The 58,400-nt window shown below is 46.6% G+C and overlaps 2 protein-coding genes across 3 annotated transcripts; one reads left to right on the forward strand and one right to left on the reverse strand.

Moving 5' to 3' along the window:
- Positions 1–1,437: 1,437 nt before the first annotated feature.
- On the forward strand, positions 1,438–12,072 carry AAMDC (adipogenesis associated Mth938 domain containing). 2 transcript variants are annotated; one of them, XM_039370046.1, is made up of 4 exons: positions 1,438–1,461; positions 3,244–3,389; positions 8,778–8,873; positions 11,661–12,072. In XM_039370046.1, the coding sequence occupies exons 2-4, from the start codon at positions 3,258–3,260 to the stop codon at positions 11,799–11,801; spliced, it is 369 nt and encodes a 122-aa protein (XP_039225980.1). In that variant the 5' UTR covers positions 1,438–1,461; positions 3,244–3,257; the 3' UTR covers positions 11,802–12,072. The 2 variants fall into 2 exon arrangements, with proteins under 2 accessions (XP_039225980.1, XP_039225979.1); XM_039370045.1 differs by lacking the exon at positions 1,438–1,461 and adding an exon at positions 1,478–1,633.
- A 1,815-nt stretch (positions 12,073–13,887) lies between these two features.
- Positions 13,888–52,460, reverse strand: INTS4 (integrator complex subunit 4). The gene is made up of 23 exons (XM_039370035.1): positions 52,289–52,460; positions 51,025–51,222; positions 48,110–48,227; positions 44,136–44,242; positions 42,529–42,714; positions 40,697–40,747; positions 40,075–40,163; positions 38,643–38,763; positions 37,353–37,424; positions 35,749–35,923; positions 33,814–34,019; positions 31,068–31,210; positions 30,178–30,293; positions 27,401–27,534; positions 25,876–26,033; positions 24,313–24,406; positions 23,340–23,420; positions 21,721–21,851; positions 20,031–20,087; positions 18,826–18,985; positions 17,496–17,639; positions 16,040–16,160; positions 13,888–14,294 (listed from the first exon to the last, which is right to left on the reverse strand). Exons 1-23 carry the CDS (start codon positions 52,343–52,345, stop codon positions 14,101–14,103), a joined length of 2,913 nt encoding a protein of 970 aa, XP_039225969.1. The 5' UTR covers positions 52,346–52,460; the 3' UTR covers positions 13,888–14,100.
- Between the last annotated feature and the right edge of the window lie 5,940 nt (positions 52,461–58,400).

Here is a 58,400-nt window from a genome sequence, read left to right on the forward strand (position 1 = left end):
CTATCTATCCATCCATCCATCTACACAACATACACACATATACATGTATATACATATACATACATATTTACAAGTATACAAATATATACATGTACATATACATACATATATACGTATACATGTATATATACATGTAAATACATATGTATATACGTATACACAAACACATGCACACATTTATACCTATAAAAGGCAGGATAAAAATATTAATACAATAACAATAACATTTATAAGAATACAGCAGAGAGATGCCAGAGTACCAGGAAGATAAGGAGCACTGGCAGGTCAGAGTCAGAGGAAAGAGGAATCTTGTACCCATGTTCCACTACGTGCCCATCATCCCCTTCTCTCCGCCCCCCCCCCAGCTGCTCAGTTCCTATTTATCTGAAGGCGGCCGGGGCAGCAGGAGGGACCCCCCCCGGTCTGGCTGCTCCTTGGAGCCCGGGAGTCCCTCAGGGGCCGACCCGGGTCGGCGTCTCGTGCGAACGCAGCGCCCGCGGGAAGCCCGGCCGGAGCGGCCCGATCCAAGCAAGGTTGCGAGGCGAAGCCCCCGACGGAGCAGGACAAAAGGGCCCGACGCCCCCCGAGGCCGAGAGAAAGGAGGCGGCTCACCCCGGCAACGCGAGAGGCAGGCCCGGCCAGGCCACGAGAAGCGGCGGCGGCGGCGGCCCGGAGAAAAGCGAAGCGGGCCCGGCGAGGCTTCGAAGGCCCGCTCGTGCTCCCAGGAGCCGCTCGGGCCCGCGGCTGAGGGAGGCGGCCGGGCTGGGCTGGGCTTACCTTGCTCGCCGGGCTCCTGCGGCGGCTGCAAGACGCGCTCCAGCTCCGGGAAGGGCAGGTCGGGCAGGTCGAGGAGGGCGCCGTACCTCTCCAGGAAGGAGCAGACGACGGCGAAGTTGGGCCACGAGCCCGGGCAGGGCGAGCCCTCCGACGACGGCGGGGCGGCGGGGAAAGGCGGGGAGGGGGGAGCCGCCGCCGCCGCCGCCGCAGCCGCCATCTTGGAACCTGAGAGGATGGATGGAGGAGGAGGAGGAGGAGGAGGGGGAGAGGCGGGTCCGGCGGGCGCGCGGAGGAGGAAGGCAGGGGGCGCTGTGACGGGAAGAGGCCTGCCCCACCTCCTCCCGGCGGCATTCTCCCGTCAGGCCCCGCGAGAGGAGGCGAGGAGAGGCGCCGCGAAAGGGCGGGAGCGCTGGGAAAGAGCGGCCCGCAGAGCTGGCCCCGCTCTCTCGTTGGTTAGCCCTTCGGGCTGATTGACACAGGAACCAAAACGACGCTTGCGTTGGGGAGGCCAGGGGAGGGGCGGGGAGGGGAGGGGAGGGGGGCAGAAGGGGAAAGGGGCGGGGAGAGAACGCCGCCTGAGCCAATCTCGCCGGCGGCGACATAGAAAGGGGCCCAATCATAGTAGAAGGCTCGAGGGAGGCGGCCGCCGAGACTCCGCCCGCCCCACAAAAAGGGGGCCTGGCCGTAAGTGGCGCGCGTGCCCCGGGGAGGGGTGTGAAAAGCGGGGAGGCCCGATGTTATGGAGAGGTTTGTTAGTGGGCGCGGCCCGTGTTTGTCACATCGCCTTTGGCCAATGAGGGGCATGAGGGGGCGTTTCCTCCCGGACAGGGGAGCGACAGGTCCGTGGCCTGGACAGGTGAGCGGACTACAAACCCCCACGCTGTGGATGATGGGAACTGTAGTCTGGCGGATCTGTGGAGGGCCGCCTTCTTGGGTGGGAGGGCTTGTCAGCTGCCTTTGGAATACAAAACAGTCCTCGACTTACGGCCACAATCGAGCCCCAAGATTTCTGTTGGGAAGCGAGACTGTTGTTAAGTAAATTTGCCCCATTTTACGACCACAGTTCTTAAGTGAATGACTGCACATGCTAAATTAGTAAGATGGTTGTTAAGTGAGTTTGGTTCTCCCCCATGGGCTTTGCTGGTCAGAAGGTCACAAAAGGAGATCACGTGACCCCCGGGGACACTGCAACTGTCATAAATACGAGTCAGTTGCCGAGCGTCTTGAATTTTCATCACAGGACCTGGGGGGACGCTGCAATGGTCGTTAAGTGTGAAAATCGGTCACAAGTCACTTTTCTCAGTGCCGTTGTAACTTTAAACAGTCACTAAACAAACTGTTGTAAGTCGAGGACAGCCTGTACAAACCGCCTAGAGTCCCTTCAGCTGGAATGGCCAGTGTAGAAATTTGACAAATAAATAAAATAACACTAAAACAGGCAGGTTGTAAAATATGGTAATAGAATAAAATAGAACAGAGAACAGAGAACAGAACAGAACAGAACAGAACAGAACAGAACAGAATAGAATAGATGGAGTACAGGACTACTCAACTGGTGCAGCACCGTTTGCAGAATGGGACTTTTGGCAGGCTCAGCAGGGCAGAGACAGCTTGGACAATTCCTATTGGCTTTTGAAAGCCAATAGAATTAGACTCTATTCAAGAGAGTCTATTCTATTGGCTTTCAAAAGCCAATAGAATAAAAGGGAGTAGCACAGCTAAGGAAAAGGGGGAAGAAAATGGCGGACTGCGTTGTTTGGCGACCCCTGTGAAATGGTTGTTCAACCCCAAATGGGGTCCTGACCCACAGGTTGAGAACCACTGTAATAAGATGTCAAATTAGTTAAAATTCACAGCTCCTGGAGACAAGCAGTTCCACTGGTTAATTATTCTAACTGTCAGGAAGTTTCTCCTTAGTTCCAGGTTGCTTCTCTCCTTGATTAGTTTCCATCTGTTGATTCTTCTCCTGCCTTCAGGGGCTTTGGAGAATAGCTTGACTCTCTCTTCTTTGGGGCAGCCCCTGAGATACTGGAACACTGCTATCATGTCCCCCCTTGCCCTTCTGTTCATTAAACTAGACATACCCAATTCCAGCAATATGTTATCATTTTTGTTGCTCTTCTCTGCACTCTTTGTAGACTCTCAACATCTTTTTTACATGGTGGGGACTAAAACTGGATGCCGGATTCTAAGCGTGGCCTTACCAAGGCCTTGCAAAGTGGTATTAACACTTCCCGTGATCTTGATTCTGTCCCTCTGTTCGTGCATCCTAGAACTTAAAAAGCCTATCTCCTTCTCTTTGATGGGTTATTTTAGAAGTCAGCAATTAAGGCAACTTTAGGACCTGTGGACTTCAACTCCCAGCTATGCAGGCTCAGGAATTCTGGGAGTTGAAGTCCTCATGCCTTAAAATTGTCAAGTTTGGGAAACACTGTTTTAACTCTTATTCTTCTCTCTCCCTTTCAGACATCCACCCGGCTATGTCTTCCCCCGAAATTGCCTCCCTCTCATGGGGACGGATGACCGTGAGAGGCTGCCCCACTACCTATAAAGACTGTAAAGTGTGGCCTGGAGGCAGCCGGACATGGGATTGGAGAGAAACAGGCACGGAGGTAGGTATCTTGGCCCATCCTGGGAGAATTCCTTTGGGGTCTCCTTTGTCATCGTCAGGCAGTTTGATGCCCCAGAAAGAATCCCAGCTTTGTCCAGCCAAAAGGAGTGAGACTTGGGAATTCCCTCAGAGCCTGCGGTTAAGCAAGCTAGAAAAAATGTGGCCTCCATCTTATCTGATTCCTGCACATGCTTCCTATGTTGGACCAGTCAGTTAGCTTAAGAACTGTATGTTAAAGCAGTTAACATTTAGAGGGTTAAACGCTGTTTCCTTAAGAGATGGCTTATGAGTAATGTAGTTTTAGCTGTTAGTTAATCCTATAGTTCATCTAGACCAGGGGTGTCAAACTCAATTTCACTGAGGGTCGCATCAGCATTGCTGTTGCCCTCGGGGGGGGGGAGATGTGGCCTACTGCGTGGGCATGGCCAGCTCTACATCGTTTGCGTCAAGGGTGCCTGTGGGGGCCTGGGCAGGAGTGGGACAGATCTGACGGTCTCTGGCAGAAGGGGGTGGGACTGGGGCAAGCACCAAGGCATGGTCCATTTCTGCATTTCTCACAAAGGGGGACACCTCCCCAGCATGCACCCAGGAGGCGGGGCCAACGCGGCAGGGGGTGGTTCCTCGCTGTTTCCAGACAGCCTTGTGGAGCTAAGACTGAATGCGTTTCAGCATAGATGGCCACCACAAAATTGTACATTGGCTCCCGGCCGGTTTGGGCCAGGGCAAGGCAGCAGGGGCCGTTCCCTCATTGTTTCCAGGATGCCTTCACAGGCCACATGAAACCACTTCGCAGGCCGCATCCGGCCCCCGGGCCTTGTGTTTGACATGTCTGGCCTAGAGTCTTTTTCTCATGCTTGAGCAGCAGGTTGGACTAGATGACCTCCAAGGTCCCTTCCAACTCTTGTCACGCTGTTCCTGCTACCTGCAGCCGGGTCTGGACGTTGAGGGGAAGGAGGCTGAATTTACAGCCTGTGAAGAAGTTCATTTTGCGATGACTCCTGTGTAAAAGCCACTGGGTGTCCTGAGACCTCAGACGCTGGTCCTATGGGAGTGGCTGGGCTGAGATCTCTAGCAACATGTAAGGTTTACACGCAGAAGGGGGAAATCCATTGTGCTTTTACCTGTGAAATGAGTCCATATTACTACCTACATTCTGGAAGAACTACCTACTACATAACCGTGAGTTAATGTTTTGAGGATACCTGGAATCAAAGCAATCTTTGTTTTGACTTATTCATCGAGTTCTCTGTCTGTGTCAAGTGGAACCTAGTAGCCTTCTCTACGTGAGGCAGAATAGTAAAAGAACAATGGATATTCCCCCTTCTTCCCAAACCTGGATAAATTACCCCAAATTGAATAAAAATGTTTTTTTCTTTCGGGTAAAGACACACAAACTTATTATCCGTGACAACTGGGACATTTAAACTGAGTTTTAGATGGCCATGTATACAGGTGGTGCTTGCCTTACTTAAAACAGTTCATTTAGTGACTGAAGTTACTACCACCACCACCAAAAAAAGCGACTTACCATTGTTTTTCACACTTAATGATTGTATTAGCCTCCCTATGGTCACGTGATCAGACTTCAGATGTGTGGCAACTGACATGTGTTTAGGTATGTATAGTATAATATGCTTAGGTGTATGTCATGTATGTGTTTTTTTACTTTGAGAGCAGGCAACTAAATTTCATTTTTGATGTGTGCTGTTGTGCCCACAGTAAAAAAAATGACAATAAAGGTTATCTTATCTTATCTTATGACGGTGGCAGTGTCCTGGATCATGTGAGGACTACCTACCTATACATTAAAATCCCTTTTTTTTTTTCTTTTCTTTTTCCCCACAGAATTGTAATGGGTCACTGTTAAAAGGAGGCTACAGTTTTTAGAGGTGGGAGAAAAATGTTTTCCTTGCGCCTTGTTCAGACACCGATTCTTTCTTTATCAATTGTCATTTCCCCCCGCCCCACTGAGAAAAAAATAAATCCCTGCACAGTGATTTTTGGATTAAAAAAAAACAACGGAATGGAAGTCTAATCGCATCTTAAAAAAATTTTTCACCTTCCATGCATCCCCTCCTGGCACTTCCTTCCTCAGAAGACTGGACTTGTTCCTTTAGGCCAGGGGTAGGCAACCTTGGCTGTTTTATGACTCATGGACTTCAACTCCCAGAATTCCTGAGCCAGCATGGGGAAACTATGGCCCCTTCATGACTTGTGGACTTCAACTCCCAGAATTCCTGAGCCAGCCATGCTGAGGGGAAAGGGAGAGGTTTCCAAGCTGAGCCACGTTGGCTCAGGAATTCTGGGAGTTGAAGTCCACGAGTTATAAAAGAGCCAAGGTTGCCTACCCCTGGCCTAGCCCACTGTTTCTCAGCCTTGGGTACTTTAAGAGATGTGGACTTCAACTCCCAGAATTCCTGAGCCAGCTTGGGAGAACTATGGCCCCTTTATGACTTGTGGACTTCAACTCCCAGAATTCCTGAGCCATCATGGAGGAACTATGGCCCCTTCATGACTCGTGGACTTCAACTCCCAGAATTCCTCAGCCAGCATGGGGGAACTATGGCCCCCTCATGACCTGTGGACTTCAACTCCCAGAATTTCTGAGCCATCATGGGGGAACTATGGCCCCTTCATGACTCGTGGACTTCAACTCCCAGAATTCCTCAGCCAGCATGGGGGAACTATGGCCCCTTTATGATTCGTGGACTTCAACTCCCAGAATTCCTCAGCCAGCATGGGGGAACTATGGCCCCTCATGACTCGTGGACTTCAACTCCCAGAATTCCTGAGCCAGCATGGCTCAGCTTGGAAACCTCTCCCTTTCCCCTCAGCATGGCTGGCTCAGGAATTCTGGGAGTTGAAGTCCATGAGTCATAAAAGAGCCAAGGTTGCCTACCGCTACTTTAGGCTGTGGGATGATTTTAATGAACTTTTTTTTTAATAATTGGTTTTTAATTCATCCTTCCTTTGGATATAGAGAAAAAAAATTAAAAATAACTATTTTTATGTTATTTTATTGGCACACGTCCCAGAGTCCCTCTGTGAGGGAGAAGGCTGATTTCAAATGTTGATTAAAATGGAAATTAATAAATAAAAGCTTGTTAAAAATAAACATACTCACGCACACCCACAGGCCTACTAGGAGCAGCTGCAGAGCCGGAAGGCTGCAGTAGTTTATTATGCAAATTTGCATACAAATTACAATGAGAAGGCAGAAGGGAAATAAGCAAACAGGCTTAAAAAAAAAAAGTCAGATCTGCCTCAACAAAGCTGTCATTTACCAGAAGAGGTTAATTCGATCAGTGGGAAATCAGGCCAGTAAAACACTTAAATTCTTCTGCTTCGTGGAATCAGATTCTACAAAAGGGTTTGGGAATAGGGATAAGTAGAAAAAGCTGACTGGTGTGGGTGTGGGTGGGTGCGCGCGCATATGTGCCCCCAACAATCTGGGTCCTCATTTTACTGACCTCAGAAGAAGGGAAGGCTGAGTCAACCTTCAGCAGGTCAGGATCAAACTGCTGGCAGTCGGCAGAATTAGCCTGCAGTACTGCATTCTAACCACTATGGCGCTATGCCTTCCTTCCCTCCCTCCCTTCCTTCCCTCCCCTTTCTACCCTCCTTCCTTTCCTTCCCTCCCTCCCTCCCTTCCTTTCTACCTTCCTTCCGTTCCTTCCTTTCCCTTTCTCCCTTCCTTTCTATCCTTCCTTTCCTTCCCACCCTTCCTTCCTCCCTTTCTACCTTCCTTCCTTCCCTCTCCTTTTTTCCTTCCCTTCCTCCCTTCCCAATAACATTTAAACTTATATGCATATATACAAGGTTAAACTTATATACCGCTTCACAGTGCTTTATGGCCCTGCAATGCTGCATTCTAACTATTGCACCATCACAGCTCCTCCCTCCCTCCCTCCCTCCCTTCCCTCCTTCCCAATAGGCCTTAGACTTATATACTACTTTATAATGCTTTACAGCCCTCTCTAAGCAGTTTACAGAATCAGCATATTTCCCCCCCCCCCCAACAATCTGGGTCCTCATTTTACCTACCTCGGAAGGAGGAAAGGCTGAGTCAACCTTGAGCTGGTCAGACTGTCTTTTTTTTTTTCCAGTACTGTGGTAATTTCAAACGGCCACTAAACGAATGGTTGTAAGTCAAGGACTATCTGTATCTGTATCATCAAAAGGGCTGCAGAAGCTTCCCTGCCTCCACTACAGCAGAAGGAGCCATGAAGTTCCAGGTTGATCCTTGAAGGGTGGCAATTCTCAACCTGCGCTCCCCCCAGTTCTAGTGAAATCAACACAGGTAGTTCTCAACTTACAACATTTCATTTAATGACCGTTCGACGTTCCAACGGCACTGAAAAAAGTGTCTCACGATCGTTTTCCACACTTATGACTGCTGCAGCCTCCCCGTGATCACATGATTTACATTCAGATGCTTGACAACTGGGATCATATTTATGACAATTCCAGTGTCCCAGATCATGTGATCCCCACTGTCATGTGATCAAAGTTCAGATGCTTGGTGACTGACTCGTATTTATGATGGTTGGCAGTGTCCCGGGGTCATGTGATCCCCTTTTGCGACCTTCTGACAAGCAAAGTCAATGGGGGAAGCCAGATTCACTCAACCACCCTGTTCCTAATTTAACAACTGCAGTCATTCCCTTAACAAATATGGCAGGAAAAGTCATCAAATGGGGCAAGAGTCACTCCATGGATTTTTCACTTAGCAACATCGATTCTGGGCTCAGTCGTGCTCGTACGTCGAGGACAGTGGTGGAATTCAAATACTTGAACAACCGGTTCTCTTATTCGATGCAGGCCTGGGCCTCTGAGGCCTAGAACGGACTTCCGGAAGTGGCATCCACGCACTTCCGGTGGGCCGTTCTAGGCCTGGGAGGCCTCCTCCAGGTCTTTGAGGCCTAGAACAGACTTCCAAAAGTGGCATCCACGCACTTCCGCTGGACTGTTCTAGGGCTGGGAGGCCTCCAGGTCTTTGAGGCCTAGAACAGACTTCCGGAAGTGGCATCCACGCACTTCCGCTGGACTGTTCTAGGGCTGGGAGGCCTCCAGGTCTTTGAGGCCTAGAACAGACTTCCGGAAGTGGCATCCACGCACTTCCGCTGGACTGTTCTAGGCCTGGGAGGCCTCCAGGTCTTTGAGGCCTAAAACAGACTTCCAGAAGTGACATCCACACACGTCCGGCAGGCCTAGACTGGATTTCTGGAAGCCCGCCGGTTCTCCGAATGCAGCAAAAATTAGCTACCGGTTCTGCCAAACTGATGCGAACCGGCTGAATCCCATCACTGGTCGAGGACCTTCCCGTATTAATTTGGTGCCATGGCAAAACCATCTCCCCTTAACGTCTCTTTTTTTTCCCCCTACCCAGCATGTCCCTGGAGTTCAGCCTGCAGATGTGAAAGAAGTTCTTGAAAAGGATGTGAAAACATTAGTCATCGGTCGGGGCATGAGCGAGGCCTTGCAGGTAGGTTTTCTCAGGTGAGATGAGCCCTGAGCAAGGATCTGCTTCCCCGCTAGGCGAGAATAATCTGTATTCATCAAAGCAGAGAAGAGCAACAAAGATGATTAGGGGACTGGAGGCTAAAACATATGAAGAACGGCTGAAGGAACTGGGCATGGTTAGTCTAGGGAAGTGAAGGACCAGGGGTAGACATGATAGCAGTCTCCCAATATCTCAGGGGCTGCCACACACAGGAGGGGGATCAACCTATTCTCCGAAACACCTGAAGGCAGGTCAAAGAATAATGGATGGAAATTGACCAAGGAGAGAAGCAACCTGAAATTGAGGAGAAACTTCCTGACAGTGAGGACAATCAAGCAGTAGAACAGAAATCGTGGGCGCCCCATCGCTGGAGGTTTTCAAAAAGAGACTGGACAATCACCTGTCTTGAGATGTTATAGGTTCCAGGGGGCTGGACTAGAAGACCTCCAAGGTCCCTTCCAGCTCCAGTCTATTCTAACCTGGACACACCATGCTTCAGTTATTACAGCCCAAGACCCGCATTGGCAAGTTTAGCTGATCACCAAATGTAGTAAGATCACTTGTGGGGCCCTTGCAAACCCATCAGCAGCTTGGAATACCTTCCGGGGTGCGGGGTTACGGCCGATCCCTTGAATGGAGTTCGGAGGGGATGACGGCCGTCAAACTCTTGGGAAAGAGCTCTGTTAAGGACGGTCAGTCTTGAAGGCTCCTTGAGACCTCTGGGTGGTTGCAGAGCTTTCTGGGTTATCGGCTGGAGGGGATCGAGGGTGAGAAAGGATGCGTCTCCCTCACCTTTGTGGGGGCCTAACGGAGTCTGACTGGGAGGGAGAAAAAAAAAAAACGATGGAGGGAGTTGGTCGTTGGGGTATGGAGGAGTATTGAGGTGGCCTTGAGATAGGAATTCAATTCAGTGACCGTTCTGTAAATATCAGGCTGGCATGAACAGAAAGGAGGGGGGGGGAATTCAAGATTGCCCCATCTCTTTTTTCTTTAGTATTGGGGAGAAAGGAAGGGGAAGGGGAAAGGAAGAAGATTGGAGGGGAGGGAAGGAGGAAGGAAGGAAAGGAAAGGAAAAGGGAGGGGAGAGGAATAGGATGGGAAGGGAAGGAGAGGAAAAAGATGGGAAGGGAAGGAGAGGGGAAGGGAAAAGAAAGGGAAGGAAGGGGGAGAGGAAAGGAAAAGGATGGGAAGGAAAAGGAGCAGAAGGAAAGGGAAGGGGAAAGGAAAGGGATGGGAAGGGAAGGAGAGGGGAAGAGAAAAGGATAGGAAGCAAAGGGATGGAAAAGGAAGGAAAGGTGAGGGGAAAGGAAAGGAAAAGGATGGGAAGAAAAGGAAAGGGGAGGGGAGGGGAAGGAAAAGGAGGGGAAGGAAATGGAGGGGAAGGAAAGGGGAGGGGAGGGGAAGGAAAAAGATGGGAAGGGAAGGAGAGGGGAAGGGAAAAGAAAAGGATGGGGAAAAAAAGGAAAGGGGAGGGGAGGGGAGGGGAAGGAAAGGGAAGGGGAAGGAAAAAGATGGGAAGGAGAGGGGAAGGGAAAAGAAAAGGATGGGAAGGAAAGGGATGGAAAAGGAAGGAAAGGTGAGGAGAAAAGAAGGGAAGGAAAGGAAAGGGAAAGGAAAGGGGGTCCATTTGAACGACAGGCAGTCCTGGACCTACAATTTTAGTGACCGTTCAGCGTTAACAGCCCTGAAAAAAGTGACTTATAACAGGTTTGCCACACTTATGACAACATCTCTGTGGCCCCACGATCAAAATTCAGACGCTTGGCAACTGACTCATATTTACGACGGTTGCCATGTCCCCAGGGTCACGTGATCCCTTTTGGCGACCTTCTGACAAGCAAAGTCATTGGGGGAAGCCAGATTCAGTTCACCACCGTGTTACTAACAACTACTGCAGCAATTCGCTTAAGAACCATGGCAAGAAAGGTCATAAAATGGGGCAAAGCTCACCTAACAACCATCTCGCTCAGCAACAGAAATTGTGGGCTCCATTGTGGTCATTACGTCGAGGCCTGCCTGTACTGAAGCTGTAGTGCTGTACGGCTTAATAACAATTTCGAAATTACTGACATTTTACCTCAGGGGTCTTCAAAGTTGGCCCTTTTATGACTTGTGGACTTCAACTCCCAGAATTCCTGAGTCAGCATGAGGGAACTATGGCCCCTTCATGACTTGCGGACTTCAACTCCCAGAATTCCTAAGCCGGCATGAGGGAACTATGGCTCTTTTATGACTTGCAGACTTCAACTCCCACAATTCCTGTGCCAGCATGAGGGAACTATGGCCCCTTCATGACTCGCGGACTTCAACTCCCAGAATTCCTGAGCCAGCATGGGGAAACTATGGCCCCTTCATGACTTGCAGACTTCAACTCCCAGAATTCCTCAGCCAGCATGGGGGAACTATGGCCCCTCCATAACTTGCGGACTTCAATTCCCAGAATTCCTCAGCCAGCATGGGGGAACTATGGCCCCTTGATGACTTGTGGACTTCCAGAATTCCTCAGCCAACATGCCTGGCTGAGGAATTCTGGGAGTTGAAGTCCACAAGTCATAAAAGGGCCACGTTTGAAGCTTTACCTGATCCTGTAGGGTTATTTTTATGTCCTTACACCCTGTTGCACCAGCACGCTTCCTTTTTAATCAATGGTAAACATGTTTGAGGTTCTGCTATAGATGTAAAAGTGGGTTAATTCTATTTTAATAAAGAAAATTGCTCCAACGATGCCACAGATTTTCATTGGTTTTTTTTCTCTCCCACCCCCCCCAGGTCCCGCCAGCCACAGTGGAGTATCTGAGGAAGCATGGGATTGATGTGATGGTCTTGCAAACGGAGCAGGCTGTGAAAGAATATAATATTTTGGCTTCCCAGGGAGTCAGAGTGGGCGGAGTCTTCCATTCTACCTGTTAGAGCAGGGGTCCTCAACCTTGGCAACTTTTAAGATTTGTGGACTTCAACTCCCAGAATTCTGGGAGTTGGTCCACAAGTCTTAAAGTTGCCAAGGTTGGAGACCCCTGTGTTAGAGGGCAGACACAAAACCCCTCTCTCCGTCTTCCACCTGGCTCCTACGAGGAAATTAAAAGGAACATTTTCTCTGTGTGTGCTGTGCCAACTTTTGAACACGTTCCAGCCAGGAATAAAACCATTTGCCCAAAAAAAATAAAGGCCCCAGCCAATTTTATCGGCTTGTGTTTAAGTGCATAAAGGAAAACTAGACGGAAGGTGTCAGCCTTGCTAGGTAGACCAGATGGGGGGGGAAAACACAACCAGACAAGCTAATTCTACATTATTGTAAAATTACATTAAGGAACAACCTGCCTCCAGAAATTGGGAATGCTCCAACACTGGACGTTTTTAAGAAGAGACTGCACAACCATTTGTCCCAAATGATATAGGGCACAGGTTGGCAACCTGCGGCTCCGGAGCCGCATGCGGCTCTTTGAGCCTTCCCCTGCGGCTCCCAGCCTCCTCTGCCTTTGCAGAGTGAGACAGAGACAGAGAGAGGCAATTGCGCTTCCCTGCTTCTCTCTCTCTCTCTCTCTCTCTCTCTCTCTCTCTCTCTCTCTGTGTGTGTGTGTGTGTGTGTGCGTGCGTAAGTAAAAGAGAGTGCACTCACAGTGTTCTCCGAGGAGCTGAAAAGTTTACTGGGCGGAGCTCCTCCCTTTGCTGCGTCTCTGCAGGAAGCAGGAAGGGCAGAGAGAGCTAGCTAGCCCAGCTAGGCTGACTCAGGAATTCTGGGTCAGTCCATGAGTCATAAAAGAGACGAGGTTGCTTACCCCTGAGCTTGTTGGACAACAGCTTGAAGCTTGCCAGGTGAGCAGCAGATAGGAGGGGGGGAGAAAGAAAGAGAGAGAGGAAGGGAGAGGGGGGGGAAGAGGAGTGGCAGACCAAGGGCAGAGAGGGAGGGAGGGAGGGAGAGAGAGAGAGACCCTTTTGACATCTAAAATGAAGATAACACTGCATATATCCTTTTTTTACCTATGTGTGTATGTAATTTTATTCTCTTAAAGCATTCTCTTGGTGATCATTGTTTTAATAGTATGGATATTCCCAAGAGTCATATTTTTACTTTTATTTTTAATGTGTGTGTGTGTGTGTATATGTTTTCTGAGATTTTCACGGATGTATATATACACACAAACACACACACAAACACACACACACACCTATAATAAAGGTAAAAAAGGATATATGCAGTGTTATCTTCATTTTAGATATCAAAAGGGTTTTGTGGCTCCCAGTGTTTTGTTTTTGGTGGGAAACGGGTCCAAGTGGCTCTTTGAGTGTTTTGGGTTGCCTACCTCTGATATAGGGTGTCCTGCCTGAGCAGGGGGTTGGACTAGACCACCTCCAAGGTCCCTTCCAACTTCTAGTCTAGTCTAATCTAGTCTATTATTCTATTCTATTCTATCCTGTTGTGTTCTGTTATTCTATTCTATTCTATTCTATTCTATTCTATTCTTTCCTGTTCTGTTATTCTATTCTATTCTATCCTATCCCATCCCCTATTCTATTCTGTTCTATTCTATTCTTTCCTGTTGTTATTCTATTCTATTCTATTCTATTCTATTCTATTCTTTCCTATTCTGTTATTCTATTCTATCCTATCCCATCCCATCTTCTATTTTATTCTATTCTATTCTATTCTATTCTATTCTATTCTATTCTATTCTATTCTATTCTTTCCTGTTCTGTTATTCTATTCTATTCTAATTCTATTTTAACTCTATTCTATTCTTCTACACATTAACAAAATCTTGCAAATCAGAAAGTACACGTAAAAAGTTGCTAAAAGAAACACTGCCCAGCCTCCTAAAAATCTTAAAGAAAGGCCGAAGCATAGGGACTGAGATCAGATTTTTCCCACCAACCTTTCACCCCTCCAGATGCGTTGGAAACGCTCAACTGCAGAACTCTTGGCTTGGCAAGCTGGACCAAACCATTCCGCATTTTTAGGAGGTTGCCGGGTGACGGAATAAACGAACGTAGCCCATACTCTTGAGTAGCAACTTCTTTTACTACTTCCCAGTCCCAGGGACTTCCGTAAGCAGAGAAGAGGGCAGAGTTTTTAAAAATGGAGGCCAGCAGGTACCGTCTCCCACCATAGGTCCACTTCGATGGTCTTTACGGAAGTCCCGTCAACTTCCAAAACGGATTTAAATTCCCCCCCCCCCAAAAAAAAAGAAAAATGAGTTTGCAACTACAGCTTTCACCGTCTGGCAGGCTTGGGCATAATATAAACTTTGACTGGTTTGCTGAATAGGAGCGTCCCTTCGATGCTGCCCTCAGATGGGGGGAGAAGATCCGGGCTGTCTCCCCAGGTGGAGCGCGAGAGGTCCACGGAGGCCTTGGTTCTGTCCGAACTGTAGGCCAGGAGAAGACGGAGTTCAATTTGACAAGGTTCTGGAGCAAAGGGGGGGGGGAGAGAGAAGGAAAAGGTCTCAAATCTGCCAGGTTTCAAAAGGCATATAACATGCAGGTAGTCCTTAGCGTTATAACCATTTTGTCCATGCTGCTAACGTTGGATGTTCTGCATTGACAACAGATGGAAATGTAGCCATCTTTTTCAGAGTTAGATCAGTGGTGGCGAATCTATGGCACGCGTGCCAGAGGCGGCACTCGGAGCCCTCTCTGTGGGCACACGTGATGTTGTCCCAGCCTTGCCTTCCCCTGTGACCCCCTCCTCTCCAGCAGCCCCCCTGAAGGAGAGTTGCCCCCGAGTGTGGCCCACACGGAGCAGTGCAGCCAAGGACATGGCAGCCAGGCAGCGTAGACAAGACTCTGTCCTCACGCCCCATCATGCAGTTGATGCTGCAGGGCGTGGGCAGGGGTTGTGGCCACCATAGCGCTGCTGGGCTGCCTGGGCGATCTGCGGCGGGCCCTGGAGACGGTGAGTGGCCCTGCGGGCAGACAGGGCGGGGGATGGGGGGCAGAGCGGGGGCGGAGTAGGGTTGGAGTGGGGACAGGACCAGTTTTTGGCCACTTGGTCTCTAAAAGGTTCGCCATCACTGAGTTAGATGATGCTGGGAGAAGGGAGGGATGTGAACGAGACTCCAGCTAGACATAACAACACTAAACTTAGCATGAGAATCAAGGTAATTGAGCCCAAAACTGATAAAAGAATTGGCCGGCTGGAGAACTGGCGAGGAAGCCCGCGCTTCAAGCTAATTAGGGACTGTGATTTAGGACTGTTAATTGGAGGACGGAATTGTGCTTTGACACTATGTGCCCAGGGGAGGGGAATCCAGTTTTTGGCTTCGATTATGCAGTGCCAATCTTATGCTACTCAAATAAAAGATTCTTTAAGGTAAACAATGCCTCAAAGTTCTTTGAGGCCACTTGGAGGTTTGTCCTCAGGGTCACCTGACTGGTGTAAACGGGTCTGGTGCCTTCTTGGAACTGCTGAAACATCCTGCAGAAAGCACAACTCCACAACAGTCTTTTCAGCAGTTCCAAAGAGGCTACACACCCATTTGCACCACTCAGGTGACCCTGAGGACACAGATAAACCTCCAAGTGGCCTCAACGACTCTCAAAAAGAAGACAAATGACCAGCGGTCTGCAAGGAGTATAAAACCTTCCCTTCCCCACCATCCAGTCAGAGCTGAAGAAGCTTCTTGGAAGAGAAGCGAAATATCTTCAGAAGAAAAACAAGAAAGTCCACTTGCTTCTGGAAAAGAATGGGACTTTTGGCGGGCTCAGCAGGGCAGAGACAGCCTGGACAATTCCTATTGGCTTTTGAAAGCCAATACAATGAGACTCTATTCAAGAGAGTCTATTCTATTGGCTTTCAAAAGCCAATAGAATAAAAGGGAGTAGCACAGCTAAGGAAAAGGGGGGAAAAAATGGCGGACTGCGTTGTTTGGCGACCCCTGTGAAATGGTTGTTCGGCCCCAAATGGGGTCGCGACCCACAGGTTGAGAAACGCTGCTCTAAAAGAATGCAAATGACCAGCGGTCTGCAAGGAGTATAAAACCTTCCCTTCCCCACCATCCAGTCAGAGCTGAAGCTTCTTGGAAGAGAAGCAAAATATCTTCAGAAGTAAAACAAGAAAGTCCACTTGCTTCCGGAAAAAGCAGCTTTGGGTCTACATTAACACGGAATTTCCCAGCACTGCAAAAGATGCACTGAAGCCACGTTTCCCCTACCTGTCCACGCAGTGTGCGAAAGGTAAACCTGAGTAATTAATCGGTGCCTTCCTGGACCAGGATTTCTAAAATCTGCCGGTTTCGGATGGATCACCTGAGACTGACCATCAGGATACATGATCTAGAAGAAAAGAGAGAACTGAAGTGATTGGATTGTCCCTTCTCAAACCTGGAAGCATCAATGGAGCGACTCCTGCTTGTCCCACATCGCACTGACATTTTGGGGGGCTCCATCAAGAAGACGGTCTTGCTATTGTGACACCGCATTCATAGAGTACCCTCTCCTTAAAAAAAGGGGAAAAAAACAGCCCATGGAATCTCATGATAGGTAGTCCTTGCAGGCTGGGGAATCCTGGGAATTGAAGTCCACGCACCTTCAAGTGTGTTAGAGTGTTAAAAGACCCCACACACCCATTTTACGGTCTGTTTCTGTTGATCCCCTCTGAGAGGAGGTTTCGAAGTATTTCCAGCAGGATTACCAGATTCCGTAACAGCTTTGTTCCCTAGGCCAGCCGTCTGCTAAACTCACGAGATTCGTTTTTCTCGCCCCGTACGTGTAACATATTCAAACCAGACTGTGTTCTTTCGCTGTGCCATAGAATGTAATGTGGGTATATGCAAAAAAATTTTGGTCATATTTATGTAGTGTATATTGGAGTTGGTGACCCTTTGAGAGCTGTGTGCAACGAAATTTCATTTTAATGGATGCCGATTAGTGTACATTTAAAGTGACAATAAAGTTATTTTGTTCCATTCCATTCTATTCCGATCTCCATCCCCATCCCCATCTATTCTATTCTGTTCTGTTCTATTTATTCTGTTCTGTTCTTTCTATTCTATTCTGTTCTATTCTGTTTTGTTGTATTCTATTTATTCTGTTCTGTTCTAATTCTATTCTGTTCCGTTCTGTTCTACTGTATTCTATTTATTCTGTTCTGTTCTAATTCTGTTGTTGTTCTGTTCTGTTCTGTTCTGTTCTATTCCATTCCATTCCCAATTCTATCCCATCCCATCCCATCCCACCCCATTTCTATTCTATTCTATTCTATTCCATTCCATTCCATTCCCAATTCTATCCCATCCCTATTCTATTCTATTTCTATTCTATTTCTATTCTATTCTATTCTATTCTATTCTATTCTATTCTATTCTATTCTATTCTATTCTATTCTATTCTATTCCATTCCCAATTCTATCCCATCCCATCCCATCCCATCTCTATTCTATTCTATTCTATTCTATTCTATTCTATTCTATTCTATTCTATTCTATTCTATTCTATTCTATTCTATTCTATTCTATTCTATATTTCTATATTTCTATTCCGTTCCATTTTACTCCATTCCATTCCATTCTGCCTGAGATTGAGAAACCCCAAGATAATGAATAACACTTGGCCAACTGAATCCTTGTTCTAACCCAACATGGTGGCCTTCACATGGCTCAATTCAGTTACCTGGACTTTCACTGTGTTTTGAGGATCTTGCACGTGTTCTAGAGTGGCATCCACATCCACTGCGACCACTAATCCTGAGGTGAAGCGAAGGGGATTGTCCGATTCTCCTGTGGGCTCAATAATGGTGGCAGTTCCTCGGTGGATCTGAAGGAAGGGACAGGGTAAATTAGCTGGCATTTCTTGTGACAAAGCAACTCTTCGCAATTCGCTTTTTCCATCCTGATATGACCTTCTACAAGTAGTCCTCAACTTACAGCCATTCATTTAGTGACCGTTCCAAGTTCCAATGGCCACTGAACAAGGTGATTTACGTCCATTTTTCACAATTATGAAGGTTGCACCATCCCCACGGCGTGAGGTCGTGAAGAGTCAGACATGATTTAATGACTGGACAACAACAGAATAACAGAATTGGAAGGGACCTTGGAGGTCTTCTAGTCCAACCCCCTGCTCAAGCAGGAGACCCTATACAGGTAGTCCTCAGCTTACGACCACAATGGAGCCCAAAAGGCTGTTGGGGACTGAACAGGAACCATTTGCCTTTCAGTTTGAGATGCAGACAACACAGACTCATCCCCAACAGCCTGTGTGCCTGTCTTCAACCATGGAGGGACCCAAGGTAGAAACATCCTGCAGCCAAGATGGCTCCACACACATTTGCACCACTCAGGTGACCCTGAGGACACAGGTAAACGTCCAGGTGGCCTCAACGACCCTCTAAAACAGTGGTCCTCAACCTTTTTAATGCCGCGACCCCCAGCCGGTCGTAAGTCGAGGACTACTCAACCGGTCATAAGTCGAGGACTACTCAACTGGTGCAGCACCGTTTGCAGAATGGGACTTTTGGCGGGCTCAGCAGGGCAGAGACAGCCTGGACAATTCCTATTGGCTTTTGAAAGCCAATAGAATTAGACTCTATTCAAGAGAGTCTATTCTATTGGCTTTCAAAAGCCAATAGAATAAAAGGGAGTAGCACAGCTAAGGAAAAGGGGGAAAAAATGGCGGACTGCGTTGTTTGGCGACCCCCCGTGAAATGGTCGTTCAACCCCAAATGGGGTCCCGACCCACAGGTTGAGAACCACTGCTCTAAAAGAAGGCAAATGACCAGCCGTCTGCGAGGAGTATAAATCCCTCCATTCCCTACCATTCAGTCAGAACCTGAAGAAGCTTCTTGGGATGAGGAGCGAAACGTCTTCAAAGAAAGACAAGAAAGTCCCGTTGCCTCCAGAAAAAGCACCTTTGGGACAACCATGATCTGGATAACGAGAAGCTCCGTAGACGAACAAACGAATGAACGAACCAACGAACGTACGAACAAACGAAATCTCACCTTCTCTGGCAATGGAAGTTGAAGGAAGTTACTCTGTCGCAAGGTCACCCGGAGGATCTTGACCAATTCTGAAGGCTTGGAAGTGACCAACCTGGGCATCAGGTCGAGCAGCTTATCCACAAAGCTGCCTTGCATGTGGGGGAGCTCGGAAATGAAACACCTGCGCGAGGATAAGAGAAGAGAGACAGATGAAGGCAAATATACGTGTGGCCCAGGATAATGTTGTTGCAGGATCCAATCAGAGTTGGTCACCAGGACCAAAGGTTTATTCTTCCAAGCTCGGGTGGAGTTCATCCTAAGGCAGTGGTTCTCAACCTGTGGGTCGGGATCCCATTTGGGGTCGAACGACCATTTCACGGGGGTCGCCAAACAACGCAATCCGCCATTTTTTTCCCCTTTTCCTTAGCTGTGCTACTCCCTTTTATTCTATTGGCTTTTGAAAGCCAATAGAATAGACTCTCTTGAATAGAGTCTAATTCTATTGGCTTTCAAAAGCCAATAGGAATTGTCCAGGCTGTCTCTGCCCTGCTGAGCCCGCCAAAAGTCCCATTCTGCAAACGGTGCTGCGCCAGTTGAGTAGTCCTCGACTTACGACCGGTTGAGTAGTCCTTGGCTTACGACCAGCTGGGGGCCGCGGCATTAAAAAGGTTGAGAACCACTGTCCTAAGGGGAATTTCTCTCTCTCTCTCTCTCTCTCTCTCTCTCTCTCTCTCTCTCTCTCTCTGTCTCTCCCTCCCTCTCTCCCTCTCTCTCTCTCCAGAATGTGTACGTTGGGCTGTTCTACGTGTCATGTTTATAGGGTGCCGTTGTGTGTGGCTTTTACTTAATTAGGGTGTTGATGGCCAGCTACTAAGTCGCTGATTGTTGTTTCCTTGTGTCCCCTCTGCTCCTAAGTATGCGGTAGGCCAGTGTTAAATCAGCGCTCCTACTGACTGACCAGGGGCTGTTTCAGGCTTCGATTATTTCCCTGGCTATTTTTGTCTCTACTCGGCCAACAAACGTAATAGCTGAGAAACTGAATGCATGTCCTTTTTCGTTGCAATATGAGACTACCAAAGAGTTTGGGTCTTCTCCTCTAACCAAGAACAAGATTAGTTGAGGCATTACGACACAGGTGCGCTGAAAAACCTGTACCTGGATTGCTGATAAGGTAGGCATGACCACCTCGTTTGCGCCCAAGGAGTATCTCACCAGATTGTACACACCTTTGAAAACAGTCCACTTCTTGCAAAAATTTCTCACATATGCCGAGCGGTTCCACCCTGTAACAAAGATACAAAATTCATTCTAGACATCCTGGGTTTTTTTGCCGGTTACAAGTCACTTGCAGGAGCAGAAAGTCGGACAGATTATTCTATAGAAAAGCTGGCTTGGGAATATAAGTGGTGCAAACTTTTAGAGACTGAGTGCCCAAACTGCAACCCAAAACCCACTTATGTATCGTCGGGTGCCGGGTGGGCGTGGCCCATTGGGTGGGCGTGGCTTTGGGGGTAACGGCAGACTGGGTGGGACTAAAAAGTTCAATCAATCAATTTCAACTTTGCGAGATCTTTTTTTTCCTGTAAGAAGTTGAAATTGGTCGATTGATTGAACCTTTTTTTTTTTTTTGCACACGGCGGTGGAGGCCTAAAGCGAAAAGGTTTTATAAAACCCAGCTGAAGGCCTAGGACTGGGGCGACAGCGTGCGTGTCCACAGAGAGAGCTCTGCATGCCACCTGTGGCACCCGTGCCATAGGTTCGCCACCACGGACCTAATCAGTCAATCCAAAGCTTTCCAAACTATCCTAAATTTTATGTAGTCAGCAACTGAATCTATCTTGAATCAGAATAGAACTGGAAGGGACCTTGGAGGTCTTCTAGTCCAGCCCCCTGCTCAAGCAGGAGATCCTCTACCAGTACAGACAAGTGACTGTCCAGTTACTTCTTAAAAACCTCAAGTGATGAAGCACCCACAACGTCTGTGTCAGAATCCAATTATATTTCATCTCTAGTTATCGACTATGGCAGTGGTTCTCAACCTTTTTAATGCCGCGACCCCCAACCGGTCGTAAGTCGAGGACTACTCAACTGGTCGTAAGTCGAGGACTACTCAACTGGTGCAGCACCATTTGCAGAATGGGACTTTTGGCGGGCTCAGCAGGGCAGAGACAGCCTGGACAATTCCTATTGGCTTTTGAAAGCCAATAGAATTAGACTCTATTCAAGAGAGTCTATTCTATTGGCTTTCAAAAGCCAATAGAATAAAAGGGAGTAGCACAGCTAAGGAAAAGCGGGGGAAAAATGGCGGACTGCGTTGTTTGGCGACCCCCGTGAAATGGTCGTTCGACCCCAAATGGGGTCCCGACCCCCAGGTTGAGAACCACTGGACTATGGAAACCCCCATTTCTGCCCTCTCTGGATTCTGTCATACGATGAAGGGGAAGGGGTGGTGGTGAACAAAGGGGTTTTATGGCCCTCACTTCCTTCGGTACAACTTCAAAGGAAGTGAAGGTGGATACCACCAAAAGGACTAAGTCATAACAATGGGGCCATCAGCTTTCATCTACTCCTCTCTGCAGTCTCCCTTCCACCGGCAGTGAGGAAAAAGGGGGTGGAAATGTAACGCCTGGGATTGTCGCTGGAAAGATGGTGGGGTGGGGTGGGACTGCTGGGGACCCCTTAAAACCTTGAACCGTAGGGCTTGGGCCCCAGGTCCTGTCTAGAATGCCTGCAACCATTTTCTCTTAATAAAGGATGCCTGTTGGAAGCAATATTCCAAGAGTTCTGTCTTCTTAAGATGCAAAGTGGGGTGGGTCCTTACAGTCTGGTGGCAAGCTGTTCCACTGGTTAATTGTCCTCCGCTAATTGACCTCTCCACCGATTAAGCCTCCCCAAGTCCCAAAGAGGCCTGCTTACCCTCTCGTTGTCCGCACCGTCACGATCAGCTGCAGAGCCTTGGCCTGCAGCCTCATATGATGGATGATGACCACCTGCCTATGCTCCACGTTGCTGTACATGAACTCCATCTTGTACGTTTCTTCCATAATCTAGACAAGAAATCACTGGTTTTTTTTTTTTTAATTCTGTCAAGATTCCCAAGGGAGATTGCTTCCCCTGAAAAACGTGGCGAGGCTCCTTCAAACAAACGAAGGGTGAAGCAACCACACCGTGCAGTGTAATCCAACCAATCGTCAAGAACGTCTTTTTAGCATCCTATCTGTTATAATAGCGATAGCACTTGGGAGTTATATCCTGACCCACAGTGCTTTTACAGCACGCTCTGGGCAGTTTACAACGTCAGCATCTTGTACTCAATCACAATAGAGCTGGAAGGGACCTTGGAGGTCTTCTGATTCAATCTTCTGCTCAAGCAGGAGACCCTATATATCGTTCCCAACAATCCGGGTCCTCATTTTACTGACCCCGGAAGGATGGAAGGCTGAGTCAACCTTGAGCTGGTCAGGATCGAACTCCTGGCTGTGGGCACAGTTTGCCTGCAATGCTGCATTCTAACCACTGGGCCACCATGGCTCCTTCCTTCCTTCCTTCCTTCCTTCCTTCCTTCCTTCCTTCCTTCCTTCCTTCCTTCCTTCCTTCCCAACTAAATCAGAAAATAGCAATAGCAACAGCACTCAGACGTACAGTATATACTGCTTCATAAAGCTTTACAGCCCTCTCTCTAAGCGCTTTATAGAATCAGCATATCACCTCCAACAATCTGGGACCTCATTTTACCAACCTCGGAAGGATGGAAGGCTGTGTCAACCTTGAGCCAGTCAGGATCGAACTCCTGGCTGTGGGCACAGTTTGCCTGCAATGCTGCATTCTAACCACTGTGCGGAAGGAAGGAAGGAAGGAAGGAAGGAAGGAGAAAGGAAGGAAGGAAGGAAGGAAGGAAGGAAGGAAGGAAGGAGAAAGGGAGGGAGGGAGAGGAGAAGGAAGGAGCGAGAGAGGGGAGGAAGCAAGGAAGGAAGGAGGAAGGGAGGAGGGAAGGAGTGGAGGAAAAAAGGAAGGAGGGAGGAAGGAAGGAGCAAGAGAGGGGAGGAAGCAAGGAAGGAAGGAGGAAGGGAGGAGGGAAGGAGTGGAGGAAAAAAGGAAGGAGGGAGGAAGGAAGGAGCAAGAGAGGGGAGGAAGCAAGGAAGGGAGGAGGAAGGGAGGAGGGAAGGAGTGGAGGAAAAAAGGAAGGAGGGAGGAAGGAAGGAGCAAGAGAGGGGAGGAAGCAAGGAAGGGAGGAGGGAGGAGGAAGGGGTGGAGGAAGAAAGGAAGGAGGGAAGAAGGAAGGAGCGAGAGAGGGGAGGAAGCAAGCAAGGGAAGAGGGAGGGAGGGGGTGGAAGGGAGGTAGGAAGGAAGGAGGGAGGGGTGGAGGAAGGAAGGAAGGAAGGAAGGAGGGAGGGAAGGAAGGAGGGAGGGAAGCAAGGAAGGAGAGAGAGGAGGAAGCAAGGAAGGAAGAAGGGAGAAGGAAAGAGGAAGGAAGGAAGAAGGGAGGGGTGGATGAAGGAAGGAAGGAAAGAAGAAATACCCCCCCCCCAGCATACCTGTCGAGCTGCAGCCAAGGCGAGCGCATTCTGTTTGACATACAGGGGAGCCGCCACATTCCAGAGTTTTTCCTGCAGAGCCTAAAAATGAACAGACACTCAGAGATTGTCCCAAAGGTGTTTTTTCAAAAGGCAACTGTGCTTTATTTTTCTCCGAAGGCATTTCGCTCCTCATCCAAGAAGCTTCTTCAGTTCTGATCGAATGGTAGAGGATGAAAGGATTTACATTCCTTGCAGCCCATCTAGCCCTGTAGCCTGCCATTTTTTTTTCCCCCGGAAATCTGTTCATCCTCCCCCACCATTCGAGGGGTGTTTCCACCCCAAAAGTGCATCGCTAAATGTCTATGGAGCTGCTCAGCCATCCAGGTCATGCTTCTCCTCAACTTAGCAAGGGAAATTTGGGGGTCCATTGTCATCGTAAGGTGAGGACTACCTGTACTCTTACCTGTTTTCCCCCATAACAACCATCCTGTGAGGTGGGATGAGCTGAAAGGCAGTGACTGGCCCCACGTCATTTCCTAACTCAGGGGTCTTCAAACTTGGCCCCTTCATGACTCAGGGACTTCAACTCCCAGAATTCCTGAGCCAGTACAGGGGAACTATGGCCCCTTCATGACTTGCAGACTTCAATTCCCAGAATTCCTCAGCCAGCATGGGGGAACTATGGCCCCTTCATGATTTGTGGACTTCAACTCCCAGAATTCCTCAGCCAGCATGGGGGAATTATGGCCCCTTCATGACTTGTGGACTTCAACTCCCAGAATTCCTGAGCCAGCAATGGGGGAACTATGGCCCCCTCATGACTCGTGGACTTCAACTCCCAGAATTCCTCAGCCAGGCACACCTGGCTGAAGAATTCTGGGAGTTGAAGTCCACAAGTCATAAAAGGGCCAAGTTTGAAGACCCCTGTCCTAACTCATACCAAGAGCAGGGTCAGCACCCAGCTTCGTCTCCAGCAGTTGTAAAGGCATACCTTGATGAGAAGGAGCTGGCAGCGTAGGTAAGCTGCAGAAAAGTCAGCCATGCCGGCTAAGTCAGACTGTAGTTCTCCAAACCTCTGAAGGTCCCTGGGTAAAGAAGGCAAAAAGATACCGTAAATGCCGGCGTATAAGGCGACTTCCGCGAGCGCTGAAATCGGCGCCAAAGACGGGGGTCGTCTTATATGCCGAGTCGTCTTATACGCCGGAAATACTGGTAGTTTCCGGCGTATAAGACGACGTTCTAGGAATGCGGCCCGGCTATAAAGACGGGGGTCGTCTTATACGCCGGGTCGCCTAATACGGCGGCATATACAGTAAATAGCAACAGCACTTAGACTTACATACCGCTTCACAGGGCTTCACAGCCCTCTCTAAGCGGTTTATTGAGTCAGCCTATTTGTCTCCCAACAATCTGGGTCGTCATTTGAACGACTTCAGAAGGATGGAAGGCTGAGTCAACCTTGAGCCGGTCAGGATCGAACTGCTGGCAGTCGGCAGAGTTAACCTGCAGTACTGCATTCTAACCTCTGCGACACCATTTCTCCCTCCCTTCCTTCCTTCCTTCCTTCCTTCCTTCCTTCCTTCCTTCCTTCCTTCCTTCCTTTCTCCTTCCCTCCCCCCTCCCTTCTTCCTTCTTTCCATCCTCCTCCTTCCTTCCTTCCTCCCTCTCCTTCCTTTCTTCCTTCCTCCTTCCCTCCCTCCCCCCTCCCTTCTTCCTTCTTTCCTTTCCATCCTCTCTTCCTTCCCTCTCCTTCCTTCCTCCCTCGTTCCCTCTCCTTCCTTCCTCGTTCCCTCTCCTTCCTTCCTCGTTCCCTCTCCTTCCTTCCTTCCTCCTTCCCTCCCTCCTTCCTTCCCTTCTTCCTTCTTTCCTCTTTCCATCCTCCCTCTCCTTCCTTCCTCCCTCCCTCCCTCTTCCTTCCTCCTTCCCTCACTCCCCTCCCTTCCCTTCTTCCTTTCCTCTTTCCATCCTTCCTCTTCCTTCCTTCGTTCCTTCCGCCTTATTTCCCTCCCTCTCCTTCCTTCCTTCCTTTCTTCCTCCTTCCCTCCCTCCTCCCTCCCCTTCTTCTTTCTTTCCTCTTTCCATCCTCTTCCTTCCTTCCTCCCTCTCCTTCCTTCTTCCCTCTCCTTCTTTCCTCCCTCTCCTTCCTCCCTCCCTCTCCTTCCTTCCTCCCATTATGCAGTGATGGGACTCGAAGCGCCGAAGCGTAGGCCTTCTCTGGCATCTTTTAAGCCACTGAGCCGCTGCACCTCCAGCGGCACAGAAAACAGAGGGAAAATTCTGCTTTGTCAGCAACAGACAACTGGCATTTTGGCTTGTTCACCTTCTCAAAGACAGACTCAGCCGATCTGTTTCCAAGGATAAAAGGCGAGGGAAGATGGGTTTTGTGCGGCTACTTTGGATGCCAACCTACACTGCTGAATTAGGGGCAGCCCGTATAAGGGTTTGGGGGGGGGTGCTAAGAAGCAGAAAACTACGCAGAGAATTGAGTGGACGCCACCAAATTGGGTGAAGCTAACCGGCCCACCCCTCCTCTCTCGTCTCCCAAAGCCAGTACCGAATGGTGAATTCAAGCAGCTCCTGAGAGCCCTGGGGATCCAGGTGCTGAAGGCTGAAAACTCGTTCCAGGCTCTGCTGTAGAAATTCCTGAGAAGGGTCTTCCGGAAGGGTGAGGCTGGCAAGCCCGGAAGAAGAGGCCAGCTTTTTCCCAGGCAGCTATGTGAAAAGAAAAAAGAAAAAGAAAAGAGAGAGAGAGAAAAAAAAACAGAAATAAAAGAGATGTTGGGAAGAAGTGAAATGAAATGAAATGAAGTAAAGAAAAGTGGATGAAGGGAAGGAGGAAGGGAAGTGAATGAAGGGAAGGAGGAAAGGAAAGGGATTGAAGAGAAGGAAAGGAGAGAGGGAAGGGGATGAAGGGAAGGAGGAAAGGAAATGACAGGGAAGGGAAGGGAAGGGGAGAGGAGGGGAGGAAAAGAAAGGAAAGGAAAGGAAGAATGACTGAAAGAAGGGAGAAAAGGAAAGGAAAGGAAGAATGACTGAAAGAAGGGAGAGAAGGAAAGGAAAGGAAGAATGATTGAAAGAAGGGAGAAAAGGAAAGGAAAGGAAGAATGACTGAAAGAAGGGAGAAAAGGAAAGGAAAGGAAGAATGACTGAAAGAAGGGAGAGAAGGAAAGGAAAGGAAAGGAAGAATGACTGAAAGAAGGGAGAGAAGGAAAGTAAAGGAAGAATGACTGAAAGAAGGGAGAAAAGGAAAGGAAAGGAAGAATGACTGAAAGAAGGGAGAAAAGGAAAGGAAAGGAAGAATGACTGAAAGAAGGGAGAAAAGGAAAGGAAGAATGACTGAAAGAAGGGAGAGAAGGAAAGGAAAGGAAAGGAAGAATGACTGAAAGAAGGGAGAAAAGGAAAGGAAAGGAAGAATGACTGAAAGAAGGGAGAGAAGGAAAGGAAAGGAAGAATGACTGAAAGAAGGGAGAAAAGGAAAGGAAAGGAAGAATGACTGAAAGAAGGGAGAAAAGGAAAGGAAAGGAAGAATGACTGAAAGAAGGGAGAAAAGGAAAGGAAAGTGGTTGAAGGGAAGGAAAGGAGAAAGAGAAGGGAAGGAGGAAGGGAAGTGGATGAAAGAAGGGAAGGGAAGGTACAGGTGACCCTGAGGACACACAGATAAACCTCCAGGTGGCCTCAACGACCCTCTAAAAGGAGACAAATGACCAGCTGTCTGCAAGGAGTATAAATCCTTCCATTTCCCCACCATCCAGTCAGAACCTGAAGAAGCTTCTGGGATGAGAAGCGAAACGTCTTCAAAGATAAAACAAGAGAGCCCAGGTGCCTCCTGAAAAAAAATGCACCTTTGAATCAACCCTGACCTGGAGGACGGAGAACATCCATGGACATCCAAAGGCAAATCATGTGACCGCGGGGATGCTGTAACCGTCGTTAAGTGTGAAAAATGGTCACAAGTGACTTATTTCAGCGCCGTTGTAACTTCGAACAGCCCATGATCTGTGATAAGCGGAGGACGACTTGTAAAAAAAAGAAAATCCCTGCCGTGGATGTCAGGAGTTCCTCCCAACGGCTCGACTTACCCTCAACGGCGGGACCAGGTGCGAGAGGCTATCCCGGAGGTAAGCGTAGTGCCGGAAGGTGTGGTCAGAGAAGAGCGCCGGCATCGTGGGGCAGGATTTGGCCGCGTTGAAAATCAGAACCAGGACGGCAATATCTGAGCCACAGGTTAAGGGAGGAAAAAGACGTCAGATCCTTTTTTTTTTTTTAACAAATTTTATAATACAGTTAAAAACAAACAAACATTGGATTTAACGTGACATTCCAGTATATACATTCTTATCAGATTATTCCACTTTTTTACAATCCATTTTTCATCTCTACATATACATCTAAGTTTTATATACAATACTTATTCTAAAATAACATATCTTTCTGTCTTAACATTCATCTTTAATCCCGACCGTCCTCTTCGAATTCCTCCAGCGGTAAAATTTATCCCAGGTTTCAGAATAAACTGATCCACATTTGTCTTTTAATATCATTGTGAGCCTGTCCATTTCCGCGCATGCTAATATTTTATGTATTAACCCTTCCTCTGTGGGAATTTCCTTGCTCTTCCATTTTTGCGCTAAAGCAAGCCTAGCTGCAGTCAGGATGTGTAGCAGCAGGTAGATTGTTCCCTTAAGACAGTGGTTCTCAACCTTTTTAATGCCGTGACCCCCAACCGGTCGTAAGTCGAGGACTACTCAACTGGTGCAGCACCGTTTGCAGAATGGGACTTTTGGCGGGCTCAGCAGGGCAGAGACAGCCTGGACAATTCCTATTGGCTTTTGAAAGCCAATAGAATTAGACTCTATTCAAGAGAGTCTATTCTATTGGCTTTCCAAAGCCAATAGCATACAAGGGAGTAGCACAGCTAAGGAAAAGGGGAAAAAAATGGCGGACTGCGTTGTTTGGCGACCACCCGTGAAATGGTCGTTCGACCCCAAATGGGGTCCCAACCCACAGGTTGAGAACCACTGCCTTAAGACGTCAGATCCTTGACGGGAAAGCAGTTCAACAAAACTCTGGAATGCAAGAGTCAGGGTGGCACAATGGTTAATATTGCAGGCTAACTCTGCCCACAGCCAGGAGTTCGATCCTGAACAGCTCGAGGTTGACTCAGCCTCCCATCTTTCCGAGGAAGGTAAAAATGAGGGTCCAGATTGTTGGGGGCAAATATACTGACTCTGCAAACCGCTTAGAGAGGGTTGTAAAGCACTGTGAAGCAGTATATAAGTCTAAGTGCCGGAAGGAAGGAAGGAAGGAAGGAAGGAAGGAAGGAAGGAAGGAAGGAAGGAAGGAAGGAAGGAAGGAAGGAAGGAAGGAAGGAAGGAAATAGGAGGAAAGAAGGAAGGAAGGAAGGAAGGAAGGAAGGAAGGAAGGAAGGAAGGAAGGAAGGAAGGAAGGAAGGAAGGAAGGAGCGAGCCATGGTGCCACAGTGGTTAGAATGCAGCATTGCAGACTAATTCTGCCCACTGCCAGCAGTTCAATCCTGACCGGCTCGAGGTGGAATCAGCCTTCCATCCTTCCGAGGTCAATAAAATGAGGACCCAGATTGTTGGTGGGGCAAGATGCTGACTCATCGTTTCTGGGGCCAGGCCCAAAGTCACCCAGGCAGCTTTCATGCCTAAGATGGAACTAGAACTCCCTGTCTCCTAGCGATTGGCCCAAAGTCACCCAGCCAGCTTTCATGCCTAAGGTGGAACTAGAACTCCCTGTCTCCTAGCGATTGGCCCAAAGTCACCCAGCCAGCTTTCATGCCTAAGGTGGAACTAGAACTCCCTGTCTCCTAGCGATTGGCCCAAAGTCACCCAGCCAGCTTTCATGCCTAAGATGGAACTAGAACTCCCTGTCTCCTAGCGATTGGCCCAAAGTCACCCAGCCAGCTTTCATGCCTAAGGAGGAACTAGAACTCCCTGTCTCCTAGCGATTGGCCCAAAGTCACCCAGCCAGCATTCATGCCTATGGTGGAACTAGAACTCCCTGTCTCCTAGCGATTGGCCCAAAGTCACCCAGGCGGCTTTCATGCCTAAGATGGAACTAGAACTCCCTGTCTCCTAGCGATTGGCCCAAAGTCACCCAGCCAGCATTCATGCCTAAGGTGGAACTAGAACTCCCTGTCTCCTAGCGATTGGCCCAAAGTCACCCAGCCAGCATTCATGCCTAAGGTGGAACTAGAACTTCCTGTCTCCTAGCGATTGGCCCAAAGTCACCCAGCCAGCATTCATGCCTAAGGTGGAACTAGAACTCCCTGTCTCCTAGCGATTGGCCCAAAGTCACCCAGGCGGCTTTCATGCCTAAGATGGAACTAGAACTCCCTGTCTCCTAGCGATTGGCCCAAAGTCACCCAGCCAGCATTCATGCCTAAGGTGGAACTAGAACTCCCTGTCTCCTAGCGATTGGCCCAAAGTCACCCAGGCGGCTTTCATGCCTAAGATGGAACTAGAACTCCCTGTCTCCTAGCGATTGGCCCAAAGTCACCCAGGCAGCTTTCATGCCTAAGGTGGAACTAGAACTCCCTGTCTCCTGGCGATTGGCCCAAAGTCATCTAGCTGGCTTTCAGGCTTAAAGGAGCAGGCAAATCCCCATTTTGGTCAACCAAATGCATGTCAGAATGCAACTGCAATTTTACTGATGGCTTTTCTTATCATGATACCCCAGGAAACCACAACTGGCACAAAAGGCGGTTTGCATTCCCATTGCAATTCAAACTTTTATGTTTTACCAACTGCTTGCAAATCACAAGCAGTTCTGTGCACTAAATCTGAAACCCTCTGGAGCATTTTACGCAGAACAGGTGGGAAAAAAAGGATACAAGCTGGATCATCCATGTCTGGTTCAGGGGTGTCGAAGAAAGGGTGGGTCCCCAACAATTCAGGGACGAGCGGGAGCACCAGAGTGGGGTGCCTGCTTCCCAGAAACTTTAAACACCTGAAAAAATACAGACATTCAAAGCAGAGAAGGTTCCCTTTTATTGTAACCAAACAGCAAACTCTTTAGGACAAGGGTAGGCAACCATAGCTCTTTTATGACTCGTGGACTTCAACTCCCAGAATTCCTCAGCCAGCATGGGAGGAACTATGGCCCCTTCATGACTTGTGGACTTCAATTCCCAGAATTCCTCAGCCAGCATGGGGGAACTATGGCCCCTTCATGACTTGTGGACTTCAACTCCCAGAATTCCTGAGCTTGGAAACCTCTCCCTTTCCCCTCAGCATGGCTGGCTCAGGAATTCTGGGAGTTGAAGTCCACAAGTCATAAAAGAGCCAAAGTTCCCCACTTCTGCCCTATACCATTTCAGACAAACGGCTGTCCAGTCTCTTCTTAAAAACTTCCAGTGATGGAGCATTCACTGTTTCTGGAGGCAGGTGGTTCCACTGGTTAATTGTAACTGTCAAGAAATTTCTTAGTTCTATGTTGCTTCGCTCCCTTGATTAGTTTCCATCTGTTGTTTCTTGTCCTGCCTTCAGGCGCTTTGGAGAATAGCTTGACTCCCTCTTCTTTGTGGCAGCCCCTGAGATACTGGAAGACTGCTATCATGTCCCCTCTCATCCTTCTCTTCGTTAAACTAGACATACCCAATTCCAGCAACCGTTCCTTATATGTTTTAGCCTCCAGTCCCCTAATCATCTTTGTTGCTCTTCTTTGCACTCTTTCCAGAGTCTTGACCTGTATCCCACCTTAAGGACACAAACACAGACTTACTTCCAAATGGAATCCCTGTCTGTCGGATATTTGGCGAGGTTTTTGAGCAGCTCCGCCAAGGCAAGATGGATGCCTTCTTTGGTCGAGACGTTGGTGCAACACAACAGCTCGTGGAGAGCTTCCCGGATATCTCGGGAGGAATCCTAAAGCAACACAGGGAAAGAATGAACGCTGAAGCAGGGGAAAGCATCTGTATTATAGGATCTACCATCCCCAGTAAAGGAAGGAAAAATCAGGAAATATGCAGCAGACTAGCATATCAAAGAGGAGCCCTTGAAAGCCTTGGGCTACAAAGATCATAACAGGGCAAGCGGTATTTTCTTTCCCGTTGACGCTCAGGTGCAAGTGAAAATTGGACTTCGAAGCAACGGGATAGGAAGAGAAGCGACTTTTTTTGAGCTCTGGTGTTGGAGGAGACACTTGAGAATATGGTAGACAGCCAAGAAAAAAAAAAGATGGTTCATTAAACAAATCAGGTCTCACTTGGGGGTGCAAATGACCAGGCTCAAAATATATCTGGCTTTAGAGACATTATGCAAAGACCTTTTCTATGGAGAAAGCTACAAGGCTGGGAAAGCGGCGAGGAGGAGGAGGAGGAGGAGAGAAAGAAAAGCAGGAGGAGAAGCAGAAGGAGAAGGAAAAGGGAGAAGGAGAAGAAGAAAAAGCAGAAGGAGCAGAAGAAGAAAAAGGAGAAAGAGGAAGAGGAGAAGAAGAAAAGGAGAGGAGAAGGAGGAGAAGAAGAAAAAGCAGGAGAAGCAGAAGGAGAAGGAAAAGGAGAGAAGGAGAAGAAGAAAAAGCAGAAGGAGCAGAAGGAGAAGAAGAAAAAGAAGAAATAGGAGAAGGAAGAAGAGGAAGAGGAGAAGGAGAAGGAAAAGGAGAGAAGGAGAAGAAGAAAAAGCAGAAGGAGCAGAAGAAGAAAAAAAGGAGAAAGAGGAGGAGGAAGAAGAGGAAAAGAAGAAAAAAACAGAAGGAGCAGAAGGAGAAGAAAAAGGAGAAAGGAGGAAGAAGAAGAAGAGAAAGAGGAGAAGAAGGAAAAGGAGAGGAAAAAAAGCAGAAGGAGCAGAAGAAGAAAAAGAAGGAGAAAGAGGAGGAGGAGGAAGAAGAGGAAGAGGAGAAGAAGGAAAAGGAGAGGAGAAGGAGGAGAAGAAGAAAAAGCAGGAGAAGCAGAAGGAGAAGGAAAAGGAGAGAAGGAGGAGAAGAAGAAAAAGCAGAAGGAGCAGGAGAAGAAGAAAAAGAAGAAATAGGAGAAGGAAGAAGAGGAAGAGAAGGAGAAGGAAAAGGAGAGAAGGAGAAGAAGAAAAAGCAGAAGGAGAAGAAGGAGAAGAAAAAGAAGGAGAAAGGAGGAAGAAGAAGAAGAGGAAGAGGAGAAGAAGGAAAAGGAGAGGAAAAAAAGCAGAAGGAGCAGAAGAAAAAGGAGAAAGAGGAGGAGGAGGAAGAAGAGGAAGAGGAGAAGGAAAAGGAGGAGGAGAAGAAGAAAAAGCAGGAGAAGCAGAAGAAGAAGAAAAAGAAGAAGGAGAAAAGGAACCAGCAACTAGACAGATAAATTCAGTTACATTGATGATGGAGGCACCATTGGAAGATCCGAAAGACTACATTAGGGACAGATTGCCATGGAGAAAAACTACCTACGTGGTTGCTAAGAGTTGATGATTTGATGACACATAATCAATCAATCAACCAATCAATCAAGGATGTTCAGCTTATACTTCTCCTGGCCATCCTGGATGGGGTAGAATGGAGATACAGTTCCGACACATCAAGGGAACCTCAACCTCTCCCTCAGACCTAGCAGTAGAAGTAGCACTAGCATTTAGACTTATATACCACTTCACAGTGCTTCACAGCCCTCGCTAAGCGGTTTACAGAGTCAGCATATTTGCCCTCAACAATCTCGGTCCTCATTTTACCGACCTCAGAAGGATGGATCCACCTTGAGCCAGTGAGACTCGAACTGCCAAATTGCTGGCAGCCGGCAGTCAGCAGAATTAGCCTGCAGTGCTGCATTCTAACCACTGCGCCACCAAATAACATCCTCAACAGCAGGGGTCTGCAAACTTGGCCTTTTATGTCTTGCAGTCTTCAACGCCCAGAATTCCTCAGCCAGCATGGGGGAACTATGCCCCCTTCATGACTTGCGGACTTCAATTCCCAGAATTCCTCAGCCAGCATGGAGGAACTATAGCCCCTTCATGACTTGCGGACTTCAACTCCCAGAATTCCTCAGCCAGCATGGAAGAACTAGAGCCCCTTCATGACTCGTGGACTTCAACTCCCAGAATTCCTCAGCCAACATGCCTGGCTAAGGAATTCTGGGAGTTGAAGTCGAGAAGTCAAAAAAGGGCAAAGTTTGAAGACCCCTGACATAATGTGAGGGGGAAATAATGCTAACTCAGAAAGAGCTAAACTGGTGTTTCTCAACCTCGGCCATTTTAAGAGGTGTGGACTTCAACTCCCAGAATTCCTCAGCCAGTGAAGTCATAAAAGGGCCAAGTTTGAAGGCCCCTGCTCTAAGATCCAGCAGAATTGAGTATCAGTTAGAAGGTTAAGCCAGAACTCAAGGAAGCAGAATTCAACCCTGCCCTTGAGGCTGGTTCATGGAGAGCCTATGCCGACCAAATGAAAATGACGACATTTATCATGTCACGATCATAACAACATTCCCGCTGAAATCAAATGATCAAAGCGAAATCAATTCCAAAGAAAGCCCAAACTAAAGGAGGATTTTGGGGGGGGGGGGGATCCTTGCCTCCAAGACCCCCAGCACTGTGTCCAGCTGATCCTCTCGCAGGGTGATGTTGTTTGAAATCTTCCTCATGGTGTGAATCGACCGCAGCCTCACTTCCTCAATTTCGTCGTTAAACATGTCAACCAGAAAATCGAGGCACTTCTCAGCAAAAGAGGGCGAAGACTGGGCCAGCATGCAAAGGGCTTCCACGGCGGCAATCCGGACCTCTAAAAAAATAGATCAAGAGGGCACGTCAGAGATGGAAAAAGGAAATGCCGGAATCCTCTCTTTGAGAAGCTGTAAAGCAGAGGTCTTCAAACTTGGCCCTTTTACGACTTGTGGACATCAACTCCCAGAATTCCTCAGTCAGCATGGGGGAACTATGGCCCCTTCATGACTCGGGGACTTCAACTCCCAGAATTCCTCAGTCAGCATGGGGGAACGATGGCCCCTTCATGACTCGGGGACTTCAACTCCCAGAATTCCTCAGTCAGCATGAGGGAATGATGGCCCCTTCATGACTGGTGGACTTCAACTCCCAGAATTCCTCAGTCAGCATGAGGGAACGATGGCCCCTTCATGACTCGGGGACTTCAACTCCCAGAATTCCTCAGTCAGCATGGGGGAACGATGGCCCCTTCATGACTCGGGGACTTCAACTCCCAGAATTCCTGAGCCAGCATAGGGGAACGATGGCCCCTTCATGTCTCGGGGACTTCAACTCCCAGAATTCCTGAGCCAGCATAGGGGAACGATGGCCCCTTCATGACTCGGGGACTTCAACTCCCAGAATTCCTGAGGCAGCGTCATTTGCATTCTTTTAGAGAGTTGTTGAGGCCACTTGGAGATTTATTTATGTCCTCAGGGTCACCTGAATGGTGAAAATGGGTGTGGAGCCTTCTTGGAACTCCTTTCAGCACACCTATTTTCACTAGTCAGGTGACCCTGAGGACACAGGTAAACCTCCAGGTGGCCTCAACGACTCTCTAAAACAGTGTTTCTCAACCTTGACAATTTTAAGGCATGTGGACTTCAACTCCCAGAATTCCACAGCCAGCAATGCTGGCTGTGGAATTCTGGGAGTTGAAGTCCACATGCCTTAAAATTGTCAAGGTTGAGAAACACTGCTCTAAAAGGAGGCAAATGACCAGCTGTCTGAAAGGAGTATAAATCCTTCCCTTCCCCACCATCCAGTCAGGGCGGAAGAAGCTTCTTGGGATGAGGAGCGAAACGTCTTCAAAGAAAAACAAGGGAGTCCAGTTGCCTCCCGATAAAGCACCTTTGGGACAACTCTGACCTGGAGAACTGAGCGACATTTAACTGAATCAAGAGTTAGAAACTGGATTGAAGAGAGTTAAGGGTTAGTATGATTTTGGTTATTGCATAATTAGTAAACTTAAGTAGATTATGTTTAATATGTTTGTATAACCCTGTACTTGGCTCTGGGAAGTGGGGGGGGGAGGGGGTGGGGGGAGGATGCGTTGGAGGTTAAATAGGTCAGATAAGTAGAAATAGTTGTGTTTTTTTTTGTTTATAATATTGATGTTTTAACTTGGAGAGAGGAATTGCTCGGGCATTTCCCCTGGACTGCATCCGGAGCGAGAAGATAGGAGGAAGGGGAGAAGTAAGTAGGAAGGCTGAGGAGAAGGAGGAGAGGGGGAGAGTGAGGAAGATGAGGAAGAAAAGAGGGAAGTGAGAGAAGAGGTTAGAGGGTGGATGCGGTTTGGGGGGAAATGGGTGAGCAATACCGAACGTTGTGTGTATAAATTTATTTTATTCTTTATCTGAAGTACTTTTTATGAATGTAATGAAAAATTGAAAATAAAAACTTTTTACAAAAAAAAAAAAAGAGCTAGAAACTGGATAAAAGGCAGAGAAACGAAGAAAAAGAAACTTTTTCTAGCAGACGAGGACCGCTTCCCCCCCCCAAAAAAGATCCAAGGGGCTGCCACTCACCGTACATCTCGTCTTCCAGGCCGTGAACAAATGCGCCGCAGGCCCCCGATTCGATGAGGTTCACGGCTCCCGTGTCTATTTCTTCTTTGGGGGCATCGTCCCCCCATTTCCGGCCGCTTGAGAATTCCCCAGAGCTGTACAGCTCTTTCGCCCGTTCGTGAGCCGTGCGCTTTCGCTGTGGGCCAAACCGTCAAGGAAGTCAGACATTTTAACACCTTCCAACCGTTTCTTTTAAATCAGTGGTTCTCAACCTTTTTAATGCCGCGACCCCCAACTGGTCGTAAGTCGAGGACTACTCAACCGGTCATAAGTCGAGGACTACTCAACTGGCACCGTTTGCAGAATGGGACTTTTGGCGGGCTCACCAGGGCAGAGACAGCCTGGACAATTCCTATTGGCTTTTGAAAGCCAATAGAATTAGACTCTATTCAAGAGAGTCTGTTCTATTGGCTTTCGAAAGCCAATAGAATAAAAGGGAGGAGCACAGCTAAGGAAAAGGGGGAAAAAAATGGCAGACAGCCTTGTTTGGCGACCCCCGTGAAATGGTCGTTCGACCCCAAATGGGGTCCTGACCCACAGGTTGAGAACCCCTGTTTTAAATGATACACAGCTTAAGTCCTCGGTTAACGAGAAGAGACAGAATTTCCACCGTTCTCACACGACTGCTCTGCTTAGCGACGGAAATTCTGGAGCTTCCTATCAATGCGGTCGCTAAGCAAGGACCGTTCAGCTGCTCTTTTCATTCCCAAAGGGCTCTCTCTCTCTCTCAGCATCCCAATCCCCACCTCACAAGATTGTCGTTGTGAGGAAAAAAAGGTGGAGAAAGGTGTGTTGGATAGGATTGCCACCTTGAGTTATTTGTAAAAATAATAACGGCAGCGTGAAATGGAGTAGGGTAGGAGTAGGGGAAGAGTAAAATAATAAAACAAAATCAGAAAGGATTCAAAAGAATCAACTGTGCCACCTCCAGACTCCCAAGAAGCTTTATATTGATGCGGTTATTACTTGCAGATGCGTGAGGAAAATGTTTATATTTAATTGTCATTTATTTAAATAAGAATTGTATTCATTTAAGGTTGGCAGAAGAGAATGTTATTGGAAGAAGAGGAAATCAAGCAAAGCTATCATATGGACTCTAGAATTATAGAAATTAATTGTTATTTATTGGTTTTTAAACATTAACCCAGACAACCCGATGTTTACCAAATATTAAGGTGTATGTTAAAAATCAATAAAACATTTTTTTTTAAAAAAAATTGTGCAATCTCCAGACTCCCAGGGTTTGGAAATACAGGGTATAAGCTCCAGCCACAAAACAGAACAACCTGCCTCCAGAAGCAGTAAATGCTCCAACACTGGAAGTTTTAAGAAGAGACTGGACAGCCATTTGTCCGAAATGGTATAGGGTTTCCTGCCTGAGCAGGGGGTTGGACTAGATGACCTCCAAGGTCCCTTCCAACTTTACTAGTATTATTATTGTTATTGTTGTTGTTGTTGTTGTTGTTATTATTATTATTATTATTATTATTATTATTATTATTATTATTATTATTATTATTATTATTATTATTATTATTATTATTATTATTATTATTATGCCTTACCCTCAAATCTGACATCAGCTTCTTGTCCAAGGTCTGTTCTAAAAAATGAGAGCTGACTTGCTGCATAGACCCCTAAAAAACAGGTGGGAAAAACAGGAGCGTTCATCAGAAATGTCATTTTAATTCCAAGGAACATGAAGACAATTATTTAACTTGCATCTGGTAGGTGGGTGGAGAGTTTCAAGTCATTTCAAACTGGGTGATGCTAAGATCACGACAAATGTGCCCTTTTAAAACAGAGATTCCCCCAAATTTTGGCAACTTTCAGATTTATGGACTTCCAACTCCCAGAATTCCTGGGGAATTCCTGGGGAATTCTGGGAGTTGAAGCGCTATTATTCTATGTTCTGTGTTAAGTCTTGCAGTTGCCAAATTCGGAGAGAACCTGTCTTCAAACTTGGCCCTTTTATGACTTGTGGACTTCAACTCCCAGAGGTCCTCAGCCAGATACTCTGGCTGAGGACCTCTGGGAGTTGAAGTCCCCAAGTCATGAAGGGTCCATAGTTCGCCCATACTGGCTGAGGAATTCTGGGAGTTGAAGTCCCCAAGTCATGAAGGGTCCATAGTTCCCCCATACTGGCTGAGGAATTCTGGGAGTTGAAGTCCCCAAGTCATGAAGGGTCCATAGTTCGCCCATACTGGCTGAGGAATTCTGGGAGTTGAAGTCCCCAAGTCATGAAGGGGCCATAGTTCCTCCATGATGGCTGAGGAATTCTGGGAGTTGAAGTCCCCGAGTCATGAAGGGTCCATAGTTCGCCCATACTGGCTGAGGAATTCTGGGAGTTGAAGTCCCCAAGTCATGAAGGGTCCATAGTTCCCCCATACTGGCTGAGGAATTCTGGGAGTTGAAGTCCCCAAGTCATGAAGGGGCCATAGTTCCTCCATGATGGCTGAGGAATTCTGGGAGTTGAAGTCCACGAGTCATGAAGGGTCCATAGTTCCCCCATGCTGGATCAGGAATTCTGGGAGTTGAAGTCCTCAAGTCATGAAGGGGCTAAGTTTGAAGACCCCTGCTTTAGAATAACCCAGTCTCTTATTTCACATTCAAAGGATGTATGCCCAACACCTTTTTTTCACCCCATATAAATAAAAGAGACTCATCAATGGAGCCTTTTTTTCCCTTTCTCCCAGGCTTCCTTCACTCCTTTGAACTTCAGGGTGGGACTGTCTGAAGCTCAGCACAAAGGCAAATGGAGAGAACAAGGAAGCATTTTGGATTTCATATGGACCTGCTAGCAGGTGAGTTATGATCACCTTGGCAACTGAAAAGAAGAAGGAGAGAGCCCTTACCAAGAGCTTAGCTGCCTGGACTCTCACCACCCAGGAGCCATCGCTGACCATGTGGCAGATCTTCCCAAACGCATCGTCGACCAGCCGGATTTCTTCATTGGAAGATGGGATGGGGACAATGCTAGAGAGAAAAAGAGAGAGAGAGAAAGAGAGAGAGTGACACAGAGACACAGAGAGAGACAGACAGAGATAGAGACAGAGAGAGACAGAGAGAGAGTGAGACAGAAACAGAGACAGAGACAGAGAGCAAGAAAGAGAGAGCAAGAGAGAGAGACAGAGACAGAAAGAAAGAGTGAGAAAGAGACAGAGAGCGAGAGAGAGAGACAAAGACAGAGAGACAGAGAGAGAAAGAGACAGAGAGAGAGAGAAAGAGACAAAGACAGAGAGTGAAAAAGAGACAGAGCGAGAAAGAGAGACAAAGACAGAGACAGAGAGAGACAGAGAGAGCGAGAAAGAGACAAAGACAGAATGAGAAAGAGACAGACAGAGAGCGAGAAAGAGAGACAAAGACAGAGAGATAGAGAGAGAGAGACAGATAGACAAAGAGCGAGAAAGAGACAGAGAGCGAGAGAGAGACAGACAGAGAGCGAGAAAGAGAGACAAAGACAGAGACAGAGAGAGATAGAGAAAGAGACAGAGAAAGAGGGAGCGAGAAAGAGACAAAGACAGAATGAGAAAGAGACAGACAGAGAGCGAGAAAGAGAGATAAAGACAGAGAGATAGAGAGAGACAGAGAGAGAGACAGAGAGTGAGAAAGACAGAGAGAGAGAGAGAGAGAGAGACAGACAGACAGAGAAATGATATTACAGGTATTCCTTGACTTATCGCAGTTCCGTTTAGTGACCATTCAAAGTTGCAACGGCACTGAAAAAAGCGACTTATGATCGTATTTTTACATTTACAACCGTTGTGGCATCCCCACGATCATGAGATCAAAATTGGGACGGAGGCAATTGGTTCATATTTATGACAGTCGCAGCGTCCCAGAGGGGTCACGTGATCCCCTTTTGTGACCTTCTGATAAGCAAAGTCCATGGGGGAAGCCAGATTCACTTAACAACCGTGTGACTCACTTAACAACGGGCCAAAAACAGTTGTAAAATGGGGCAAAACGTACTTAACCTGTGTCTCACTTAGCGGCAGAAATATTGGGCTCAGCTGCGGTCGTGGGTCAAGGACCACCTGTATTTGCTTAACAACCACCCCCCCAAAAGATCCTAAAACTGGGTAACACCCCTGACCTTCTTTATTAGCTTTAGCTTTATTAGGCTCCATTAGGTTCACGACCCGAGGGCTATCTGTACACCAGATTTTCACTGCAACTTTTAAGATGTCTGGACTCCAACTCCCAGAATTCCCTTCCCAACTTAGCTTCTCCCAATCCTGTTTACATGTTCTCCTTCCTGTGGAACTACCTAACACTTGTACGTACCTTTCTGCGTAAAGCTGACTCAGGACCCAGGTAAGCTGCACCGCTACACTGCGGACCTGTTCATAATCATCCATTAAGAGTTTGCAAGCCTGCAACGGAAGATTGCCCAGGAGGTTATTAGCGGCCAGCCATTTCGCCGTTACAGGAAGTCCTCGACTTACAACAGTTCATTTAGTAGCCATTCGAAGTCGCAACGTCACTGGAAATAGTGACTTGTGACCAACTTTCACACTTATGACCATTGCAGCATCTCCAGCTTGCTTTCATGTCTAAGCAGGACTAGAACTCACCATCTCCTGGTGATTGGCCCAAAGTCACCCAGCTGGCTTTCATGACTAAGGCAGGACTAGAACTCACCGTCTCCTGGTGACTGGCCCAAAGTCACCCAGCTAGCTTTCGTGTCTAAGCAGGACTAGAACTCACCATCTCCTGGTGATTGGCCCAAAGTCACCCAGCTGCCTTTCATGTCTAAGCAGGATTAGAACTCAGCGTCTCCCACTTTCTAATCTGGTGCCTTAACCACTAGACCAAAACCTAATCAAAGCAAACCCCCTTAATATTTCTCTGGGATTCATCAAATATTAGAGCTCTTTGCTAAACTGATATAGCACGTAATTGTTACCTGGTTATAAATGGCTTGCTGCAACTTTAATCCCCTCTCGTGAAGCTGCAACTATAGAAAAAGAAACAAACACCAGACTGTTATTATAGCAATTCAAAGAACATAAGTTTTTTGCAAAACAACATGAAAATGTGTTGGAATACAAGTTTGCATGCATTTTGTGCAACAACCACAGCCAACCAATAGATGGCAGCGTTTATAAGTTTGCATCTATGGTATGTATGTGTGTATGTGTTTGTATATATGTATATGTATGTATACAGCCTACCACCCAGGATGGTGCAACACAGAACTCAGGATATCACTACACTAGATCTCAGGATGTCATCACACAACCCATTACCCAGGTCGTTACAACACAAAAGACTAATGGGCACACAGCCAGCACCTCAGCTACTCAGGATGTTACGAAACAGCCAAACAATCCACAAACAATAACTCCAACACAGCCAACCAACCGTCCTACAGCAACTAAGCAGCAGTCTACACACCCCCACCAATATTTATAGAGAGACGGCAGCTCCGATCACACTTTACTTGCACAAGCACGAAGCCGAAGACCCCAGCCTGAAGATGACGAGTGGGACCTCATTGAAACGTCACACGCCAAGACCTACATATGTATGTGTGTGTGTGTGTGTGTGTGTGTGTGTGTGTATGTTTTCTGAGGTTTTCGCGGGTGTTTGTATGTAGGTCTTTGGTTATTCGGGTTTTTTCCCGCGTAAAATTGGAAGTGTCTTGGCGACGTTTCGATGAAGTCCCATTCGTATCTTCAGGCTGGTGCTTTCGGCTTCGCGCTTCTAGGAGCCAAGACACTTCCAATTTTACGCGGGAAAAAACCCAAATAACCAAAGACCTACACACACACACATATGCATATGTATGTGTGTGTATGTGTGTGTATGTGTGTGTGTGTGTGTGTGTGTATTTGTTTTCTGAGGTTTTCGCGGGTGTTTGTATGTAGGTCTTTGGTTATTCGGGTTTTCTCCCGCGTCAAATTTGACGCGGGAGAAAACCCGAATAACCAAAGACCTACATACAAACACCCGCGAAAACCTCAGAAAACATATATACATACATACATACATACATACATACATACATACATTCATTCATTCTATGTCTTTTTGTTCTGAGTAAAGTTTCCCCAACTCCTGTTGCAGTTAAGGAGAAAAACCCATGGTGACTGTACACTTTGTTCTGAATACAGAATTTCTAACAAAATGTTACCAGGATTTTGGCTACATTTCCATAGCCCATTACTACAAAGGTCAACTCCAGTACAGATCATCTTCAAGTTATGACTAGTCGCTTAGCCACCGTTCAAAGTTACGATGGACCCACCTTGGGGGTAGCTACAACCTAGTTCTGACGTTTCAACAGTGGGGAGCCCTCCACAATCGGGGTGACCAAACTACGGGCAACACGGCCGCATTTACAGACGTTTGCAGGACCCTGCAATCGCATGACCACATTTTACAATGAGTTTACTGAAAATGAGCACTTCCAATTTTTCAACAGGACTGAAGTCCTCAAGTCATAAAAGAGCCAAGGTTCCCCCCCACCACCTTGGGCTAACCTCTACTTGTACATCTATACCAAGGATTTCCTTGTCAACTTTCAGACTTGTGGACTTCAGTTCCCAGAATTCCACAGCCAGCTGGGGTATTCTGGGAGTTGAAGTCTACAAGTCTGAAAGTTGACAAGTTTGGAGACCCCTGATCTAGACCAAGGAATTTTTTTTTTCCTGAGAATTGCCAGAGTTAAGCCTGTTACCTTCTACTAAGCTCCATAGTTAATTCTAAACCACTATTCTTCTCAGGCAGACCTACCATAGCCTTGATAGCTGCAGTCCTAACGCGTGGATCCTGGTCGCTGAAGTGATCCCCTATGATCTTCTGCACGTCTTTGGGAGACTGGCGTTCCACTTCCTTCGAGACAGCTTTCTCCACTGTCCCCAGACAGCCAATCAGGAGCAGGCATTTGTTCCTTACACCGTGCGAGGAATCTGTCAAATGCTGATGGAGCAAAAAGGGAAAAGTAGATTCCCCCATGATTTTTTTCTGCTTTCTGCATGTCAGGAGGGACCACGATAAACTTTATAAACGATTATTATCCATTGTGTCGGGAAGAAATGTTGAAAAACATTGATCTTGTACCAGGGGTGTCCATCTTTGGCAACTTTAAGCCTTGGGGACTTCAACTCCCAGAATTCCCCAGCCAGCATAGCTAGCTAAGGAATTCTGGGAAATGAGGTCCACATGAGATCCATACAAGGCCTTGGTAAGGCCACACTTGGAATCCTGCATCCAGTTTTGGTCATCACAATATAAAAAAGATGTTGAGACTCTAGAAAGAGTGCAGAGAAGAGCAACAAAGATGATTAGGGGACTGGAGGCTAAAACATACAAGGAACGATTGCTGGAATTGGGGATGTCTAGTTTAATGAAGAGAAGGACAAGGGGGGACATGATAGCAGTGTTCCAGTATCTCAGGGGCTGCCACAAAGAAGAGGGGGTCAAGCTATTTTCCAAAGCACCTGAAGGCAGGACAAGAAGCAACAGATGGAAACTAATCAAAGAGAGAAGCAACCTAGAACTAAGGAGAAATTTTCTGACAGTTAGATCAATTAACCAGTGGAACAACCTGCCTCCAGAAGCTGTGAATGCTCCAGCACTGAAGGTTTTTAAGAAGAGACTGGACAGACATTTGTCTGAAATGGTATAGGGTTTCCTGCCTGAGCAGGGGGTTGGACTAGATGACCTCCAAGATCCCTTCCAACTATTATTATTATTATTATTATTATTCATTAGATGTGAAATCAGTCAACTGAACATTCAAATTGACTGGCGCTGATGGCTGACACGGGTTGCTACCAACATCCTAGGTGTCAACCAGGTACCTCCTTAAAATGCAAGATGTTCCGAGTAGCGCAGTTTTTTGTAGCATTGCTGGAGTTATTGCAGGAAGCTGCAGTTTCTTGATGTGTTTTGCAAAGTTTTTGGACATAGTTCCCAGTGCCCCAATGACAATGGGTATCAGTGTTACACGTTTCATCCAAAATCACGCAGTTTCAATGGCCAGGTTGCAATAGAAACATATAGTAATAATAATAGAATGATAATAGAAATTATTATTGTTGCTTTGTTGTTGTTGTTGTTATTAGTAGTCTTAAAAGTTGCCAAGACTGGATACCATCAAATAACTGAAAGATCTATACCAGGGGTCTTCAAACATGGCCCTTTTATGACTTGTGGACTTCAACTCCCAGAATTCCTCAGCCAGGCATGCGTGCCTGGCTAAGGAATTCTGGGAATTGAAGTCCACAAGTCATAAAAGGGCCAAGTTTGAAGACCCCTGATCTATACCGTCAAATAACTTAAAAAAAAAAAAAACCTCTTAAGCTGAGTTTTTTCGTTGGCTGACCATCTTGAATTACCTTGCAGGCTACGTCTACAAGACGCCCTCGGACGGCAGGATTTTCCTGAAGCTCATTCCCAATCACCAGCAAAGTATCCAAAAGCTGAGCCAGAACTTGGTGAGATTCTGGAAAACAAACCAAAAAAAGCCACATGTACTCACAAGAAGACACAGCGTAACAACCATGCTATAGAAAAAGGACAAGCTACTTATGTCAAACTCCACCCTCACTAGCACGGATAATGTTACCTAGTTAGGTAATTAAACGTTAGAAAGCAAACCGCCACAACTCAGACAGCACCAAGGACTCTTAAGAGGGTCTTGTTCTTGAATGGGAATCGATTGGCCAAGGATCGTAACAATAATAGAATAACAGAATAGAATTTTTTATTGGCCAAGTGTGATTCAACACAACAAGAAATTTGTCTCCGGTTGCAGAAGTTCCCAGTGTAGATATAAGCCACAAGAGATAAATCATGATCATAATCAACATAAAAATACGTATCATAAATAAATCGTAAGATACAACACTTAGAAATAGTCATCGGATACTAAATAAGCAAACAACATAAATCATACTAGGATACTAAATAAAAGAATATAAATCGTTAAGATACACGCCACAAAGTTAAAGTCCTAAGTAAATTAGGAGAAAGGTAATAGGAAAGTTGAGAGTAATCGCATCGGCTAGATTCTGCGCAGCAGCACTGGGGATTAGCCAGAAACATAAATAAACATTTTAGATCTTTTCAATCATCTTTTATAATCAATTTTATTACATGTTTTTATCCAGCATTAGACTATAGTCAATGTTATTTTTATTGTCAGGTCAGTATGATTCAGTTTTTCTGAAGCTAGCTCGTTTTTTTTATATACTGTCTGTAAAACTAGGCAGACCTTGGTCACCCATTGATTACATCATTAATGGCTATATATTGCTATGTCTTCTTGTGTTGGTTCTGTTTATTTTTGTTTTATTTGAATGTTTTATTTATGTGTTGGCCTTTGGCTGTAATAATAATAAATTGAATTGAATTGAGAATAATAGCAATACAGCCTTACTAAGTAGTTTGACAAGAGTTGTAGGAATTAGTTGTTTAGCAGAGCGAGGGCATGGGGGAAAAAAACTGTCCTGGTGTCTAGTTTTAGTGCCATATTCTACAAACACAGAGACATACACACAGTTTCATTCACTCACTCACTCACTCACTCATTCACAAGAGAACAAGAACGCAATCTGGGGCTGACTTGGCTGGTGTTCCCGCAACAAACCATGGCAGGATTATTTTTAAACGATGGATTATTTTTAAACAATCCACAGTGGCCTAATTCTAAGTAACACAGAGAGCAAACAGCAGTCAAGCTTCTCATACAGACAGTCCTCAATTTAAAACCATTCTTTTAGTATCCATTTGAAACACTGAAAAAAGGGACTCTTTAAGTTGGCGCTGAAAAAAGGGACTTTTTAAGAAGAGGGCTTTTTTTTTTTTAAAGAGGTTTTTCAAGAAGACAGTGATTAATATTTATATGTTACTTATAGTGTAAATGTGTAGGTCTGGACATGTTATATAGCGTGTTTAAATGTGTGTTAGGTATGTGTACACTTTGAGAGTAAGCAACTAAAATTCATTTTTAATGTGTGCCATTGTGCCTACAGTAAAAAATGACAATAAAAGTTATCTGTCTGTCTGTCTGTCTATCATCTATCATCTATTCTATCTATCTATCATCTATCTAATCTATTCATTATCTATCTATCATCTATTTATCTATCTATCCATCTATCTAATCCAGTGGTTCTCAACCTGTGGGTCGGGACCCCATTTGGGGTCGAACGACCATTTCATGGGGGTCGCCAAACAAGGCTGTCTGCCATTTTTCCCCCCTTTCCTTTGGCCACGCCCCTGGCACCTGGTGATGTATAAGTGGTTGGGGGTCACCACAACATGGGGAACTGTATTATGGGGTCGCGACTTTAGAAAGCTTGAGAACCACTGATCTAATCTATCTACTCTTGCTCATCTCTCATCTACCTAATCTATCTATCCTATCCTATATAATCTAATCTAACCTAATCTATCTACCTATCTTTATCTATCTATCTATCTATCTATCTATCTATCTATCTATCTATCTATCTATCTATCATCTATCTAATCATTCTATCTATCTAATTCAGGGGTGTCAAACTGCCGGCCCGCGAGCCAGTTTCATCATACCAGAGCTGCGCCCACCCCATTGCCGGCAATAGTGAAAAAATCTCCGATATGTTGCGCGACGTCACAAGTTTGACATGTCTAATTCATTATCTCTATCATCTATCATCTCTCTATTTAATCTATCTACTCTCACTCATCTCTCATCTATCTCTCTATCATATAATCCAGTGGTTCTTAACCTGGGCGATATTGCCCCCCAGGGGGCGATTTCATTTTTCAAGGGGGCGATGGAACAAAAAAGGGGCGATATGGGGGCAATGGAGTGAGAGGTTTTGGGGACACTTTTGAGACTTTTTCGTACAGTGAATCGCTGTATATCTGTCGTACAAAAACATCAGATGATCGCTCTTAGTGGATTGAATTGTGTTTTCAAATGTTCCTCCAGCTAGCTTCAGTACAGAACGCCGTACATATGTGAAGACGCATCGCTTATCTTCATGCGTGTTGCACAGCAGCCTCTACCCATACAGTAGCGCGCCATTGGCCAGAATATGGGAGATATGGGAAAAAGACTGGAAATAAATGATTTGCATCGATATGTCCTGATGACAGTTTTAAAGAAATCAAAAAAAGTGTTTGCATAAATTGAAGAATTATTTCCTATGTTGTGATTGAGAGGTTATGTTGGGGGAGGGGGGCGATGACAACTTCCTCATTGGCTCAAGGGGGCGATTCGTTCAAAAAGGTTAAGAACCACTGATCTAATCTATTCATTATCTATCTATCTATTCTCTCGCTCATCTCTCATCTATCTATCTATCCATCCATCCATCCATAAAAGATTGGACAACCACTTGCTGCTTGAGGAGAGGATGGACTAGAGGACCTCCAAGATCCCTTCCAACTGTTATTCTGACTTATGACCCTTTTTCACATGTAGGACCACTGCAGCATCCCCACAGTCGCATGATCGAAATTCAGCGCCTTGGCATCTGACATGTATTTGCACTGTCCTGGGATCATGTGATCACGGTTTGTAACCTTCCCAGCCAGCTTCCCACAAGCAAAGGAAAGCCAAATTCGCTTCTCGATTGCACGATTCACTTGACAACTATAGTAACTCGCTTTATGGGAAAGAAGGTCCCAAAATGGGACACAACTCAATGAACCACTTCCTTGCTCAGCAACAGAAATTTTGGATTCAATTGTACTCATAAGTTGAGGACTACCTGTTACTTTATTCTACAAACACACAGGCATACCCACACACAGTTCTTTCTTTCTTTCTTTCTTTTCTTTCTTTCTTTCTTTCTTTCTTTCTTTCTTTCTTTCTTTCTTTCTTTCTTTCTTTCTTTCTTTCCTCTTTCTTTTTCTTTCTTTCTTTCTTTCTTTCTTTCTCTTTTTCTTTCTTTCTTTTTCTTTCTCTTTTCTTTCCTTCCTCCCTCCCTTCCTTTCTTTCCTTCCTTCCCTTTCTTTCCTTTTCCTCCTTCCCTTTCTTTTCTTTCTTTTTTCTTTCTTTTCTTTTTCTTTCTTTTCTTTCCTTCCTCCCTCCCTTTCTTTCCTTCCTTCCTTCCCTCTTTCCTTTCCTTTCCTTCTCTCTCTCTCTCCCCCTCCCTCCCTCCCTCCCTCCCTCCCTCTCTTTCTTTCTTTCTTTCTTTCTTTCTTTCTTTCTTTCTTTCTTTCTTTCTTTCTTTCTTTCTTTCTTTCTTTCTTTTTCTTTCTGAAAGTGTACTTGGCCACACAACTCACTCATGGTGACTCCAGGAAGCTCATTGCCTCGCATGCTTTACATATCATGAAACAATTCTTTAGTTGGGGGGAAAAAACCACTTACTTTCAGTTTGGAGGGTGTTAACAACATCATCCAGAATGCAGTCAGGAGAAAAACCAGGAGTTCTTGATAGCAGGCCCAGCAAGGAAGCAATTTTCAGTCTGACAGAGGGATCATTTTCCTGGGTGATAAGAGAAGGGTGTCAAAACAGCCTCTTGCCTTCCTATAGCCGGCTCTGTTGCATGATAAACCAGGTGTGCAATTCACTAAACCACGTAATTCACTTAACAACTGTGCCAAAAAAAGGTCATAAAATCGGGTACGGTCACACTTATCGATTGTACAGCTTGATAATCACCACGATGTAAAAAAGATGTTGAGACTCTAGAAAGAGTGCAGAGAAGAGCAACAAAGATGATCAGGGGACTGGAGGCTAAAGCATATAAGGAACGGCTGCTGGAATTGCGTAGGTCTAGTTTAACGAAGAGAAGGACGAGGGGGGACATGATAGCAGTATTCCAATATCTCAGGGGCTGCCCCAAAGAAGAGGGAGTCAAGCTCTTCTCCAAGGCGCCTGAAGGCAGGACAAGGAGCAATGGATGGAACCTACCAAGGAGAGAAGCAATCTGGAACTACGGAGAAATTTCCTGACAGTTCGAACAATTAACCAGTGGAGCAACCTGCCTCCAGAAGCTGTGAATGCTCCAACACTGGAAATCTTTAAGAAAAGACTGGACAGCCATTTGTCTGAAATGGTATAGGTTTCCTTCCTGAGCAGGGGGTTGGACTAGATGACCTCCAAGGTCCCTTCCAACATTATTATTATTATTATTATTATTATTATTATTATTATTATTATTGATCCTCCCACAGTCAGTCAGGTGTTCAGACTGGATTTGGCATTTTGTCTACCTATCAAGTCCTTAGCCAGGACCTGGGATAGGCAGATGTGGATGTTTGATGGTATTACAGATATCGTCGCAGGATGGAAGCAGTTCCTAATTGACTAATAGCGAATTTGTCAATGCCAATGGTGTTCAAGTGGTGCTCCAGTTGTTTTGGGATTGCACCCAAGGAGCCTATGACTATTGGTACTACCATTATTATTATTATTATTATTATTATTATTATTATTATTATTATTACAAATTTTCCAGATATTTATTTTATTTTGTCAAATTTAGTCGCTGCCTATCTCACCATGGGCTTCTTCTTGGCTACTTACAATAATAAAAAGAAAGAAAATAAAAGGAGTGTAAACAGAAGTAAGCTAATGGAAAAATAAACAATAACAAAGGAACACAATGAGAATAATACAGGTAATCCTGAGGACCCAGATTGTTGGGGGCAATGTAAATATATATATATATACATTGCTTACTGGTGTACACCGCTTAGAGAGTGCTTGCACTTAAAGCGGTATATAAGTCTCATAAATAAATAAATAAATAAATCCTTGACTTACAACCGACTGTTCAGTGACTCTCCAAAGTGATGGCACTAAAAAAAGGGACTTATGACTGTTTTTCACACTTACGACCGTCGCTGCATCCACATAGTCACATGATCAAAATGCAGACGCTTGGCAACTGGTTCGTATTTATGAGAGTTGCAGTGCTCTGGGGGGGGGGGATGTCACGTGGTCCCCTTTTTCAGCCTCCTGACAAGCAAAGTTAATGGGAAAGCCAGAAATACATTTAACAACTAACTTAAGTTTACTAACTTAACTGCAGTGAGTCTCTTAACAACTGCGCCAACGAAGTTCGTAAAATGAGGCAAAATTCACTCGCTTACTGACAGAAATGTTGGGCTCCATTGTGATGATGTCGAGGACTACCTGTCCATCAATATGATAAGCAAAAGGAGGGAGGGAGGGAGGGATAGCAGAGAGCAAGTGGGGGGGGCGGCGGCAGGTGGAATGTGCCATCAATCCCAGTTTCCACTGTGCTCATAAATCAAGAACTACCTGTAAATCTCAAACGTGGTTTTACCATAGAATTGAGCTGGAAGGGACCTTGGAGGTCTTCTAGTCCAGCCCCCTGCTCAAGCAGGAGAACCTATACCATCTCAGACAAGTGACAGCTCAGGGGTAGGCAATCTTGGCTGTTTTATGACTCCCAGAATTCCTGAGCCAGCATGGGGGAACTATGGCCCCTTCATGACTCGTGGACTTCAACTCCCAGAATTCCTCAGCCAGCATGGGGGAACTATGGCCCCTTCATGACTCGTGGACTTCTCCCACTTCCTCAGAAGGGGGAACTATGGCCCCTGCATGACTCGTGGACTTCAACTCCCAGAATTCCTGAGCCAGCAAGGCTCAGCTTGGAAACCTCTCCCTTTCCCCTCAGCATGGCTGGCTCAGGAATTCTGGGAGTTGAAGTCCACGAGTCATAAAAGAGCCAAGGTTGCCTACCCCTGGTCTAGCCTCTTCTTAAAAATCTCCAGTAGTGGAGCGCCCACGATTTCTGGTGGCAAGCTGTTCTACTGGTTGATTGTCCTCACTGTCAGGAAGTTTCTCCTTACTTCCAGGTTGCTTCTCTCTTTGTTCAGTTTCCAACCATTGTTTTTTGTCCTGCCCTCTGGTGCTTTGGAGAATAGCTTGACTCCCTCTTCTTTGTGGCAGCCCCTCAAATACTGGAACACTGCTATCATGTCTCCCCTATTTCTTCTTTTCTTTAGACTAGCCAAGTCCCGCAGCCGTTCTTCATATGTTTTAGTCTCCAGGCCTTTGATCATCTTAATTGCTCTTCTCTGAACTTTTTCCAAACTCTCAAGTCTTTTTTGTGATCTGGTGACCAAAATTGGCTGAGGTATTCCAGGTGTGGCCTTACTAGGGTTTTATAAAGCGGTACTAATACCTCGTGTAATCTTGATTCTATGCCTCTGTTTATACAACCCAAGATTGTATTAGCTTTTGGGGCTGCTACTGCACACGGCCGGCTCATGGTCAAGTTTCTCCTCCCACAGAATTGTCCTACCTTGTAATAATGTTCCAGCAAGATTCGCACGACACCCTCCACGCTTTCAGCTTCTACAGGTTTTCGAGCAAACTGAAGAAGATACTGCAACGCATCGGCGGGCGATGTGGCCTTGCAAAGGTCTACATGAAGGGCAGCGGATTTGCTGGGCTTGGTTAGCCGGAGTTTTTTGGCCGAAATTTCTTCATGCTGCTGTTGCTGAAACATTAAGGCAGAGTTTACACTACGGTCAATTTTTTTCTTTTGTTTAGAATGGACTTCTTTACATCTTTTTGTTTTATTATTATACTACCATAACAACCCTCGGTATTACAGATAGTCCTCAACTTACAACCGTTCATATAGTGACCGTTCAAAGTTACAATGGCACTGGAAAAAGTGACTTATGACCATTTTTCACACTTACGACCTTTGGAGCAGCCCCATGGTCACGTGATCAAAATTCAGGCGCTTTGGCAACTGGTTCATATTTATGATGGTCGCAGTGTCCCCCGGGGTCACGTGATCCTCTTTTGCGACCTTCTGACGAGCAAAATCAATGGGGAAGCCAGATTCACTTAACAACCGTGTTGCTGACTTAACAGCTGTGGTGTTTCGTTTAATAACGGTGGCAAGGAAGGTTGCAAAATGAGGCAAAGCTCACTTAACAAATGTCTCATTTAGCAACAGAAATTTTGGGGCTCAACTGCGGTCCTAAGTCGAGGACTATCTTTGTGGATGTTGTGTTATTGCCTCAACAAGCATTTCTCATCTTCAAAAATATGACCAATCCTTGGTGCTTCTCTGACCTGGGTTGTTTTCTTGCAAGATGTTTCATTACCCCAAAACTAGGTAAAGTTAGTGATATATATAAGAAAGTGCATGGAAAAAAAATATTTTAAAAATGGTCTGAAAAATATGTATGGGAGACTATCCAAGAGAAATACGGAAGAAAAGGTATATAAAAATATATAAAAGAAGTGTATAGATGCTATACTTCCCCCCCCCCCCCAAGCATCACACGTCGTGTTCACACGGTCCTACTAACTCGGGTCAAGTGTAACGTGAGAACCCGACCATTTCCTTGGGACGTAGAGTGCCTGAAGCATAGAAGGCGCTGCCTGCTTCGATAACCCGGGTTCAACATGTCGTGTGAAGCCAGCCAGCCAACCAGGCGTTTCACCCCAACCCACCCCGGACTCCCCCCCCCAGCCCCACAGGTTGGTTTCCATAAACTCCCTCCGACCCCGACCCCTCCTTCCCTCCTGGAGACCCTCGCGGCTACCTGGACCACCACTTTACTGAACTCCTCGTAGACCCGCTTCTTCAGGTGAGCCGCCATCCCGGAGGCCTGGCGAACCCGCCGAGCTTCGCCTTCCGCCTACTGAGGAGCCTTTTCGGCCGCCATAGCCGCTCTGCCCGTCCCTCTCGCTCGTTCCTTCTCGTTTGCACTCTCTCTCATCCTCGCTGGAAAGGCGGGGGCGGTCCTCGTCTCTCGACTTTCATCAGCCGTGACTTCAGGTTGTCAAAGGGCAGCTTTCTGAGTCTTCCATTTGCGGGATCAGAGTGGCGGAAGTCAATGGAAGTAGTGCAGATATGACTTGTCGAGAGGGTGGCTTTCGCTGGAGCAGATTCAGGGAGAATGGAAATACATAACATATAACATATAACTAATCAAGGAGAGAAGCAACCTAGAACTAAGGAGAAACTTCCTGACAGTGAGAACAATTAACCGGTGGAACAACCTGCCTCCAGAAGCGGTGAATGCTCCAACACTGGAAGTTCTTAAGAAGAGACTGCACAGCCATTTGTCTGAAATGGTATAGTGTTTCCTGCCTGAGCACGGGGTTGGATTAGATGACCTCCAAGATCCCTTCCAACTTTACTATTATTATTATTATTATAACATTAGGATAGGATAGGATAGCATAGCATAGCATAGAGCTGGAAGGGACCATGGAGGTCTTCTAGTCCAGCCCCCTACTCAAGCAGGAGACCCTATACAAGGGGGTCTTCAAACTTGGCCCTTTTATGACTTGTGGACTTCAACTCCCAGAATTACTCAACCAGCGTGCCTGGCTGAGGAATGCTGGGAGTTGAAGTCCACAAGTCATAAAAGGGCCAAGTTTGAAGACCCCTGGCCTGTAGCATTTCAGACAAGTGACTGTCTAGTGACTAGTCTCTTCTTAAAAATCTCCAGTGGGCTTGACTTCCTCGCTGAAAATTCACTCCATAGACAGCTGGTAAAGAGGTGCAGTTGAGGTGGATTTATCCTACAAGGCAGATTTTCTCAACCTTGGCAAGTTTGAAAGATGTGTGGACTTCGTCTATGGAAATTCTTGTCCTCAGGTCATGGTTGGCCCAAAAGTGCTTTTTTTAGGTGGTAACTGGATTTCCTTGTTTTTCTTTGAAGACGTTTCGCCTCTCCTCCGAGAAGCTTCTTCAGCTCCGACTGGATGGTGGGGAATGGAAAGATTTATATTCCTTGCAGCCAGTTGGTCATTTGCATTCTTTTAGAGCAGGGGTGTCAAATTCAATTTCACTGAGGGCCGCATCAGCATTGCGGTTGCCCTTGGGGGGGGCAGGTGGGTGTGGCCAGGGTGGGTGCAGCCTACTGGGTGGGCGTGGATGGAATGGGTGCGGCCTACTGGGTGGGCGTGGTCAGTTCTACATCATTCGTGTCAAGGGTGCCTGTGGGGGCTGGGCAGGAGTGGGACAGATCTGAGGGTCTCTGGCAGAAGGGGGTGGAACTGGGGCAAGTGCCAAGATGGCCACCACAAAATTGTACATTGGCTCCCGGCTGGCCTGGGCCAGGGCCAAGGCAGCGGGGGCCGTTCCCTCACTGTTTCCAGGATGGCTTCGTGGGCCACATGAAACCACTTCACGGGCCGCATCCGGCCCCCGGGCTTTGTGTTTGCCATGTCTGTTTTAGAGGGTCATTGAGGCCACTTGGAGGTTTACCTGTGTCCTCAGGGTGACCTGACTAGTGAAAATGAGCGTGCTGAAAACAGTTCCAAGAAGGCCCCGCAGACATTTGCACTACTTAGGTGACACCGAGGACACAGGTAAGCCGCCAGGTGGCCTCAACGACTCTCAAAAAGGATGCAAATGACCAGTTTTTCTGCAAGGAATATAAATCCTTCCATTCTCCACCATCCAGTCAGAGCTGAAGAAGCTTCTGAGATGAGAAGCAAAACGTCTTCCAAGAAAAACAAGAAAGTCCAGTCCTGAAAAAAAGCACCTTTGGATGTGTGGATTTTAAACTCCCAGAAGTCTGGCATTTACGTCCGGACAACTTAAACTTGCACAGCTTGGGAAACACTGGTATATAGGTAGCCCTCAATTTACAACCACAATTTGGCCCCAAATTTCCAATGCTAAGCAAAGCAGTTGTTCAGTGAGTTGTGCCTCATTTTATGACCTTTTTAACCACAGTTGTTAAATGAATCCTTGCAGTTTGTTAAGTGAATCATGCGGTCATTAAGCAAATTAGGCTTCCCTTGTTGACTTTGCTTGTCAAAGGGTGGTTATGTAGTCCCGGGACACTGCAACCGTCATAAATATGAGTCGGTTGCCAAACATCTGAAATTGGATCGTAGTGACCAGGGCTTTTTTTCTCATAGAATGTCCAGAACAGAGTTCTGGCACCTTTTTGGGATGGAACCTTGTAGGGTAAGCAAGGCGGGTTGTATGACGTGTGTGAGTTCCTGCACTTTTTTTTTTTTTTAGAAAAAAAGCACTGGTAGTGACCATGGGGATGCTGCATTGGTCGTTAAGTGTGAAAAATGGTCATATAAGTCTCTGTTTTCAGTTCCATTGTAATGAAAAAAAATGGCTGTAAATCAAGGACTACTTTTGAAAGAATGCTGCTGTCCTTGTGTGTATTTGAAGTCATGACAACAATTGTATCCTTGTTCTTTAGGAATGTTTGAATAAATCACATGCATCAGATTTATTTCCTTTTACTGTATTTGCTGGCATCACTGTTATTTGGACTGGAGCAGCTTGGTGTTTGGTTTTGGGTTTGTTTTTTTTTACACTGAGTTAGCTTTTGCTTCCCTTGAATTTGCTTTCCTAAATTGAGAAACACTGGGTTAAGGTGCTGAACCAAAAGTCAGAGATTTATTCATTCATTTCTTTCTTTCTTTGTTCGTTTTTACAAATAACTCCAGGCAGTAAACATATCCAACACACTTTCTTCCCCCTATTTATCCCATAGCTAGAACTTTGTGAGGTGAGTAGGGCAGAGAGAGAGAGACTGGCCCAAAGTCACACAGCTGGCTTTCATGGCTAAGGCAGGACTAGAACTCACCGTCTCCTGATGCTTGACCCAAAGTCACCCAGCTGGCTTTCATTCCTAAGGCGGGACCTGAACTCACTGTCTCCTGGTGATTGGCCCAAAGTCAACCAGCTGGCTTTCATGCCTAAGGCGGGACCTGAACTCACTGTCTCCTGGTGATTGGCCCAAAGTCACCCAGCTGGCTTTCATGCCTAAGGCGGGACCAGAACTCACTGTCTCCTGGTGATTGGCCCAAAGTCACCCAGCTGGCTTTCATGCCTAAGGCGGGACCAGAACTCACTGTCTCCTGGTGATTGGCCCAAAGTCACCCAGCTGGCTTTCATGCCTAAGGCGGGACCAGAACTCACTGTCTCCTGGTGATTGGCCCAAAGTCACCCAGCTGGCTTTCATGCTTAAGGCGGGACTAGAACTCACTGTCTCCTGGTGATTGACCAAAGTCACCCAGCTGGCTTTCATGCCTAAGGCGGGACCAGAACTCACTGTCTCCTGGTGTTGACCCAAAGTCACCCAGCTGGATTTCACCACTAAGGCGGGACTAGAACTCACCATCTCCCACTTTCTAGCCTGGTGTCCTAACCACTAGACCAGTGGTTCTCAACCTGTGGGTCGGGACCCCATTTGGGGTTGAACGACCATTTCACGGGGGTCGCCAAACAACACAGTCCGCCATTTTTTCCCCCTTTTTCCTTAGCTGTGCTACTCCCTTTTATTCTATTGGCTTTTGAAAGCCAATAGAATAGACTCTCTTGAATAGAGTCTAATTCTATTGGCTTTCAAAAGCCAATAGGAATTGTCCAGGCTGTCTCTGCCCTGCTGAGCCCACCAAAAGTCCCATTCTGCAAATGGTGCTGCACCAGTTGAGTAGTCCTCGACTTACGACCGGTTGAGTAGTCCTCGACTTACGACTGGTTGAGGGTCGCGGCATTAAAAAGGTTGAGAACCACTGCACTAGACCAAAGTGGGTTAGGGTTAGTCATTCCTTCGACATGAAAACCAAAAGGATCATCCTGAATGAATCAACTGTTTCTCAGCCCTGATCAGTGTCCCTGCAACAATGCCGGTTAAAAGAAAAATCTACTTTCACATCCTGGATGGATAACTTTGCTGGGTGGATGAGATGAGCATGGGGCAAAAAGCAACAAGGCAGTTTGGCGTAGTAGTTATTCTGGAAGGAATTCCTCCAGTGCTCACTGAATAATTAATTATTGCAGTGAGCCTTTTAATTATTGGCTCTGGGGCCCTGCATTTGATTCCACGAGGTATGAAGAGAAACGTAAGGGAGAAAAGATTTCGTAATCTGACTTGGTCTCTCCAGATGTCATCCTTAGTGAAGTGTGCAAACTCTTGTCTGCATTTCCTGCGTCGGGCGAGGAGAGCACCTCTTTCTCCTCCTGTCCTGGCCACTTTTTACAGAGGCACAACGGAGAGCATTGTGCATCACATAACAAACGGCATCACGGTCTGGTTTGGTGGTAGCAGAGCCTCAGATGGAAGGTCCACACAGAGAGTGGTAAGGACAGCCGAGAAGATTATATGAAGCTCATTTCCCGTGATTCAGGATACGGCTTACAAGCGCTTATATACACTTAGAGCTCAGAGCATTGTTAGAGACACCCCCCCCACACACACACACTTCATTGTCTGTTTCTGTTTCTCCCCTTTGGGAGGAGGTTTTGAAGTATTTATAGCAGGACTACCAGATTCTGTAACAGCTTTGTTCCCTAAGCCACGGGTCCTCAAACCCTGGTCCATGGACTAGTACTGGGCCGTGGCATGCCAGCAACCAGTCCGCACAAATAAGCAAAGCCCCATCCGCGAGATGTGGGCAGCACACAAAACCACGCACCCTCCGGTCCATGGAACTAGCCCCTGATGCCCAAAAGGTTTTTCTCGCCATGTACATGTATACATCCGAACTAGACTGTGTTGTTTCTCTGTATCATGGAATATATGTGGGTATATGGACTTTTTTTTTGTCATATTTATATTGGAGGTGGTGTATGCAACGAAATTCCATTTTAATGTATGCCGATTAGTGTACATTTAAAGTAACAATAAAATTATTATAAGTTTTAATCTTGAAGGGAACATGAGACAGAAACTCAAATTAACTTAATCTCGACTTTGCTTACTATAAGAGGAGCAGAGAGAAATTTATGCAGGTTTTTGGGATTCTGTTACTATATCCAACCTACAACAATAATGTAGTACAGGAAGACCTCGACTTACATTTCGGTTGCTAAGCGAGATGGTTGAGAAGTGAGTTTTGCCCCATTTTACAACGTTTCTTGCCTCCATTGTTAAGTGAATCATTGCAGTTGTTAAGTTAGTGACATGGTTACTAAGTGAATCTGGATTTCCCCCTTGATTTTGCTTGTCAGAAGGTCACAAAAGGGGATCACAAGACCCCGGGACATTGCAACCGTCATAAACATGAGTCAGTTGCCAAGTGTCTGAATTTTGCTCCCGTGACTGTGGGGATGTTGCAATGGTCGTAAGCGTGCAAAACGGTCATAACTCACTTTTTTCGGTGTCGTTGTAATATCAAATGGTCACTAAATGAATGATTGTAAACCAAAGACTACCTGTATCTCTGACATCTCTGCGGTGTGTGTTTGATGATGTAGACCAGGGGTGTTCAAACTTGGCCCTTTTATGACTCGTGGACTTCAACTCCCAGAATTCCTCAGTCAGCACGGGGGAACTATGGCCCCTTCATGACTCGTGGACTTCAACTCCCAGAATTCCTCAGCCAGCACGGGGGAACTATGGCCCCTTCATGACTCGTGGACTTCAACTCCCTGAATTCCTCAGCCAGTGTGCCTGGCTGAGGAATTCTGGGAGTTGAAGTCCACAAGTCATGAAGGGGCCAAGTTTGAAGACCCCTGACCTGAACTATTTTGTAGAGCTGACACCTGGGGAGTTAGAACAGGTAATGGACAAATCTGAAAACCTGATTTGTGAAAACAGGATGATTGGCAAGTGGCTGTGTCAACCTATACATCTGTCATTACAGAGATAAACCCTCATCTTCCTGTTGGCCTGTTTTCTTGTTGATATGAGTCTTTCTCTGAAGTTTTCAGAGCAAAAATATGGA

Source organism: Crotalus tigris, unplaced genomic scaffold (assembly GCF_016545835.1).
Source record: "Crotalus tigris isolate CLP2741 ecotype Arizona unplaced genomic scaffold, ASM1654583v1 scf7180000021352.268788, whole genome shotgun sequence".
NCBI classification, from domain to species: Eukaryota; Metazoa; Chordata; class Lepidosauria; order Squamata; family Viperidae; genus Crotalus; species Crotalus tigris.

Coding starts and splice junctions, on each gene's coding strand:
- INTS4 (XM_039370035.1), bottom strand. CDS start 52,345: ATGGCGGCTCACCTGAAGAAGCGGGTCTACGAGGAGTTCAGTAAAGTG. Junction 21,852..23,339: donor CCTTGGCTGCAGCTCGACAG/GTATGCTGGGGG, acceptor TTTCTTGTCTAG/ATTATGGAAGAAACGTACAA. Junction 17,640..18,825: donor AACTTCCATTGCCAGAGAAG/GTGAGATTTCGT, acceptor CCCTTCCTTCAG/ATCCACCGAGGAACTGCCAC.
- AAMDC (XM_039370046.1), top strand. CDS start 3,258: ATGTCTTCCCCCGAAATTGCCTCCCTCTCATGGGGACGGATGACCGTG. Junction 3,390..8,777: donor GGAGAGAAACAGGCACGGAG/GTAGGTATCTTG, acceptor CCCCCTACCCAG/CATGTCCCTGGAGTTCAGCC. Junction 8,874..11,660: donor GCATGAGCGAGGCCTTGCAG/GTAGGTTTTCTC, acceptor CACCCCCCCCAG/GTCCCGCCAGCCACAGTGGA.